Source organism: Triplophysa dalaica, chromosome 19 (assembly GCF_015846415.1).
Source record: "Triplophysa dalaica isolate WHDGS20190420 chromosome 19, ASM1584641v1, whole genome shotgun sequence".
NCBI classification, from domain to species: Eukaryota; Metazoa; Chordata; class Actinopteri; order Cypriniformes; family Nemacheilidae; genus Triplophysa; species Triplophysa dalaica.
Window position 1 is genome coordinate 13,910,001 of NC_079560.1, and position 56,698 is coordinate 13,966,698.

Here is a 56,698-nt window from a genome sequence, read left to right on the forward strand (position 1 = left end):
ACACATGAGTGTCTCAAGGGTCACCCGGACTCAAGGGAAATAAGCTTGGTGGTGCCTTATCGAACCACTGACCGATCACAGGGCAAAGGCCACAAGAAAAGAGGTAAATATTTATTTTCATATAGTACAAAAGAATAATAATCGTGGCATGCAAATCATTCGACACATGCATTTGGTCAGTTTTAATTGATTAAATAATAATACAAAACAATTTCTGAATAAAGAATAAAACAGGAACCCTTATTACGATTAAACAGCTGCCTAATATGCATGATTCAAACTGAAAGTGTCACTCATTTATTAAGTACAAAACACCACGTTATAAATCATTCGCGCAATACTGTGTGATTAAAATCCAGCTTTTCCGCCTATTTCTTCGAACACAGCCTATTAGGCGACTCTGGGTGTTTCTGACTCCGTTCAGAGTTACTAAATTAGTTTCATTAAGGAAACCAAGTGGTTTCACACTTGTAAATGGATTTATTTATCTTAACCAAACTCTCACTCTGGTGCGAAATTCTCGTATTTTTTCAGAGCACAAGTGGCTCCTCGGACCCAGAGAGCCTGACGTTTGCTCTTATTTACTTTTCATGCTGAGCAAAATAAGCGTTTTTGAAGTGCAGCTGGAGTAGGTAGAAAAATACAAACTTTAAAAATAGAGACAAACAAACAATTGCGTTTTCCTACAGGATTTGCGTTGAAGGTTACGCATTAAAAAATAAAAATGTCCAACTTATATGTTCGCTTTTTTGGACAATCGTTCTTTAGTCATAGGTGTTTCGGACCCGATTCATGTGTTTGTATAGAAACGAGCCATTAAAAGCACGTTGTACAGGTTCCATTGATAAACAACTGTCCTTAATGACTGCGCATTCAGAGATATTCATGTCGTTCGGGGAGGTGGACAATGTCCAACAATGACTTAGGTGTACAACAAGCCATTCATTTTCAAATGTGGGAAGGCTGGGGTGTACAATGCATTATGCATTTATGTAAACGTACATCTTTCACAAGAATTGTAAATCAGCTATGTTTTCTTCTCAGGTTTGTGACTACCCTGGGGTTGCCAATGCCTGGAGTCAGCATTTGAAGCTGACCAGCTGTCTTCTGCACACACGCACACATTACTTCAGCAAGATGTTGAGCATCTTTAAGATTTTCATTACCATCTGCTCCACGGAATTGGTGTTTGCAAGAAGTATAACGAAAGGTATGGATGAACTTTCTCACATAAATCAAACTTTCAAAGGGCTTACAGTCTTAACCATGATGTCACTGTTAATGTTGGATTGGAAATTCTGTATGTATATTTTTTTAATTAATATCTTAAAAAGAAAGAATGTCAACTTAAAGCCAACTTGATTTTCCCAGTACAATATACATATTATTTGTGCATTGTATTGATTGTTTTCGAAATGAGGATTTTGTAAGACATAGCATCATGCATAAGTGGGCCGAAGTCGATTGTGAGTCCTGGGGAAGTTGAAGAGGATGTAATCGTTTAGAGTGTAAAAGAATCCCTGTATTTTCATGAGCCATAAACAGTGCTACCTGATCCTGCCAAAGCCCTTAGGCTCGGAAGTGTAAATCTGTCTGGCCCAATGCCAGTAACAAGGGATTGTGGGATGCTGGGGGGTGGGAAAGATGGGTCTCCTATTGCTCCTTCTGATATTATATGAACACTGGGTAGTCTAGATTGTGTACCTGCCAAGTAGGCAACTGATTATCTTTAGGAGCTATTTAGACACAGACCTGGCTTCCAATGTTTCCTTATTTTGTGTGTGTGATAGGCCCCTTACAAGGATTCATCGTCTTGGAAGTATCAGTGATAAGCTTAATGTGGCACTGCATTTACACGACTATGTTTATGTTAATCCCAGTAAATATGCTTAACTGAAGCACATGGTGCACATTGGGGAAAGTAGACCTTGGTGAGGACCGGGCAAGTGTTCATTAAAGAACCTTATTCTGAACAAGTGTGAGCTACAACAGGTGATGAGAAGGTGATAAAGGTTGAAAAACCCTGTGGTGCAGTCAAATAATGCCCTGCTAAGTTCCTGCCAGAAGAAATTAAAATCTTTGAGAACTGTAATACTTTAATAGTCAGAGCCTCCCAGGCAAGCGTGGTGCTGGTGGAAATGGAGAGCTAAAAGAAGAAAGACAGAAATAATTTTTTGTGCTGAAATTGTTTGTTACATGGTTTACTACAAGGCCTTGAAAGTTCTACAAATAAGTTTTGTTCCTACTGAATATGCACATGCCTCAAGATCCCCTATCAGCGTTTCTTTTCACCAAAAGTTTGCAAGTTCAACCATTCATCCTATTTTTAGTGAACGCATGTGTTTGTGTGTTTTGTTTAGCTTGTCCATTATTTTCATGCTGATGGTTCACACCCTCTCCGGGTTCACATAGCGGCCAGGCCCTAGTTTTATTCAGTGAAGTTCATTAGTGTATTGGTGGAAGAATGTTATGCTCCAGTGCTGGAGGTGACATTGCTCGGTTGGAGGGGGGGTGTGGGGAGGTGGGTGCCTCACTCGAATGCTTATCGCAATCACCTCTGGGCCATAAGGAACACTGCAGTGAAGTCAAAGCAAGGTCATTCTCCGCTGAGAATTGTGTTCATTTGCACTCTTTTGTTTGTTGCTCCGTTTGACTCATTTGCTTCAAAACAGTGATGATCGTTCCGAGAAAGGCTGTAGTTAGCAATTAGCGACGTTCCGGGTACATAGTTGTGTTTATTAAATGTGCAGAGCAACCCAAGAGTAATCCTATTGTCAAAAACTGAGGTGATGTACTGAAATGTCTACTTGTTTCTGTTTGGCCAGATATCAGAGTTTCCCGGCCAATTATCCTGCCTGGATTTCCCGAGAATGCCACAGTAATGGTTGGAGGACATGTGAAGTTGGTGTGTAAACTCCACCAGCCGGCCTCAACACGTCTCCAGTGGTTCAAGAAGGACAGCAATCGCCTAGGGCCTGACGGATCACCACGTCTCACGGCGCTCACGGTGAGAAAGTGATTTAAAGATTTGCTGTTATGGATATTTGTGTCTTCAGAAGACAAGGAGTAATGCTTGGTTTCCCCTACAGCCTCTTCTGGAAAACACCTCCAAAGTCAACATTCTTCCTTTAGTGAATGTTTCCTCGGAAAATGCAGGAGAGTACGTATGCAAGGCGGAAAACTCGGCCGGACAAGCTTCTCGCTCTGCCTGGGTGGAAGTCTTATCAGGTAGATATCCAACTATTGAATGTCAAGGTGCTATGACAGCTTCACTTTAGTGTAATGGGGTTACAAATAATAATGTTTTTTTTTTGTTCCAGAAGTTACCGAAGAGCCAACTGAGGAAACATCAGAACATCTGCTTCTAGAGCTTGGAGATGCACTAAAACTCCGCTGTGACACAAGTCGCCCCGGAGCCGTACAGTGGTTCAAGGGTGGTGCACGGGTCCAACACAGCGCTCGGATCCAAATAAGAGCAGCAGTCATGGAGATTGCAGATGTAACCTATGAAGATTCAGGACTGTATGTGTGTGTTTTCCGTGGTACCAAAGAAGCCCTGCGCAATTTCACCATCACAGTGACGGGTACTTTCTGCCACATAAAAGTTAATTAAAAAGCACTGCTTTTGAGTTAATATGTGATTGCTTGATTACCTAGGTCCTCTTTTGCAGATGCTGTTGGGTCGGGAGATGATGATGAGGACAATGGTCTGGATGATCCTGAAACAGAAAACGATCAGATTTACATCTCCAGAGGTTAGTGTTCATAATGCATCAAGGTTGGCAACTTCTGTAGTAGTCTAGAAAACCATAGGCTTAATTTCTTTCCTCTCTTTTAGCACCATACTGGACTCACACTCAACGGATGGAGAAGAAGCTGTATGCTGTCCCGGCTGGTAACACTGTCAAATTTCGGTGCCCTGCCACAGGAAACCCTCTCCCAACCATTCGCTGGCTAAAGAACGGCAGAGAGTTCAGAGGAGAGCACAGGATTGGAGGCATCAAGGTGAGAGATTTGTTTTGTCATTCATTCTTATGCGCTTGTAGTGTAAAGACCAATTACTTTGCAGTGAGTTAAAAATATCTGAAAATAATCGTATCATCTTATCATTTATCATAGCTACGACATCAGCACTGGAGCCTGGTCATGGAGAGCGTGGTTCCTTCAGACCGTGGGAACTATAGCTGCGTGGTGGAGAACAAATACGGGTCCATCGCTCACACCTACCTCCTGGACGTATTGGGTATGTGGGATTCTGCTTGCATGCTCTAGACAGCCGACTGGCTCCACAAGGAGCCATTGCAGGCCTGCCATGCTCAGCATGTGTCAGGGCCAATAAGCATCAAATCAGTAAAATCCTGTTCAAGCCGCTCAGTGGCGTCACATAGCGAGACAGGCACCAAACGCACCTCAGGGACGGCCACCGGGCTCACGGCAGCACCACAGGCACCAGAGTTAACCCGAGGCTCTAGTTGTCTAAACAGATATTTAAGATCCACACTGGAATAGGCGAATAAATATCATCCCAGCGGGAGTGGGCAGGGTGGGGGCTGGCATAGGCCTGCGTGGTACGTGCCTGGGAGCTCTGTAGGCTGAGGCGTCCAGACCGATTTTCTATCTGACCTGTGACAGACCTGCATGTAAGGAGTCCGGCGTAGGGTCAACTGCTGAGTCCTAGCAGATGGGGGGAAGAGAGCCCATTGAGTTCAAAGAGTCCCAACACACAGGGCCTGGCTTAAAATATCTCTTAATAGAACCAATTAGTGAGGATTGGTCAGCTTTGAAAGTGCCGCTTGGGTATCCCCATGCTAATGAACAACATATCACAAATGTAGTTATCACATTTCCACCAAAGTAAACGTTTATTGCCAAAAAAGACAACGACTCACGACAAGACATATGTAGTAATAGTTATAGTTTTTGAATTACATGTATGAATATAACTTTGTCAATGTAGTTCATGTATTAAACAGTCTTTCTTGTCTTTTTTCAGAGCGTTCTCCACACAGGCCAATTCTGCAAGCTGGTCTACCAAAGAACATTACCGAAGTAGTGGGTGGAGATGTCCAGTTTCTTTGTAAAGTCTACAGTGATGCCCAACCTCACATCCAGTGGTTGAAGCACATTGAGATGAATGGCAGCCGGTACGGACCAGATGGCATTCCGTATGTCAAGATAGTGAAGGTATTATTATTGTCTTTCATAAGTCTTACTGCAGGATGCTCTGTTCATGTATTTTGAATGAGGATACTTTTTAGTGCACTTAGGGTTTAGTTGTGTGTTCCCTTAGAATCAAACCAACTGAGCAAATTAGCATTAAAGAAATTTTCTTCTAACTTCTCAGACAGGAAGTTTGAACATGTCTGAAGTTGAAGTCTTATATCTTACCAACATCACAATGGAGGATGCTGGAGAATACACATGCTTGGCTGGAAACTCTATTGGCTACTCCCATCAGTCTGCTTGGCTTACTGTCCTCTCGGGTAAGTTTGCATAGACACACAAATCATAATTAATTGCTTGAACCACCTAAATCAATGTTCTCGTTACTTACAATTTTGTCTAATCCACAGAGAAAGAGGTGACGAAGGAGATTGACCTTATGGAAGCCAAGTACACTGACATAATCATCTATGCTTCTGGGTTCCTGGCACTGGTGATGGCCATTGTCATCGTGGTCCTTTGCCGCATGCAGGTTCATCCTAGTCGGGAGGCTTTCGATACGCTTCCCGTGCAGAAGCTCTCCAAATTTCCTTTACGCAGACAGGTAAGACAACATCCCTTGAACGATCCCATGCCAATTTCCTGAATGCACAACATTCAGAGGTGCATTCGAGATCTTAATTCTGTATGTCTTGGACCGTGTTGCAGTATTCATTGGAGTCCAATTCTTCTGGAAAGTCAAGTGCCTCGCTGATGAGGGTAGCTCGTCTTTCCTCCAGTTGTTCTCCAATGCTGGCTGGAGTTATGGAGTTTGAACTGCCTTATGATCCTGACTGGGAGTTTCATAGAGAGAAGTTCGTAATAGCAGCAACTTTCAGAACATAGTCTGAAAATATGTTTTTTAGCACAATATTTATATCGTGCTAAACTATTATAATTTTCTCCTGACAGTTTGACATTGGGCAAACCACTTGGTGAGGGCTGCTTTGGTCAGGTGGTGAGAGCAGACGCTTATGGGATTAACAAAGAGAATTCAGATCATGCGACCACAGTAGCCGTTAAAATGCTTAAAGGTAAGTTTGAGCATATGTTCAAAATCATATTCTATTCGAAATATAACCTTAACCGTAAACTAAAAAGTATGACATGGTCATTTTGAAAACAGATGATGCAACCGACAAAGACCTCGCTGACCTTATCTCTGAAATGGAGCTAATGAAGGTGATGGACAAACATAAGAACATTATAAACCTTCTTGGCGTCTGCACACAAGATGGTAAGTCTTCCACAGTGCCATCTGACAGCTCAGCTGATATTTAGTTCATTCGCCTCTTAAAATGAATTTCAACGTAAAATATTTCTGATTCAGGTCCACTCTATGTGCTGGTTGAATACGCATCTAAGGGTAGCCTACGAGAATATCTTCGGGCCCGTCGGCCTCCTGGCATGGACTACACCTTTGATGTGACCAAGGTTCCTGAAGAGCAGCTCACCTTCAAAGACTTGGTTTCCTGTGCCTACCAAGTGGCAAGAGGCATGGAATACCTTGCATCCAAAAGAGTAAGTTGCTTGCAGGGATAGGAGCCTACCCCCTCATCTTATCAACACATCCCTTTGTCTGATACGTGATGCCGAGCATTCCTCAGTGGAGTGGCAGTGTGTTGTGTTTACCGCTGTGGTCATCCGGCCTCTATGGTCTTTGTCCTTTTTAGCGCTGCCATAAATCTGTTAGCAAGCAGGCCCTCAGACCCGCCTGTGTACAGGATCGTATTACTAGCGTTTTGTGGCCTGCTAAGAATGTAGTCGTCTGAAACCCCTCCATTAAGGGCCACAAACTAGGGGCCTTTTCGTCCTATTTTTCAATCCTCAAATACCACTTCTATTTAAAATAAAAACCAAAATAAACTTAATGACATGCATTTAGAAAGTAGCCCAGTGTTGTTTTTCCTATGAAATCCGAGTCTATTTCAAGTTAAGGTTGTTTAAAACATCTGCAAAAATTGCTCGCTACATCTTGACCGAAGCACCGAAGACCAAAAACAGTTTGAGGTCACATCTGCTTTGTGGCTACAAAATATGTTTTTTTTAATTTTTATTTGTGTTAACTCGGAAACGTTGTAAATGCTATTTCAACTGAACAACGATTGTTTTTCCCACAGTGCATTCACAGAGACCTAGCAGCAAGAAACGTTCTCGTGACGGAAGACAATGTCATGAAAATTGCAGATTTTGGTTTGGCGAGAGGAGTCCACCAAATTGACTACTACAAAAAGACCACCAATGTGAGTGTCAAAACTTTAAACATTTATAAAAGCAAACATGGCTACATGCTTCACTTGTTGTCGCTGTTTGATGCATCAATGCTAAAGACAGATATTTTATGTGTCCGTACTGATTGGCAGACGGCTTTATAATAATTCATAATTGGAGAAAGGGTGGCGGGGATAAGCAACAGAGTGGGCGGTCGTATTTTTTGAAGCTCAGAAGCGAATTCTTTGGCTCAGCCTGTGTTGCAGCCAACTGTCCCGCTAACCGTCCTGTTGTTTTCAATTTCAGGGCCGTTTGCCAGTGAAATGGATGGCACCAGAAGCCTTGTTTGACAGAGTCTACACACACCAGAGCGACGTGTAAGTCTGGCTAATCATTGCAGCTATGCCAAACATTCAGCCGAGCAGGGATGGAATGCCAGATTACCCAGAATGCTCGGTTTAGTATAGTTTAATCCTAATGCTGGTGGATGTTTGTAAAGATTAAAATAAGTTCCAATCACTAAAAACAGTCTTAGCTAAAGGATCGAATTAGCATAGTTCAAGCAGATTATCCTTAACGGTGCGCTGACATTGCTGATCCCTTGTCTCCGCAGTTGGTCTTTTGGAGTTCTCATGTGGGAGATTTTCACGTTGGGGGGATCGCCGTACCCTGGAATACCAGTAGAGGAACTTTTTAAGCTGCTGAAGGAAGGCCATCGAATGGACAAACCTTCCAATTGCACACATGAGCTGTAAGCATCAATTTGTTTACCAAAACAACTTCTGGAACCTACGAAACAAAAGGTTTTAAAATATTTCATGTTAAAGAATACTTACAATTTGTTTGAATTGCTTTGACAGCTATATGAAGATGAGAGAATGCTGGCACGCGGTACCGACACAACGGCCGACATTCAAACAGCTGGTGGAGGAGCTCGATAGAGTGCTGGTGTCTATTTCAGATGAGGTAACATCCTTTGCATTTCATTACATTTACCCATTTGGCTTTTATCCAGTGCATTCAAGTTATGCGTTTTATCAGTTTGCGTATTTCCTGAGAATTCAAATTTTAATCCATTTGTTTTTGTATCTGTAGTACCTGGACCTATCCACTCCGTTCGAACAATATTCACCATCTTGTGAAGACACTTCCAGCTCTTGCTCCTCAGACAACGATTCAGTATTTACCCATGATGCTTTGTCAACCGACCCATGCCTCCTCGGGTACCATGACGTACGTTCTCGGATGGACCTGAAGCATCCGATCCGATAGTCTTTTCGACACTAACTCGCAGGCATAGGATGACACTACGACAAACACTTGCATAAAAAGCGGTACAAGGATTTTTGCCTGTGTTGCTCTGCCTAAGAACATTACAAGAATGCTTGGCACTATGAAACTTGGCGATTGATAACTTCATCAGATTTCCGCTGCAGAAACAGGACTGTGTCCGGCTGTCGCGTTTAACGTTTCTATTCAGTGGGCGCTGCTTGTACAAAGTTACATTCGAGTGGCATATAGGAGCACCAGATTTTTTTTAAAGAGAACATTTATTTTGATATAAAAAGTGGATAGCATTGATAAATATAAATCTGTCTCTATATAAGATTATTCTACAATTTTTTTTATTTAAAAATCTGTCTTAAATCTCAGGATCTCGCATGTTAAAAATTGCTGTAGTGGCAGCAAAGTGCCTGACTTTTCGCATTTCCTGTGAATATCTTAAAGTATTTTATGTACATATCCTTACAGAAGACAATAACGTTTTATAAATTATTCTAAATGATATAAAGTGAAGGTGTTACATAGGTGAAGAAATTATGTAAATCTCTTTTCAATCCACCCCTGAACAATGTATCAAAACGTTCTCAATAGCTGTTTTTTCGCTGCTCATCGTACGCCAAACCTCCCAGCATTCAACTTTCCGTTGTTCGCTTCATTTCATGCCTTTCCGTTCATTGCAACCCTCCACCCCATTCAAACCGAGACATTGGGGACCAGCAGTGCTTCCATTGTCAGCACTGTACCCGAAAAAAGGACTTAACTGAATGTGAAATGCCTTGATATTGATTGATTTCAAACGCTGAATCCTCCATTGTCCAACACAGTAACCTTTTAACCATCCCGGTGTGTTTGCGAGGTCCCGGCACAGACCAAGGTGGACAATGGTCTCAAGCAGCTGTGATGTGTGTGACTGCTGGCTGGGGTGATTGGGGGGCTTTCTGAGTCTGTGTGCAAATGAGAATGCCCCTTATTATGCTAATGGCTCCAGCTGCTCATCTTTATCCGGCACTATCTTTTAATATACAAATGCTAATGCTGGCCTTTCTAAACAGATTCAGCCATGTCCTTCGGGGAATGCAAAGCCTCATCCCACAAGCTGATAAGAAGCCAATAGCTTTTTCAAGTTAATTTACCCGATACTTTGCATTCTTAGCCAGGGACGCTCCTAGAAAATCCCTCCGGGCGCATTCTGGAGACAAATGGTGCGCATTCAAATAGAGTTTGCGAGCTGATTTCCCTGATTGGAACACGGCTGAAATTGTTAGAGATTAGTAAGAGACTAGAGATTTCTTTCCAGAGCTCAAAATCTCCTTCTTAGGCAGCTACACCAATGTTTGACCTCCAGATGAGAAGCAAACTCTTGTAGGCAGTGCGTGACCTCACACGGCCCCTCCACATCTCTAAAAGCACATTGTGTGTGTACCAACGACAAAAGAATTATAAACCACACGACATTCCATTTGTGTATTCTCCAATTTAACAATCGAACGATGTTATTATAAATTTCCCCTCAAGAGAATTATTTTAGAAATATCTAATTTATTTGTTTATTGTTTGTTTTATATTAAATAAAGTATAATTTAAAATACAGAGTCGTGTTTCTGCCTTGTCTCTATTAATATGTGAATGTCGTCAATCACCCATATGTGACTCAACCAATGGTTGAAACAACCCAGCATTGGTTAATTTTAAAACCATTGGTTGAATTTGTACATTTTATACCCAACGTTATGAGTTAAAACAACATTTGTTTAGCGTAAAGAATGTTTTTACTAAACATTTTCAATCTCACATTTACTTAATTGAGCATTTATTATTTCATGAAGATATAAGATTTTTTCTTTTCACATAATACACACGGCTGAATCAGCTCTTCAATCTAGCAATGTTCACACCAAATGATTGGATTTGTTTGTATTTCATTTGAAACAGACTGTTAAGACTCACACTTTAATGTCATCCCTTTAAACCCTAAATGCCTGTCTAGACACATATCTGCATCTCGGATTTATCTGCCATGTGTAACAAATCATTATCAGGAGACGAGCAGAACTATGATTTGAGTGTAAAATGTGTCTGTGTCTCTGTGGAGACAGTCTCGCCCAGCTGGTGTTGCATAGATAAGAGTTTGTCCATCATGGACTGACTGTCTCTCATCTCTACATGACCTGCATGTTTGGCCAAAGGGCAAAGGTGCATTCTAGGCTTCCAAAGGACACTTTGCATGCCCCAGGCTGAACTATTTACAACTTTATTATACAATGTTATGTCTTAAAAGCAATCAGAGGCAGTCATTTTGTTTCGAAGCTTAATGTATAGTGTGTTAAATAATCTAAGCAAGCAGAAATTTCGAACTTGAAGACAATGTTTATGATATGTTTTGCTATGTTCTGCCACCACTGAAATTGCCTTTGCAAATTGATAGGATTCTTTTTTTGTTACAAATCACGTATCTTATCTAGCAGTGGTGATTTTGAGCTAGTTTTCCATGGATTACCACGGACAGACAAGGAGTGAGTTTATCCTGATGTTGACTTTAATATGATTGTCATTCAGTCTCCATACTCTCCAAAAAAATTGTGATATATAGCACTTAAGGCCCGATTCACATCTAAAACCGCGCCAAATTCGCGAGCTGCTTTCTCTCTTCAAATGACCCGCGGTGCGCGCGAGGCACTCCGAAAAGTCGAACTATTTCCATCTCGGTGCGGAGCTGACGCTAAAAAAATGTGCGCGACCTAAAGTGATTCCTTGCACGTAATGATAGGAGAACCACTTTTAGTAGCACCGTATCTTGGTGATTCAGAGGTTCTCCAGAGGTTCTCCAGAGGTTCTTTGGGTTGACCGAGGTGCTAGCCTGTATAGCACCATTTCCGTATAAAGATCCCGTTTAGCCCCTGTATGGTTCTTCAACAGTTCTAAATAGCACTGAAGCACCAAAATATGTTTTTTTATAAAGTGGTTCCCTTATGATTACGAGCCAAGAACCACTTTTAGTGCTATATAGCACTGGTTCTTTGAGTGTATACCTTATAAAGTAATCTAATAATCAACTTATATACTTTTATTTAAGTACTGTACTATACAAGAGTGTATACTATAGTAACTTATAAAAACGTTGAAAAGTATGAAAGTAAGCAAAATCCTATAAGCATGGTGGTGTTAGAGCTTGGCACTAGCAATGTCAAGGTCATGGGTTCGTACTCATACTCACATACAAATGTAGAGTATAATTGTAGTAGAGTAGGCGGGGCGAGACCGTGGTTCGAGTCCGGTGAGTAATTGTGAATTAGCGCCAGCTGTGCGCACACCGGGCTCGAATCACGTAGGAGATGGGAGCATAAAAGGAACGAGCGACCGGACCGTCGAAGAGAGAGGACCGGGCCCGAACTTGTTTTACGTTTGTATTTATATTGGTATTTATGTTTATGTTTTGTTCGCCGGCGGTCGTCCGTGAGGGGCCGCCGGCTGTTATTATTTATATTAAAACTTGTTTAATGTTTTCCGGTTCCCGACTCCTTCCTTCCATTTTATTGAGATGTGTTACAATAATACAATAAGTCATTCTGGACAAAAGCATCTGCCAAATGCGCAAATAAAGATTTAGCCTGTCCTGGATGGAAAAGAACAAATGTGACTCCGGACAACAAAACCAGTCTTAAGGGTCAGTTTTTTATTTTTACATCATCTGAAAGCTGAATAAATTAGTTTTCCATTGATGTATGGTTTGTTAGGATACGATAATATTCGGTCGAGAAACAATTATTTGAAAATCTGAAAACGGAGGGTGCAAAAATCTAAATATTGAGAAAATCACCTTTAAAGTTGTCTAAATCAATTTCTTAGCATAGCATATTACTCACATAAAGAAACTTTTGACATATTTACGGTAGGAAATCTCCAAAATATCTTCATGGAACTTGATCTTTTTTATTTTTGGCATAAAAGAGAAATCGTACAATGTATTTTTGTTCATATTTTGTTTTCAATGTGTTTGTGCAGCTTTGTTTAAAAGTTTAATTTCTCGGGGAACATGTGAGTTGACAATATGTTCCTCAAATGCACTGTAAATTCCTTTAGATACGAGTCTTTGCCAAACCTTAGAAAAATTTTGGAAAACTAAACAAAATCTACAAAACTATGGACAAAAAGTAAACAATTACTTCTACTACAACAAAGTCATACAATACCCAACAGTCAGTGCCAGATACACTTGGTGGCAGCACGCCAACACATGGCACAGCAGTACCTCGGTCAATTCAAGTTTGTGTCCTGATCAGCTCAACATTTTTGTCATTTTTTATTCACCCTCATGTCATTCAAAACCTTCATGATGAAAGAAGATAATTCGGAAAATGTCTCAAAGCTTTTGTTCTCATGCTGTAGATGGAAGTCAATGGGGGCTAATGTTGTTTGGTTATCAAGTTTCTTCCAAATATCTCCTTTTGATTTCTGTATAAGAAAACAGTCATACAGGTTAAAAATGATATGAGTAAAAAATTAAAAAAGTTTCATAACCACTGCTAAACAAAACACACATTCAACACTGCACATTACACTTGCAAACATCTATTGACATAAGACCCATGTGACAACTAGCCCCGGTTTCCGCTTTTCATTTTCACTATAGTCCCAAAATCATTTTTTTCCAACATGTTGCCGTAACTCATTAGACTTATGAAAACGTTACTTGCAGACTGATATTGCTAAAAACCCAAATAATAAGTAAACTCCTGCCAATACAAACATTTTTACTTTCATGTCATTTGTAAAGCACACTATACATCAATGTCATATTTATCTACAGAAGCCAGTGTGAAGTGTAGTAAGGCCAGCCAGAGTGATTATTTAGCCATTACTTAAGAATATTACATCAGCTGTTTGCCTTCCTGTATCCCAAACAAAGTCACGCACTCACAAAATCAAACTCCAGACACATTCCCTCACACTCACTTTAGAAAAAACATCACAGACATCAAACTCACAACCTTAGATTTTATTACTGACTCATTCTTCTAACAAATATGACCCTGTATTGTTAAGAGATTTATGTTTATGCGCTGTAGTTAAGTCATGCCAAGTGCTCAGCAGTATACAGTTCACAGTTAATGTTCAACCGCTTAGCCTTGAGCCCAGCGCTCCGGACGACAGCACAATGGCTTATCTGTGTGTGTGTGTTTTCTCTTTCCCTCTATCTGCTGATCACGGGAAGTATTTGAACACTTGTCTATACACAGAGCCTCTGTGGATAATGCCTAGAGTGTGTGAGGCCAGGAAGTGCGAAGGGTAAACATCCCCCAGTAAATGGCGCCATTTTATTTTGGCTCTTACGCTCACGCAGGTTTGGAAGTCTTCACTGAAAAAGACTGTCAGAATTGACCTGGAAAATGTCTGAGTTTACGGTGAACATATATGTGGGATTGTGTTGTGAAAGTTGACATTCCACGCTCAAACTTGCATGTCAGGTTGATGTTTTTTCTGCATGCACTTAAGAAACCCAATTCAGGAATCATTAGTAATGTGCTGTTGAGTAATGAATCTGATGTTCTTACGTTTGGACACACAAAACCTCTACTTTACATGGAAAATAATGATAGTAATTGAAAATTATTTTGTTATTACTACAACGGAATTCGAAGCACGTTGGCAATCAAACAACATTGGCCCCCATTGACTTCCATTGTATGGACACAAAACCAAAGAGACACTTCTCAAAATATCTTCTTTAGTGTGCCACCAAAGAAAGAGTCTTATACATGTTTTGAACCACACGAGGGTGAATAAATGATGACAGATTTTTTATTTTTGGGTGAACTGTCCCTTTCAGGTCTTCCCCAGCCAAAGGACCTATTCAAGAAAGAAGATGAATGTCCCACAATCCTCATGTGCCTCAGAAGAAGCTGGCCGCCCGCTACACACCGGATCACATATCCTCAGGCTGGACTCAAGGTCATGAACAACACAAAGCACTGAAACTAGAGATGCGCGAGGAATCAAGAAGACCTCATCTACAGTCACGAAGACAGGACGAGTGTGAGAAATCCAGAGGGAAGAGAGGAGGGGCACCATGAAGGAGCCGTGGGCCTCCCCACCATTCGCAGGCCCTCATAACTCTTTCATATTTTTCTGGGGGGTTATTTATTGCTCTGTAATTTCGGAGGTGCCGGGGGAGTGTAATTGATTTGGCTTGGATTTCAAGCATGGGAGGAGAGGGAGGGGCTCGTGCAATCGGAATGAGGAATCTGGGCCCCTTCGCTGCCTCAGTTCCCTTCGCACTCGGCTATAATCTCTAAACCCAGCCACTTTATCAGCATTCCCGAAACAACGCGCGCGACGGCGCCTCGAACAGCCCAAATTGTGAGCTGTTAATGGGCAGGAGTGGCGCTTAAATGTTTGTATTAAAAAGCTAAAATAACACGATACGATCTTCCACGCGAACACATCGGCTAAATAGGAATCTCCATGCCAGGAAAACAGACTGGAATCCAGCCGCCATTAAAGTGGATCAGAGTTTCCAGTTTACAAATGGGATCTTATAACAGGGAGGTATCACAGGATGAAAAAGATGCATGGATGGAATTATGGGTGAAGATGTTAAAAAAAAAAAAAACTTTTAAAGGGTTAGTTTATCAAAAATTTTTAAATCTTTCATAATTTATTTATCCTCATGTCATTCCGACCTCAACGACTTTCTTTCTTCAGCAGAACACAAAAGAAGATATTTTGAAGGACGCTGATAAGCGAACAACATTGTCCCCCATTGACTTCCACTGTATGAACACAAAACCGCTGAGACATTTCTCAAAATATCTTCCGCAATCATAAACAGGTTTTGACATTTCAGTAAATAAATGATGACTTAATCTTTATTTTTGTGTGAACTATCTTTTTAAGCTCATAGCTTTTAAATTGGGCTGGTGTGGTGTAAAAGAAAAAAATGCTTGATGAGTCATATTGTGCTATTGACAATGCCACTTAAAGGAACAGCTCAATCAAAAATTGCAATTCTGTATTCATTTACTGTCCATCATTTAATCATTTAATAACATACTTTTCATCCCAAACCTGTAGACCAGAGGAAAAAATTATAGAATGTGGATACTGAAAATTTTATAACAGTGTAAGTTTATGGGCACTGATTTTGTTTTCCTTAAAATAAAAGGTGTTTTAAAGGGATAGAACACAAAGAAAGATATTTGGATGAGTGTTAGCAACTGAGAATTCTGGGGCACCATTGACTTTGTAAAGAAAAGATTTTGAAGAATTTAGGAAAACAAGCAGTTTTGGGGCATCTTTGACAACCACTTTAACGGCAGTCATAGTGCCCCAGAAATCTCAGTTGCAGCATCTTTTTGTTCAACAGAAGAAAGAAATTTACACAGATTTAAGACAACTTGAGGTTGAGTAATCCACGACAGAATTGTCATTTTTGGGTGAGATGTTCCTTCAAATAACATGAAAGTCAGTAAATGCTAAATAAAATTCCAGCAGCCGCAATATCACGAACTTAAGAGTTGTGTTACCGGCAAAAAAAGAAACATTAGTATGGATACTTGACAGAATATAAAGGCAGATCCTTGCAGGACATCCTTGACACAGATACCAATAAACACAAGTGTGAAGGCCAAGGCAAATGTCGTGTTGACAGGTGATCCCATTTACGGCCGAAAATAAACAAAGAACTTCCTTCTCAGATAAATTTAGCACGCTGCAAATCTTTGTTTTCCCTCAGCGCCCATTCCTTTCCATTTCAGCTATTAAAAAAAAAGATCAAATTATTGGGCTCAAAAACTCATTCGCTGCTAAATGTTCCTCGCAATCCTCAAAAATACCCTTCGGATCCACCACGGAGCCTTTAAACCACAAGCATGTCCACACTGATGTTATTTTGTGGTCCAGGCTTTGATCCGTGCTCATATTTATGTGTAGAGGGGCGACCGAAGGGTAAAATCTCTTGGGCAGGACTGCAACGCCACAAACTCTTCCAGATTCTACCGCTTGACAGCATTCAATTAAATGTTTTTGCTTCCAGACATAATGATATATCATAAAAACACTGATCCACCTCACAGGACTCTTTTACAAAGCTCGCTCACCAAGCTATGGAGTGATACAGATATATCACCACACCGTCCGCAAACACACTTCTCACACGCCCATCAGGTAATTGGCTGCAAGGCATTATCTGCCTACTTATCAAATAAGTCTGTTCTTCCTCTGCTGCGCTGCATTTACACAAAACAGGAAGGGGGATTAGTGGGGACGCGCTGAGCTCAGATCCGGAGCCCTGCAACTCGCTGCAGGAAATCTAAAAAACATTTAGCACGTAAGCACACACATGCGCATGCACACACACAAACATGCGTGTGTATAATTATAATGCCTAGAAAGTATGTCGGTATTCTACTAGTACATATACGTACATGCTTTGGCAATTGAATAAGGGACATTCCTAAAAGGAACAGTTCAGCTTAAATAAATGATTATGTTTTTTTTTGTCATTTAACAGGAACATTGCACATTAATAAACATTACAGTAAGTGTACCAGAATAAGCAGAAGCAATTTTCCTATGTAGTCCCTGGACAGAATGTTACATGTCATCCTAAAAGATAAATAGTTAATAAATCAACAAAGTATTAAATCATTTTAAGAAACAATCATAGAACCTAATAATGTTTAGTCTTAAATATTGAGACTAAACTTAACCTGCTTACAAACCTTTTTAACCTGAGCTTTAAACACAAGTTTGGAGTCAATCAGTATTCCAAGATATTTATATTAAGAAACTACCTGGAGCCTCGCCCCGGACACAACAACAACTGGCTTATCACCGATATTGTTTGATTTTAAAAAAAAGTACATACAGTTTGGGACAAATTTAATTGCAAACAGTTTTTTTCAGCCTTACTGATACATGGGACATAGAATCTGTCAGTTCGTTGCCAAATTGTGTCGAATTATTACCATGTACGTAAATCACGGTATCATCTGCGTACATTTGTATGTTAGCCCCAGAACAAACAGATGTTGGATAATTTACATACAAGGCAAAAAACAAGGGCCCCAAGATAGATCCCTGAGGGACACCAGTAGATATACATAAATCAGCTGAATATTGATTGTGAACTCTAACACACCGTGTCCGACCTGATAGGTATGAATATATCCAATTAAGTGTATGTGTGGAAAAAATTTAACTAGACAACTTTGATATAAAAAATTTATGGTTGACAGTATCGAAGCTTTCTTCAGATCCAGGAACACTGCGCCAACTACACCCCCTTGTCTGAAAGGGATCTAATATTCTCTTTAAGAAAACAATTTGCAGTCTCAGTTGATACTTTGCTCTAAATCCAAACTGCAATGGATGCAAGGTATAAGGACTATGATTTAAATGCAAGCTAATCTGCTCTGCAACTGCTTTCTCCATAAAGTTGATACTGTTATTTTCCAAATGTAAGTCAATGGTGTCTAAAGTTGTGCTCTATTTTTGTTTTCACAGAATAAAAGATAGAGTTTCCAATAACGCAAATCTGTGTAAATGACAATGTACAAAATAATAAGTAATGTAATTTATATATAATATTATGTATATAATGTATTAGGGCTGTCAAAGGATTAATCGTTATTAATCACATCCAGAATAAAAGTTTTGTTAACATAATATACTGTATGTCTGTGAACTGTCCATATTCATTTTGTATTTAAAAACACAGAAATATAAACATACATATGTACATATTTAGGAAATATTTAGATGTGTTTATTTATATTTATTGCGATTCATCCTTTCACAGCCCTGTAATTTGTAATATATATATAATATTAATATATAATCATAATACTAATAAAACTTTCATTGATGAAGTCCAGGTTGCCCCGAGTTCATGTTCCCATTTAATCCTTAAATCTTTTTTTTGGGGCCTTGCATTTTAAGCATTACGCTTTATTTGTATTAAAAACATACGGATGCTGGATCAGGTGTTTTTTTAGACATGGAAAATAAATGAGTTTGTAAATCAACCTTATCAGGAACCGAAAACACAACCGTATCATTTGACACACAGGAGGTGCTTAAGGTCGAAAACATACATTTGAAACAAGTAAGAACAAATCTGGGGTGTGGAGCCATTGTATCCAAAAACATTAAAATGGGATTTGTCTCTTACATAAGTATAGCCAGAAAAAAACATTAGAATGCAAAGCGTGTCATTTCTGCGGTACAAGGATCACTGAACGGAATTGCAAAAATAATAATTGTCTTGAAACTGACTTGAAACACTCCCTGTTGTGCCAGCAGTCAACCAAATAAACTCACACTATTGGTCGAGCCAATGTTTTTCACCACAACACAGGATTTTCCCTTCCAATTGTTTGTTAAACATTCTCTTTGTTTGACTTCCATATTGGCGCTCACGGTATACTCGCCAGAGTCCCAAAGTATAGCTTTTTATGAACAATAACAAATGTGTACACTTTGTGATTGGCTAATGTGATGTAATCCTTGACTCAGAATCAGAGCTGAATTTTTATGACTTATTTTTCTGCAGCATGTTAAAGGGATAGTTCACCCAAAAATGAAAATTCGGACATCATTTTCTCAAATTTACTCAAACTCTTGTCACCTCACACCTGAATGACTTTCTTTCTTCTGTGAAACACAAAAGAAGACATTTAAAAAAATGTTGGCGACCAAACCTAAGCAGTCTCCATTGACATGCATTGGTTTTTGTGTCCATACTGTACAATAGAAGTGAAGGGGGACCAATGTTGTTCGGTTACCAACATTCTTTAAAATATCTTCTTTTGTGTTTTACAGAGGGGGGAAAATCATACAGGTTTGAAGTGACAAGAGGGTGAGTAAATGATGACAGAAATTTCAAGCCTGAAATTCCAAGTAAACATTGTCATTCAAAAGTCTCCAGTATTGTCATTTATTTCCAAGTGAAACGGAATAAACAATGAAAAAAAAGATCCTCTTTAAAAGGGTTGGATCTAGAAACATAGGCGAGTAATTCAAATATGGACTGACAGCTGAAGGGGAGGAGTTAACCAATGTTCTGCCCAACCCGTCAAACTGACATCATTATAGAGGAATCGCCACTCCAGAGGTGAATTTTCAGATTTGAATTTAAGAAAACAGATAAAAAACATTTTTACAGATTGACTAGCTCTGATAAATTGTTCTTTACAAAACAACACATGTACACTAACAAAGCAAACTGGATACATTTTAATTTCACGGGGACTTTAAAAATTCACTGTAATCCTTTAGCCCTCAAATAGGTGATTTGGTCACACGTGCTCAAACTTCTCAGAGTGTAAGTTTAACCATAGCCTGATGCAGAGGAACAGAGATTTCAGGATGCTGACCTCACTGTGCTGAGGGGTATGCACAACATCTGCTGGAAATCACACATTGGGCAGCAGCAACAGGAGAAAGCAAAAGAGAATTCCAACTCTTTTTCCTCTCGTAGGCATTATCTCATCCCATGAGCACTCCCGCTCCATCCTCTGTTGGCCGGCTCCACACACAGAAGCATTATGCACATCTGTCACCCATTTATCGGCAAATTACGGAAGAAGTGAGCGTCAAAAGCCATTCTAGCAGCCGGTCCCCGGGGCACTTTCTTGTGTCTTTCTGCTTCTCCCTTTCACCAAGTTTCACTCTCATTATTTGCAAGAGAAAAAAGACCGTGTAGGACGGGGCGTCATGCACCTCATTTCTTAAAGGATGCACCAGTGGTAGGCGTGAAAAACAAACGATAGTAGTTTCAGTTTACTCACAAAGAGGATGCAGGTTAAAACCCTAGCATACATATTTAAATGCATGTCTGCTAAATTAAAGAAAGGAAGAAATGATTTCAATATACATTTGTGATTTAGGATTATTATATATGTTTAAAAGTGTATGTGAAAATATTACAGTTACCTACAAAGGGACAGGTTTGAATCCCAGTACGCATAGTAGTGTTTTTCAGTCTTTTCCTGTAGTTTGACAGATTTTTTATAATATTTCAAAAATACACTGTAAAAAAAATTTGTGGTGGCTAATTCATATGAATTTGTCAACTTGAATAGTACGAAAATGTACAATTATTAGAAAAAAGCAATGCTGAGGCCCCTCCCCTATACCCCACCCCTAAACATCACTGGCGCTAAAGCAAATCGTACTAAACGTACAAATAAGATCGTATAAATTGCTGTGAGATTCTGTTGGCAAAACTCATTGAGGCAACTCACTGAGATCAACAAAATATGAACTGATGAAATTCAATATATGATTTATTTCCTTGTGAGCATTTTTTTCTTATTAGAATAAGCCCTCATAATAAGTTTTTTTTTTTACCAAATACTTTTGTCAGATAAATCATTTTTTTGACAGGCTTTTTAATAATGTTTTGAACCCAAGGGGACAGTAAAGGCAAACATTGCTCAAAAGTGTTTGTCACTTATCTATGTAAAGGCTGAAGTGTAGTTCATCATTTCTATGCATACGTGATGGACAGAGTACAGTGCGCGTGATGCAAATTTCGTCATCAGAATAGTATGCGTTCAGCCGGAATTTTGTTACCTTGCGTACAAAGTACCCGCTGGTCGTGCATTCCATTTATTGCAGTAAATAGTTTAACCAACAGGTGGCAACCGTGTCCTGGGACCATCGATTCAAACTAGTAGAAGAAAACTTGACCCCTGTAGGTCAGGAAGTTGAAAGCAGGCTGTACACTAATGCTCGCGTCCGCATGAAGAAAAGAAGTATGCCACAGGCTTACTTCAGTGCTTATACTGTATATATATATATATATACATATATGTGTGTGTATCCTATAAAGAGATAATTCACCCAAAAATTAAAATTCTGTAATCATTTACTCACCCTCAGATTTTTTCTAACCTGTTCTGATCTACACAAAGAAAGATATTTAGAAGAATGTTTGCAATTTTGTTTTCTGGGACATCATCCAGCAGAACAACCATAGTAGAAGAAACTTTTTTATTCTGATGAATTAAAATCAAGATATTTTAAAGAATTAAAGACACAATTGACTACCATTTGATTTTTCCTATATAGTAGTCAATGATGTTCCAGAACTGAAAATATCTGACATTCTTCCAAAATTCTTTCCCTGTGTTTATCAGAACAAAGTCATTTATACAGGTCTGAAATGACCTGAGGCTGAGTAAACGATGACATCATTTTCATTTTTAGGTGAAAAATGAAATCCCTTTAACAAAGATATTTTTAGCTCTTTTTTTGGGAGTTGTTTTCAATCCACCTATGTATCTAAAACAAACTCCAAGGCATACATTTCTTTATTCAGATCGTATTTAAAAAAAATCAAATATGGAGTTCAAAATGATTCACTATACAAGCATTTTTTTCAATAAGCCCAGGGTCGTGAAACACTCTGACCGTGTAAATTATACAACAGATAGAAGTTAGAAATCAGCTCCGACCTTCAAAATGTTTCCACAGTCCCGTGTCCTTATAGGGATGTTCCTGTCAGAAATAAATCAGTACTCAACACTGGTGAAAGGAGTTTGTTTTTATACTGGCACTAAAAGTGTCCCTCTTGATTCACTGGTACACTTGTGTTGGGCTTTTCCCAAGAGTCATAAATCCTCAATTACACAACGTCCCCATAGATTCACAGTTGTTTGGTTGTATTGAGTTTATATTGTGGTTGAAATCCACATCAGACAATTGACAACAATAAATGTCAAATAAATCACAGGTATCAAAGGCATTTCATTTCCACACCAAAAACCCAAGTCTCATCTGGGACCAAAAACATCTCATCTTTTCCAAGAATGTACCATCGATTTGAGCCAACGTCTAAAAGTTAATAAAGTAACAAAGTCCCTTATTTGATTGTGTTAAAGGCCGACAAAAAAACATAAGAAAATCCTTGTTAATAGATAAGAAAAACGGCGTTGTGAAATTCTCGGGAGAGGAATTCATGAGACACCGCAAGCACTTATCCATGATTTGTGACTTTAATAAGAGAAGAGAAACTTTGCAACACCAGGACTTCAATTCTAGCCAAGTCAATAAAAAATAAAAACATTGAGGAAAATCTTTTTACTTGCTCGTTCGTAAATTTCTTGCACGGCACACAAACCAAAATATTTATAATTATGTTTGATCACTTGTTTTTGCTGAGATCAAACTTACTCAAGGGCAGACTGTAAAACCATGAAGCGGACTTCATTCAAGGTTTCGCACAGCTGCGCGTCTGAACATTCATTTAACTGCTCAAAGGAGCAGACCGGTCATAAAAGTTTCGGGGGCAAGAGGCCGTGGAGGATTAAATTGTCCTCGCGCTCCCATATCACCACAAGACCAGAAGTACTTTGCCCCTCAAGTGTTCTGTTGACAGAGAAAACAGTCGAATGGAAGCCAGAGGAACTTTGAGATCCAATTGCAGGTCTCCCTCTGCGTAACTCGGGGTCTCCTGGCCTGACAAAGGCACTCGATTCAGGTAGGTGCATAGCGGTGACCTCACGTCACAGAACTGTGGGGTGGAGGGGAGTCGCGGCGAGGCCGGCAGCGGCTCAAACCGGCACTCGGGGAACAAAGAAGCACTTATATTGCCAGCAGTGACAGCTGAAAACATCTTTCAGCTTAAACTGTGGTTGTGTGTGCAATGAGTGTGGATGTGTGAATTAAACATTGATGATTTTAATTACAAATGATAAAAAACACTTCAAATGTTTTTGCACTTAAGTGAACCTGAATATACTAAAATTGCTTTTGAATCTATTCTATTTGGTCAACCCAAAGATTCACACTCCAAGGGACAAGCATTCACACAAGCTACGGATATGTTCATCCAAACGTCATTTAGTCTCTTCTCTCATCCAAGATCTCTAGTGGGTCTGCATGTCCCCTCTTATTGTAAGTGCAGAGATCTGGCCATCTCAATTGGAGAACAGCAGGCCTCCATGCGTGACCATGGCCACGGGCCCAGTCTCACCCTTCCTCCACCACAGCTGTTGTTTTGGAGGTTTATCTCAGAGCTACAGGTCAAGACACCAGCAAAGCAGCCTCAAAATTCACGTTTCCACTTTCGGGCCAAATGAGGGCGAGCTAGTTCAATTGCATTTACATTGTCACTTCTGGGGTTTCGGTATTCCTTGGGTTTTCTCGTGGGCCAGGTATTGACAAATGAGGTGGGTGCAATGTCAAGTTCGGAGTTAAGATGAGTCCGATGAGCTTTCAAAAACCACAAAATGATTGTCGCCCCCAAACTGTTTTACGTGTCTTTCCTGTAGCTCAGTGGTCAGAGCATGGCACTGGCAACGCCAAGGTCATGGGATTGATCACAGGGATTGCACGTCCTCAAAAACAAATATAGTGTCTGCAATGTAAATTGCTGTGTATAAAAGTGTCTGCCAAATGCATAAATGTAAGTCATTCATGTGCTTAAATAAACAGCCCATCTGATAACCAAGAGTTGATGCAACATGTCCATGGACTTTTGTTTGATTACCATCAAGATTTAAGAACATTGATATGAACAGTTGGATTTATGCTCGTTGTTAAATCAAGTATGGAGATTTTCAAGGTGAATTTAATCCAAATGGTTGGGTTTGTCCTTATTTCCTCCAGCCACGGGTTGAAACAAAGAGACCATTCATATTTATTCAGCACTTCTAGATGTATTGTGGCGATTTCAGTCCAGTGTCTGTTGAATTTCAATCAAACCTCAGGAGTGACATCCAATAGCAATGTTAAAAGACTGATTGCATTACAACCCACTTGAAAACTGTAATAAAAACCAATGTTATTAGATAAAAAATGTACAATACATTTTGCATTTGACAGACGCGTATATCCTATTTAAACTACATTGCATGATCCTATACATTTGTTTGGACGTGTAATCTCTGGGATCGAACCCATGACCTAGTGCCATGCTCTAACCCTGAACTACAGGAAAGCGTATTATTGTCTAATAAATATTATTGCTGTATTGTTTAAAAGTTACCTGTTTCGCCAGTTTTCATTCCAATGAGAATAGAAACAATATTGTTATTCTAAATTTGGGAGAAATATTGTTAGCAGCTCACAGAACGAAAATGAACATAAACACATGAACTCGATTAACGTGCTAAAAAAATATTTTAAACATTTCCTGTCTCATGTCACACCACAAAAGCCAGGACAGATTTGAGGTGTTTCCAAAATGCATCCAATATCTAATAACACAGTATCTGAACATTAAGATATTGTATTGTACATTGTGTACAATCGTCTATTATTTATTGTATATTGTGTAAATGTGTGTTTATTGTGTAAAGTGTGTATATTGTTGTTTGTGTTTATTGTACATTTTCATATTTTGTTGCTTGAACTGCCATGGGCAAGAGTTTCTTAAGAATTTCTCCATCATAACACTCTTATGTGTGACATAAAAGAGATTTGTTTTTTATTTGATTTAAGAAAATAATAAAACCAATGTTTTTATGCCCTTGCCAGATATGTTATATTTAACTGGTTGATGTATTAGTTTTGTTGAGGAAATGTATGAAAAACAAAACACTTTAAAAGGTCCACAGGAATGCATTTTTTATTTTAAAGTCTTTTTTTGTTACAAAGAATATTTAAACAGCTAGTATTATCAGGCCTTTATTTACAATTCATTAAGTTCCATAAAAGAGCCCTATACTTGAATTAAATTGTGATGCTGTCACTTGTAGACTGTGTGGGCAATAAAGGCTTGAAATCAATACTTGTTAGGTGAAATACCTCTGTACTAATAATGTATCACTATTGACTAACATAAAACTGTTTGAAAATGTTGCAAGGAATATGTCAAACTATGCTGGCAGAGATCGGTTTCAGCATAAACATGCAAATGTGTGTTAAAGAAGACCAAAAACTGAAGAAATGCCTTTAAAAGAAACATTCTCTTTCATTTTAAAAGGTTCCCAGAAAATATTGGGAAATAGATCAGATCTACTTTGATCCGCACAAACCAACTGGCAGCGGCTTTTGAATTCCCTGAATACTTTCTTCACACATCGCAGATTTCATTATCGGTCACCGCTGTTTCCCTGACTGTGTTCATTCACACAAGCTGTGCTCGCTCATTCCTTTTGACAATTACATATTCCTGCTGCCTTTGCTATCGGGCACTAAAGATTATGCTGCAAATCACTTCCTGAGGAAATGTCTTGACTGCTAACAGCACTCCTGGAGGGACTGTTATGCTAATCTGTCCTTCCTAATGTTGCAGAATGCATGCGGTTGACGCGGGGAAATGCACCATGAAACGCAATAGCTCCGGGCAGGAAACTGGAATCCAGAGAAGGAAGCGAGCTCGGCATGTTTTCCCCCTAAGCCCACACCTTCAGCTTGCTATAACCCGGACGAGCGGTGCAATATCTTGTTGTTAGTGGGGGTCCCGTCTCTACCCAATTTTACAGCTGGATGGAGAACTTTAATGGAGTCTCTGAAGCCGGGGTTAGACAATGGATTTGTAGCCAAACCGGCAATCCAACACAGGATTTCCTGGCTTACGACATGAAAAAAATGTATTCAGCGTTGCACAATGAGTAAAATCTGCCGATCGGAATCGTGTCTTTTAGTCAAAGCGTATCGTTTTATCAGGATGTGTGTTCATTGGGATTCGAACTCACGACCATGAAAGGATACGTTATCGTTTACTTATTTTTATGCAAAGTGGCCTCCGTTGCGTTCCAGGTATATATTTAGTCAGCAAATGGGCCTCTGTGAATCCAACCCAACATGTTGGCATTTCTATCCCCATGCAAAGCCTCAATGCATGACTGATCTGGAAAAGCCACCGACAGCGTTCTTCCGCGCCGGAGTTGCACGGGGGCCGTAAAACCTTGTTAATGGCCTTTAACTGACATTGTGCCAGTCTGCGTGCCGTTTTTTCCAGGATTTGTGCCTTGGAAGTTTGCTGCCAGGCATTTTCCAGATTAACTTGCCATTTCAAAGCGAGGTCCCTGTGGTCTGCCATTGTGAAAAGCAATACCCTTGTATTCATGTGTGTAAGGAACCATTCATCCCTCCATTCTCATTCATTCAATGAAAAGGGTCTTATTTAATAGACCCATCCTTCCCACTGTCTCAATCTGCTCATGCAAACAGCACTTCCTCCCAGATTAGCGAATAATCATGGACGCTTCTGCTGTGCCAAACCCCTCTAGCGCAGAAATCTGCGCTTTAAAAGACGTTTACATCACCATCTAATCTCAACACCACCAGGCGGTCTGCCATTTCCTTGACTCACTTCAACAATCGGATTCCTCTTTGAAAACCAAAACGACCAAATAGTTCCCCAAGGGAAGCGCAGCTAGTTTGGAGCTTCAGAGGTTCTTTTTTTGCTGTTCGACTTCTCGCTTTTCAGATCCTCTGATCACAGCGGTGACTGCTGATAGGCCGATACCTTCATTCTTCCTGCTCCTCCCTCTTTTGAGCATTCATCCTATGCTTCCTACCACCCATGGGTGAGGACATAAGCTTCTTAGAGGCAGGATCGCAGGCTGAAAGGATGGAGAGGAGGGCGGCTCTGTTTGCCTTGCGCCTGGCGTTTGGGTGGCTAAGCAAACGCCGGGGAGGGCTGCTCGAACCGTGCAGCCTCGACGCCTTCAAAAAGGCCCAACAGAGCGCCCATTGTGCGCGAGCAACAGGAGAAGTCACTTATAACATGTGAAAGATCCTTCCTGCTTAAAATCCCATGCAAGGGTAAAATCCGAAAGCCAAAGCCGAGCCTATTGTTTCACCTCATCTCGCAAAACAAAAGCTAGTTAGTTGAGCTCATAAATAACATGTAGCAATAAGCGCATGCGGTGCCGGACTGAAACCCTACAATGTGTTTCAGAGACAAAAGTAATTTCAGCAATTCTGAGTTACAAAACTTTGCAAAGTTAGAAAGTGAATTGTTCCAGTTTTATCATTAGTCACTTGTGATGTTGTTGTGGTTAAGTCAGTTTATACAGATGTGGGAAAAATGAAGAGATCACTGCTGTTTTGACTTTGAACAGCAGTTCTGTATGTATTGTGGCAATTTCAGTAAAGCGTCTTTTGAATTTAACCTCACGACAATGTCATCCAACGACTGACTGATTGGAAGCATATGGACACGCATAAAAGTTGTGAAAAATATCAGGCTTTGTATATTCATTTTTGAACTGATCCTAAAATACCTGTAAAACATGAGCACTGTGTTATTTAAACATGAATATGAACTTGTTTGACGTATTCAAGATCTGCAAACATTGCATCATTTTTGTTGTTTTGACCAATTCGTCCTGTTTTCAACTTTCATTTGGAAATGTTGTCATGTGTTCATATAATGATACAAAAATGATACTTTTTTGTAAACAAGCACCTATTAATAGTGAATTGGGAAAATCTGAAAAACAATTGGTGCGGCTGTACAGATGTTTCAGAACAATTTCTCACTCTTGTTGATATGTTCAATTCCACAATAGTAGAAAAATACTAAACTCTTTAATGCTATAACACAACACAAATGGAACAATGATAATTTTGTTGTAATAAATCCTAACTTGTGATATTTATTAATAGCTTAAAATTTGCAGAAATGTTCTCGTGACATTAGAGCAGCTTATGGGATGCTTTTAATATTAAGGTGTTCTTGTGCTCTTTTTGATATTTAATAAAAAAAGATTATGTTTGCACAATTATATTTTTGACTCTAAAAATGTTTCTCACTTCATATATTTTAGCTGACCGAAAGCTTTAAATACATTTCACTCCGGAAAAATATGACCACTTCAAAATGACTTCCAGTTTGTCTGCATTACAATTCATTGGTATGTCCATCCATCCATCCATTTTCTACCGCTTATCCGAACTACCTCGGGTCACGGGGAGCCTGCGCCTATCTCAGGAGTCATTGGGCATCAAGGCAGGATACACCCTGGATGGAGTGCCAACCCATCGCAGGGCACACACACTCACTCATTCACTCACGCACTCACACCCTACGGACAATTTTTCCAGAGATGCCAATCAACCTACCATGCATGTCTTTGGACCAGAGGAGGAAACCGGAGTACCCGGAGGAAACCCCCGAGGCACGGGGAGAACATGCAAACTCCACACACACAAGTCGGAAGCGGGAATCGAACCCCCAACCCTGGAGGTGTGAGGCGAACGTGCTAACCACTAAGCCACCGTGCCCCACCCTCATTGGTATGTGTTTAGGTAAATTGCAATTGTCGTTTATTGCAAACAGCGTTTCTCCCAAATTCAAAGACAATGAAAATTTCTTACTTTATTTTGAGATTGCATAATTTTGTGGAATGCGCATAGTCTTGTTTGAACTTGGTTTTGCCAGCTAAAAGTGCAAAATCTGGAAAGTCATGTTCTAGCAGTATAGAACAAGCATCCGTCAGGTCGTGCCAGCGGTCTGAAAGAGATGCATTGTGCTGGGCTGCTGTGGGGTCAAATCTCTCCCCACACTACTCTCAGCCAGCCTGCTTTCATTATCTCACTGTTAAAGCCATAGCCACAGATCTGCTTCACATTGACTGGATCAAAGCTTACGAAACGGCTCATGCAATGCAATAACCTGCGTCTACAGAGAAGTTTTCTCTTGGAAAGTTCAATAGGTTAGAATATCAGTGAGATTTGCCGGCCGACCGTAACCGCTCACCTGTTGTCTGGTCTGGATGGGTGCCTAGGCAGCACTCCATCTCCACTTCCTGGGACACTTAAACTATCAAAATGATATTCATCTGTTGGCATGTTGCAGAAAACATCCTCCTTTGATGGAGATGCGTAATCTTGCAAGAGCTTTAAGGGATAGATCGCATCAAAATAAACATTATTCATCACTTATCGTTATATATACATTTTCAATATATAATAATATATAAAACATCTCAGCAACTTCCATTTAATGGCAACTTTAAGGTAAAACTATTCATACCAAGAACCCCAAAACTTGAATTTTGATTTCATGGGACTTTAATGGACAAATTTGATGTTGGGGTGAATTCTAACTATAATGGTAAAAATGTACATGCACTCAATAGGCTACATTGGATTAGTTGTGCCATTCGGTGCCGATCATGTGACAGGGGTCCTGACAGGTGGCTGTCCCATAGCTGTTCACAGGTTGTAGCACTTACTTCCACTGCAGATTAAGTGTGTCCATCTGTCAGAAGAATTGGCAGTGGTCTGCAGGAATTCTCAGATCCCGGAAAGATTTGGCCTGGTGGGTAAAAGAGGGCTGAAGGAGAAGGAGGGACCAGAGGGGTAGGGTAAACTTTCATCGGGGTGTAATCTGAAGCCATCAGCCACCTGCACTTGTCTCAGAGCCCAGGAAATGGAGTACATGGGCCTTTCTTTCTGCTCTCCAGATGAACTAATCCTACTTGTGAACTGAATGGAGACATATACAGCTTCTATTATGGGACTAATGCAGAGACGGCATTGTTTTGGTGTAGTATGAAATTAACTCAAACAGCTAACAGCAATAGAGAGGTCTGGACCGGATTAGAAATATCCTGCAGGTGTAAGCAGTATGGTGACCGTGAAGTGCAAAACAAAACAACATATTGCATAACTATGATAAATCTAACACAAAATAAAAAATACAAAATCACAATTCTGACAAGGCAATATCAAAACTAAAAACAAAAAAGCAAACCATATAACACAATAACAATTCGGGAAACAAAATAACAAGTCAGAAAACAAAAAGACACATCAGAAAACACAACGATAAATCAGTCAATCCAGAAAAGATAGGTCTTTTGTTGAAATTGGATATCTACTGCTGATTGGACGAAACTCCTGTCAATCAAGGTATCCAGGACGCTCACTATTAGGGAGAATACAGAGCATATTCGTTAAAAGGTCACATTTTGTTAATAAAGTTCAAACGGGCTCATCTTGCCATAGGAGTAAATGTGTGTCAGAGTGCTACGGTTTCACACTGGATGCACGAGCAGAGCCTTCGTGTCGCAATGAGCACTGAGCAGCATTCATAGTAATGTGACCACGACTGGCATGCCTGTGTACCATGCGTACCATGATTTTTTATTTATCTTTTAGATTTCATATTAGTTTTGTGATTTCTTTATTTTGTTTTGCACTTCACGGCCACCGTAACATTGACCCCCAAAAGTACTTGGACTCATGCATGATGAACATTTTAAAGAGAAACTGAATAAAACAAAAGATTGTTTGGTTTCAAATGATCGAATAAAAAACAGTACATCTAAAATGAAGCCTGAGGTTTTTGGAGATTTGTGCTACACAACGTTCTTGCCACAGAAGAACTAGTTTTGTTCCTATTGAGGTTCTTATAAGAACGATTAAATTCTTTGGCCATTTTCCACTACTTTTTGTAAAACAGAAAGGTTGTTCTGTACCGTAAAGGTTCCTGAAGGACAATGATTATTCTATGGCATTGTGTTGAAATATGGTAGAATTGGAGAATTTAATTGGGAACACACACAGTATTTGTTATCAACTACTAAAGATTTAAGAAACTTAGGGTTGGGGTTATGTCGTGAGGTTATTTTCAAAATGTACAATTAAATGGTGAATTGAATTTTACTCAAACATGCAATTTGTTTAGACAGCTTTTTTATAGCTACTTTCTACACCCAAAAAGAAAGACGATAGGGAATCTGAGAGAGGACCCAGACACCAGAGGAATGCTGATACACGAGTGCTATCGATCACAAGCAACATGATATATCGCTACCACACCATTCCCATTAACCCTCACCAGGACCTTGGGTCATAGGTTTAATTCCCGGGGAACACACATGTTGATAAAACAAAAGTATATTTTGAATGCTTTTCAGTACCAAACAAATTTTTTGGGGGCAAAAGTAAGTAAGCACTCTTAGGTTTGACTACTAAAGCAGCCATGAAGCCAAAGTAACTCAGCCATCAGGCAAACAAATGTTTGACCGCCTCTTATCAACAGTTCAACATTCTCTCATGTTTATTGGATCATGCCAGCCAAACATCCGATTTGACATTGTGAAACAGCCTTTACGTAACTGCCCATGAACGTCTGGTGGTGTTAATTCCTGGAAACACATCTCTAGGAAAATGATGTTTCTTTCTAAATAACATGTTAAAATTGTATAATGTGTGATATTTGTTTCTAGAGAATAAAAACTTGGACATCAGGAGAAAGGGTCAGCCCTTGTTGTGGTTGAAACCAAGTTTCTTTTGCTTGTCTAGAGCGAGAAATCTGGGCCAACAGATGTGTTTGGTGCCATGCCTCTTTGGAAAAGGGTCAGGTAAGGATATTACTTCATTTGCTTAAAAAATGCAATGCCTGTTTAATCTCAGATGTTATAAATGATATAGAATAATGGAATGACCAAGAATCAATTATGCCCTGTAAAATAGATGAAATTTCTTTAAAGAGGAAATGTTGCCAAAAGGAGGAATCACATAAAAACTGCCCAAAACATGATTAAATCCATAAAGTATATTTTGAGAAAAGGAAATCGTTTTACCATAATACAAACATTTTTATTATGTATTTAAGTATTTTATGTGAGTATATATTATTTTCATCATTGATTTAAAAAAATCATTGTATTATTTGTAACTCAAAAATCTTAGTTATGGTGCTTTAGTTATAGATGCATTAGGGCAATGAGAACATGGCCTATGTGCTCAATTACAGCACAATGCTTAAACTTTTGATGGTCTTAATATGTTGAAACATTGTTTTCATTCTTTTGGATTATTTTCTAAAGAGATGTTTTTAAATAGATTCACCCTAAAAAATGACCTCCCATATGAGAACAGGAGCCCATCAAGCGAATTGGCTGAGAACAGTGAGCTCATTTCCATATAGATGCAGTCCGGTCCTGCCACCTGTGATTCCCATTTGGTCTGTTCTTATACAGGGCTGTTTTGTTCCCTGCCTCACACAGACTTTGACCTCCGGATGTCTCCATCCCAGACAATAACCCTCTGAATCTGTCACAGGGACAAGCAGAGAGGGCAGCCTCCTGCCGCCCTCATGCTCCCCAACAAAACTTTCTCTCTTCACTCATGTGTAGTCAAGAAGATAGTGGATTTATCACTCCCCTAATCCACATTTCCTAACTGTCCACAATCCCAAACACTGTTGTTGAAATTATTTACAATTTTAGATTAGATGTGAAGACATTATAAAGATGCATTAAAATATGCATATTTGCTATATTTAGCAACCCAAGCACTGTAATGCTAAAATATAATGTAATAACTCTTATGTTTCAGTATTTGTAATTGATCATAAGGCCCTCTTTAAAAAAACTATAAAAATAGGCCACATTATACTATATTCATATAAAGGAATTTGCCGTCCTATTTTTACAGCTGTTAAACGTATTTTAAACTCTGCACCGCATTGCGTTGTTCTAGCTTTAAGGGGTCATATTACTTGAATAATTGGTTTTCTGTGTCTTTGGTGTGTTATAAGTTGCCCATGCATGCATTAGATATGTAAAATTGCAAAAATTTAAATGTTGCAACAAAAGATGCATTCTATCTAAAGACGAATGCTCACCCAGTGTAACCACACCCTCAGTGGTATGAGTTGACTAAGACCACCCAAATGTATACGCCATCAGTACAATTGCTTTAGAACCTGATGTTCCAAATATGGTAAGAGGCGTTACATTTCCGTCACACGCTTGCAGAAATCGACCAATCACGACGCACTGGTTAACTGGCCAATCAAAGCACACCTCGCTTTTCATAGCGCTGAGCTTTATAAAAAATCTGTGCGTTTCAGAGAGGCAGGGCAAAGATGTGGAATGTGGCATGTGGAAAATACAGCGTTTTTTTAACATAAATCCTGTATACAAATTGCTTAAATCAACAACAAACAATAATATTCGTTTTAGCCGTATCATATCGCCCCTTTAATGGAAATGTGTTTAAAAATAACAAATAATGCAAACAAATTGCCCAACCCAGGCCGGGATGCTGATTGGTCAATAAAGAGTTCCTGCAAAAATATACTAAATGTGTATAGCAATTAAAATCATCTAAAGGTCAACCACAGTCTGTATACCAGGAAGTATATTCTAGCAAATGGAAGAACATTTTTGCTTAATATTATTAAACCAAACATGAGGCGGTATTGTGAATACAGCCACCATTCAAAGAACAGTTCACCCAAAAAAATTCAATTCTGTAATCATTTAATCACCCTTAAACTGTTCCCGATCTGTTTCTGTTGAACGCAAATAAAATAATAAGAAGAATATGGAAAAGCAAACAGTACTGGGTCCCCACTGACCACCATAATGTTTTTTTACTACTATGATGCTCAATAGTGCAACAGAAGTGTTTGGTTACAAGCATTCCTCCAAATATCTCTCTTTGACAGAACAAAGACATTTATACAGGTTGAAACAACTTCAGGCGACTACATGAAGACAGAATTTTTTGGGTGAACTGTTCCTTTAAACAAAACCCATTCTCAAAACTGCATTGCGCTTCATACCTCACTGCATAATGTATATGCAGTGATTGAAATGAATCAAAATGTATCAATAAACCCTTTAAAGATGTTACATAGATAGATCTAACAAATATTATAGTATTGATAAAATGTATTGATATGGATTCTAACGTTTTCATAATGCATTAAAAATACATGAAATCACAAAGCATAAAAAAAAGGACACAGCTGCATAATTTAGCCCTTTGATTGACAGTTTGCTTGACGGCTGCTACGTCCAAGTTACAAAACCTGAACCAATAAACAAACACTTCCACATCCCCAACAGAGGTTCAACAAACACGAGTCAGTTCAAATAAACGTCTATGTGGCCATTCAATACACAAGGGCATGTTTAGAAATGAGAAAGTGAACTGAAATGGGTCTGCCAAAGATAAGTCCTCATTTATCATGACCCAAAGCTCTCTAGGTAACTACTGGATAAATGTACTATAGTGAATCTAGTTCAAGTAAAGTCAACCAATTCTCTCACCAATTTGCAGCAATGAGGTCCAGATCACTCAAAACGTTTATGTTTGGGAAAATTTGTATTAATATGCCACACTGTAAATACAAGATATTCATTGGTGAGCTATTATCTCCGTAGTGAATGTGGATACACAAGGAAAAGCTTTAAATGACAGAGGATTGCTCTACACACACAGGAGCCTATGTTCGGCATATGCTGGTGGTATATGGAACAGGGTTGTTTATACACCGTGGCGCCTCATTGGAGGGACAGAATCCCTCTCTCTCTCTCTGTGTGTGAATGGAAAGGCACCAGACACCTCCCCCTTTGAGTAAATAGATCTTATCAATGAAAAGAGTGAACCCTCCTCTTGCTGCTTTTTATGAATGGAAACAGTACGTGGAAAGAAAATCATTTTTACAGTACATGAGGGATATACTGCTGGAAATAGTAATAATTCTGTTAGAGCCGACTGTCAAGAAAGTAAATGTTGCTTACTTGGTCTGTTCAATACAGTTGGTGTTTTATCAAATGCAGGTGGGCTCAGAAAATTGTAACGTAAAGACTTGTTTTTAATGTGTGAATCCACTAATAACTTGTTTTATTCTAGCAGGGTTGTTAACACTCCAGCTGTTAAACAAAACTAGCGATATGTTAAGATGAATTAAAGTGAGAGTTCACCCGAAAATTTAATTCTGTCTTCGTTTATTCCCCCTCATGTCATTCAAGACCTGTATATGACTATTTCCTGTGGATGATAATTTGAGAAATTAGATTTTGTGTCATACAATGAAAGTCAATGGGGGCAAACATTCTTCAAAATATCTTCTTTTGTGTACTGCATGTGGAAGTCAGAAAATACAAGCTTGGATTGATATGATGTTGATTATATATATATATATATATATATACATTCAAACACACACGCATTATAGTCATGTATTGGCTATCCAAGCCCAGTCACTTTTATTATAGGGTAACAAGTACAATGTGTCTGTTGTAAGGTAGGAGGTGTGTAAAGTACTCCATCTAGAGGACAAGGTCTGAGCAGACTTTTAGCCTTAAAGGGATACATCGCCCAAAATGTTACAATTTACTCACCTTCGAGTTGATCGAAATCCATATACATTTCTTTGTTCTGAAAGTAGGAAAAATTACTTGATATATGTTTATCTGTTGAACACAAAAGAAGACATATTGAAGAATGCAGTACAGCAAACAGTTCTGGAGCACTTTTGACTACCGTTGTATTTTGTCCTACTATGGGAGTCAATGGGGGGCAAAATCTGTCTGGTTATGAGCATTCTTCCAAATATCTTTCTCTGTGTTCATCAGAACAAAGAAATGTATACAGTTTGAAACAACTTCAGGGTGACTAAATGATGACAGAATTTTCATTTTTGGGTGAACTATCCCTTTAATAGAAACAGTTGTATGTTCCACATTTGTTTAAAATATGAGTAAAAAAATTTACTTTGAAGAGCGATGTTCATAAGGTGAAAAGACCATTTATTTCCTAGTGTTGGATAAATGATTGAAAAGTGTAATTAGATTACAGTACAAATTACTCTCTCCAAAAAGTATTTACATTTAGTCTTTTAGCAGATGCTTTTATCCAAAGCGAGATTTCATACAGCACCAATAATACAATTGGTGCCAATACAAAGTAACTGCTTTCAACAAAAGCTAGACCACTACCTGTTGAGAGAAAGAGAAAGTTAATTTTTTTATTTTATTTGTCGGTCAAGTATTTACAGAAGAGTTTTAAGTATTTCTTTATTCTACATCAACCTTGATAAGAATTGATTGAAGGACAGACATGAAGTTTATTTAACTCATTCAAATAAATAATAAATAACTACATAAATTATTCTTATTAACTGACCAAACTATACAAATGTGAGAAGGATACATTAAAGCATACATTTTAAAGTTAGACTTATAATTTTGATGCCATTCCACTTTTGGATATATTAAACAGTATTTAGTAGAAGTAACTGTCATTAAATTACAGAAAAAAATAAGAGTAATCCCTAACTTTACTTTTCACGGGAAAAGTACTTAAATTACAGCAACTAATTACTTAGAAACTAGTTAAACCCAACACTGTTTATTTCACAACTAAATGTACCTATAAGGGGATTATTGGTGTCGTATGCTTCCATAAGAAACCTCTAAGATTAATCGGTTCTTCTATGGCATTACTGCAACAAACTCTAAAAGCACCTTTTTTTTTTAAACACGTGGACCCAAATCAATTTCTAAAACAGGTCATTGGGAAATCGTCCATCACGGCCACACACTTGGACACAAACATTCAGCAACTTCTAAGTCTTAAAGGAGGTGTGAGCAAATATTGCTTTGTTAAAATAATCATGTGTGTGTCTTGTGTCCATTACACATTAAAATCCTCAGGCATCCTAAGAAACGTATTGTGGACGTATTGAAACAAAACGAAACCATTTTCTTTTTCTTCCAAAATATTTTACTGGATGAAACGTAAGGTGCATCTCTTTACGTTCACACTGTATGTTGAAAAGATGAATCAATACAACCGAAAAAGAGAAATATGCTACCAACACGTGATGTTTAAAGTCCTTATCCAGCATGTAATTGCTTTTATGCTGCTTTAAAGCCTTAAACATTGAAAGAACATGTTAACAAAACATCTCAGATTGCCAAGCAACACTGTCTGTGCATTACAATGACATGCTATTGTGTAGCTTTTCTGGTGAGTTTGTATTATTGAGCTCAACATAATATAATATTGACAAAATACAGTAAAAAACTAGGTCCTTTGACTTTAAGAATATAGAAAAACACAAATGTCATCTCTCACATTCATAAAGTATTACAGTAACCATTCACAATAACTCATAGTTCCTAATAAACTGCTGTTTTAACTGAAACTTAATATGTAGGCGCTTAATATGAATGACGTTGACATCACAAAGTTTGTCTTAAATACTGTCAGTCTTTTACTACTTAGAACATTCTGCAATGTACATTGCAAAAATAATACAAGCCAAGAGACATAACAGACATAAGCTTTTCAAACTCTTCACATTTTTGTTATTTACTTTGGGCTGGGTTTACACAGCTCATAACTCAATGTTACTGGCATAGCAGTTACACATTAGAATATACGGCAAGAATAAACATCATGAGAACTGAACCTTGCGTTTGCTCATAAACGGAAATGAAATAAATATCACTTTTATAACCTGGCAAAAACTTTCTATCATTTGACGATTTTCATCACTAGGAGAATTTCAAAGAATTGTGCAACAAAATGATGTATGCACCAAAGCATCATTTAGCTTAGCTTAAATCTCTAAGCGTATGAAGTTACACTATAGCTCCTACTTATTAATTTAATCATTTATAGCAATGTGATATGCAAGGAAACTACTTTCCGCTCAAAACACAAAGCAATGGCTTAAACTGCTTTAAACCAGATATAGAAAATAAGATTAAAAATGAAGAATCTTCAAAGAAGGAACCGTAAACTAAAAACCAAAACTAGAGATAAATATCTCCCAAAGCTGCCTGCAAGGCTTGCATCTATAAGTGGCGTTTCTGAAAACGATTTTTTGCAAGTTTAACAAATAAGGAACACTAAAACACACTCATCATATGGGACAAAGCAGCATGTGTTACGTTAAACCGTGTTAATTTTAGTTCTGGACAGAGAGAAAATCATTCTGCTGTGAAAGTCTGTTGTGGTCCCTCAACGGAGTACGATACAGTGACCAGAAAGTGATGCGTTGAAAAGCTGGCATTAGGAGATGCACATAGTATAGACACGTGACTGTGTCAAAACAGAGGAAACTTGGGACAAATAAGCAGAGGGCGGTGAAATCTGAAGGCATGTCTTCACACACAGCCCTGGCTGAAGTTGTCCCACTCGCCCGAGGCTTCTGATGCATCATGACTGGCTGTATACTGGTAATCGGGCTGGAAGCTCTCAGGGGGGCTGACAAAAGCATTTCCCCCTTTCTTAAGTCTGACACTGTCAAAACAAGGCAAAGCATTGTTATTATTAGTGCTGTCAATCGATTAAAAAATTCATCTGTTTAATCACACATTTTTTTGTGATTAATCCAATTAATGGCACATAACATTTAAAAATACTTTCGCATTCTTATAATTTCACATCTATTCTCCAAATTAATCTAGAAACAACAGATTTTATGAATGAAAGGCAATATTCTGATATTAGTACTGAAGCTGATGTCTCCCTTAAATTGAATGTATTTATTTATTTTAACATTAATTACAGCCATTTAATATTGAAGTACAATATAACTGAGAGCTCTCATGTCTTAACATGTAGGAAATATGTGACCCTGGACAACAAACCATTCTTATACGTCAATTTTTTAGGAGATTTTTTTACATAATCTGAAAGCTGAATAAATAAACTGTATATTGATGTATGAGTTGTTAGAATAGAACAATATCTAGCTGAGACACAACCGTTTAAAACTTTTTTTTTGGAAATTGCCTTTGAAGTTGCTAATCATAGGTGCAGTAGCAGGCCATCCACTCAGAGAAATAAAGTTTGTATATATTTAAGGTTAGAAATTTACAAAATATTTTCATGGAACATGATCTTTACTTAATATCCTAATGATTTTTGGCATAAAATATTAATTTTGACCCATACAATATTTTTTTGTCTTTTTCCCAAAAATGTTCCCTTTGGTACTTTAGAGCAGGTTTTGTCACATATACAGAAATTGAATTTAGTTCTCAAACACTTTACAGTCTTTAACACTAAATTCTAAATTAAATACAGAATTAAAGCTACAAAACACATTGAATAGCTCATTTCTTTTTTCTTTGATTAACATTAGTGACAGGAGTTAAAAAGTAAAAAAAATCTATACATCAGACGGGACCCACAGATGTCCCATAGCTAGAAGCAGTCTATCTATACCGAACACATCAAAGCAACTGTTTCAAATCACGCTTGAATGGTTTGAAGGCCTTTACATGACTCAGAGAATGATTATATAATGTAACGCAAGAGAAAAGATGACAAAATATAGGGATTCTGACTTAACTGCGTAGAATTTTTCAAAGCGATATTCTGAAAAAAATGTATCGCATGCATTAACGCATTAATGTTTACATCCCAAGTTATTATGCTACCAATACTTCACCAGTCCCAAATCTGCTCACTTTCGATTAAGCTTTTAGACCGCATGCTATTTATGAGTTGGCAGCGAGACATCGTGCAAATGAGATACCCACTTGTTCTTGTGTTTAGAGCCGCTGATGTGAGCCTGGTACTGCTCCACAGAGTTCAGTTCAATATTGCACACTGTGCATGGGTAGCCCTTCGGTGTGGAGGCTGATAGAGAAAAGTCAATTCAGAGATGAAAAATGCAATCATGTATTTACATAGTGAAATTCTATCATCATTTGTTCACTATTATCTTTCAAAACCTGTGTGAACTTTCCTTCTTCTATATAACACAAAAGTCCACAGAAGGAAGAGTCAGAAACAGGTGTTGAATCACATCAGGGTGAATAACTAATGACATTCTTTTTTTTGGGTGAACTGTCCCTCAAGGGTCTCCGGTTGGTGTGACTCCATGCCCTCACCTGGTGTGGAGGATGCCCCATAGGTCTCCATGAGCTTCTGTTTGGTCAGACGTTTTTTATGTTTCTTGCCTACATAGTGCTGCTGAGCCATGAGCGGATTGTTAAAGGAAGCTTGACAGATTGTACAGAAGCGGTTGGGGTCCTCCTCCGCCGGCCCCTGCTCCGCTGCCCCCTGTTCGGGTGACTCCTCGTCTTTCTTCACTTGTGTTTTGGGCTGAGGTAACGCTGGGAGATGAGCCAAGACACAGCATGTCAGCTTTTCAATTAAAGCGTCAGACACTGACACGAACAAGGCCCAAAAAAGGGTTCTTTTTACTGTGCACTGCCTCTTGTGTCTTACTGCTTTATCGCTACCCTTTTTGCTATTTGCTAAATATATATTCAAATGTACACAAAGCCACAAAAGCAAAACCATTTCTTTTTTGTCATTACAGGGTTTCATTTTTATTAAAGCACCAAACAACACAACACAAGTAAGCATACCTGGAGCTTGTGGACCATAGATTTTTAAGCGAAGATTCTTGGAGTGAACTTTGCCCTGGTAATGTGACTGTGCCACCACTGGGGAGGAGAACGTCATGTTGCACACATGGCAGGCTTTGTATTTGTCCGCTTCATCGACCTCACTCTGCAAAACATTGCATTGGACATTAATATGTGCACATCTACACGTGTTACACTCCATCACATGGAGGCAATGACTCACAGTATCCTCTGAAGACTTGAACCGTTTTGCGAAGGGCTCCTCATCGCCGTGTATGCTCATGTATCGGCGTACTTTGCTTGCATGTTTTTTGCTCTAAAAAAATGAATGGAATAAAAGTAAGAAGTTAGTATTTAATGTAACTTATTAAGGTCTTTCTGTTGTTTTCTCAAATAGACTTGTGATGGCATCATTTTTCATATAAACGCTCCAAAAAAACATGTTATTATCTACATAACATAGCTGTTCATAATGTTGCCTTCACGTGATCCAAGAAATGCGATAGTTCCCACATCAAACCGGGAAATAACTTATGAAAGGTGCTTTAAGCTAATGCAGCTGCTGCCTTCAAGTGCTCTCGAAAATTTGATAATTCTCACTTCGAATGTCATGATTCCGAGCTGGTTGTGTTCAGCTGCTTTGTTGTCGGAAAAAATGGAGGACAGCAGATTACATGCTTGCGTTTTGGAAAATGTTATATGGTAAGTTTTCAACCGTATATCCTACTGTATAGTTTCACTAGTCAGTTTGCGGAGTCCTCGAGGATTAATGGTGAAATAAATGCTAATGTCACAGTGTAGAAAACATACAGTATGCTTCAAATGGTTATTCATATCAATTCATGTAAACATGTACTAATTTATAGAGTAAATATTACAATGTCATTGAAATTGCATTTCATTAAGTGTGTAATGTTGCAGTGTCTGCCAAGTTGTAAAGCCAAAAGTGAACGAAAAACAAAGTTATTGAAAAAGGAGTCGACACTGAATCACGCAAACGAGTCGTCTGTCCTTTCATTTGCAACACTGCACGCGGTAGACCAATCACAGCAGACTAGACCATCTGACCAATCAGATCAGAGTATGCTGACAGAAAGGAGGGGATTAGAAAGATGAATCATCAAAGGAATCATTTGAGTCAATTAAGAAGTATAACTGCCTATTATTACAAAATGAAAGTGTTTTTACACTGTGTATGTACGTTAACTAGTTGTTTGACACTCCATAAATCAAAGTAGGACCTTAAAAATAACAAAAATGTCGGAGCCTATTAACGATAGCTGTGTGGTAAATGCTCCGGCACGTGACGCCGTTAGTCCCGGCTCTCTCATCCACTTCGCTTCCTGTCCTCAATCTCCTACTGCACTAATAAAGGCAAAAATAAATCTTTATAAAAAATACTCTTTAACGAAAAGAAAATTAAGCTGTCGTTGAAACTAATAACTCTTATCTGCCACAGAAAAAATCCTCCCATCCGCCATGTTGATTGTATAACACCCGCCAATCTCGGGAAATCGGGTTTCAAAGTTATATCCCAACTTCCCAGTGGGAAATCGTCAGAGGGCGTTCGCGTGCCATTTTTACCTCGGAAACTCATATTTCCGACAATTCCGAGAGCACGTAAAGGCAGCACACAAATCCATATGCACCTCACAGTATGCATACTGCGAAATTATACTATACAATTTTGAACATAACCAGCAACTCTCACAAAAGAGAACACTGAGTGCTACATCTAACGTCAAGTGCGCCGCCATATTGGGCAGGGCAACACACAAGTAACAGACTTTAAAAAACACGGATAACATTTGAAACAGAAATGTATTTTTATTTAATACATTGTGAATTGAATTTAGCTGTTTAATGTAAACGTAACTTTGCTTTTAAAAACTACAGCCGTCACTAAACACATGTAGCTAATATGTTTATGGAGCAGGTAACTTATGTACGTCACAAAAGTACTGTACAGGAAGGGACAGAAAGTGATGCAATGATATAAACACTCACCACGCGTGTACAAATCTTACCTGGTAGTGTGCAAGTTTCTGGGATTCGGAGATTAAGACAGCGCTACATACTTTACACTGAGAGTCAGAAAACAAGTCACTGTTCTCTTGTATCATTTGGTTCACTGAAAGACAAGTAAACAACAAAAACGTAGATTTACTGACCAAAGAACGCGAGACATTTTCTACTAAATATCTCTCTCACATAGTCCACAATGCAACAATTAAACGTGCGTAACACTTAACAAAGACCTCAAATTGAAATGAGGTAGAAATCAGACTTTGCATCCGAGTGCAGGTGTCAGTCATACCCCATGTCTTACATCGACCTTGAATACATTGTCTGATCTTTCTCGACACCAGAGCTGCAGTCCTGAGACCAGCAGAGACGCTTCAGCTAGGCTACCATGCTTTCACGCGCGTTAAAAACCTCAGGAAGCACGTATTCCCAATCCAAGCACACTATTTTAACTGATATGTGTTGCGCTGGACCTCCAGTCATTGATTCTGTGCAGAAGAGCTCAGTGTCTTACCCTCGGCCGCTCCTGTAGGTGAATATGAAATATCTCCATTCGGCTCTTGCTGCGCCATGTTTGCGAGAGACGGATCGCGCATGCGCAGAGACGACATGCGCCGCACGAGCTTTTTCATTTTTGATGCTAACCTACAAAGTATGTGTGAAGTTAACCGACGTGCTTCACGAATGCATTTTTTTTGCACGTTTACGCATCCACGAAAAATTTAGCACACCGCGATAGGGTAACGTTCAGTATATGTAACTTTGGGATGTTGTCGTGCCGTTTATTTAATGAAACGAAGCCGTCTAAACTATATTAGCTGGTGTTTGGCCTGCTTTTGCTCATCGTCACGCTTTGGGTTTTTTCTGGAAGCAATGTTTGCAAGTAATTAAGAAAGCTTATTTATAATTAATTTGTATTTTTAATTAAAAAATAGTTAACGTGAATCAACGTTTAATTGAATTACTCAGACTTGACACACATGCGCTTCTCAAGAAACTTTCTAACACGCGCGCGTGGTCTGCGTTCGCTGACGTCACGTCGTTCCGCGTGTCACGTGACACCACAACCCGCCGAATGGCTCGCAGAAATCCCTGTTTTTCGTTCCTCTCGGTTCGGCCTAGTCAAACGCTCACCGTACGCGGATTTAAACGCGTTTAGTTAAACGTTTCTGCGCAACTAGGAGAGGTGGATTACCGGGGGATGTGTTCACGTGTGTTAAAGTGAGGTAATTAATGCGGTTGAGGTCGCAGGATGCCCCGCCGGAAGCGCGCGTCGGGCGACGGCGGAAGAAAACCCAAAGTCTCTCGAGTGGAGCACACTGAGGAAACACTGGTCATATCGGACTCTGACAATGAAGAGGTAGAGTAAGGGTCATGTGTGTGCATTTGACAACCTCCTAGCGTGTAAATAAATGAGACTGTGGGAGGTTTGTGAGTTGAATGAAAGGGGTGCAACCTGTCCCCTCTTTTGAAAATGTCCGGGACAGCCATAACCGTACAAAGTTCATAGCAAGTTAATGCAGTAAGTCGTGTAGTAAGTTCATTTAAACGGGGTAAAAAGCACAATAAACACTAAATGGGATGTTTAGGGACAGGCACTGTCAAGTTACAATATTTACAAAAGCACAATTAAACGTATAAAACTCGCTGTCTATTCCAAGGGTTTTATAGACACTTTGTAACTTTGGCATACCGATCACATAGTAAAAAAATGATTGATCTGAATTTATTTTAAATCTTGAAGGAGGAAGAATCTTCCGCCAGTCGGTCTTCTAGGTCGGTCCGATGGAGACGGAGGGAATGCAAGTCTCAAGTACAAGGTATCACACCTCTGAATTTCCTAACAATGGTTCAACCTTAATCTACATGTTATACATTTACAAATTTCCTTAATCTGTTGATGATTTCAGAGATGACTGAAGAAGAGATGCTGGATCTGGCTATGAAACTGAGCGCTCAAGAAGCAAGCAGTGCTGCCCAGAAACGACGACAGCTGGAAGACAACGACATCCAAAAAGCTATAGCGGAAAGTCTTCATGTTTCTGATAAGGTTTGTATTTATTCTCATTTTGTTATATTTGTCTACCAATTTGTCAACCAATCATATTTACTTCTGTAAATGAGTCAGTACATTAAGTGTGGACTGCGAGGTCAATCATCTGCATGTGTTATTCCAGGAAGGCAGTGTTGAAGCTTCCGGCTCATCTGCTCAACCTCAGCAGAGCATGTCAAATATAATATCACGTTTAAGACGAAAGCTGTCCTACCCCAAACAAACAGAGGTACACAGTGGAAGAGGGAGTCCCGTTGCTCAGGCTGATGGGACGGAGAGGGGCCGCACTAGTCCGCTGCCCGAAATGCCTGATCTGTCACAGATAACCCCTTCTCCTTCATCGTGTTGTTCAGCTCAGGTGTGTGGACCTCCTGTACCCTCTCAAGATACGACGCCAGATATACAGCCAAATATCAGAGACTCCAAAGAGGATGAGTTCTCGCAGCCTGTCTCATTGGCCCTGCCCTCACCCGAGTTTCTGAAGGACGGGAGCTTCATTCGCCAGCCATTGGTGTGTGTGGAGAAACTGAGTCAGGATCTCATCGACACCTGCACAGGCTTGAGAGAGCAACCTTGCACACAGGAGAGCATCGTCTGTGTTGAAGCATCTCAGGAGGATTCGTCGCTTCCCAAGAGCCACGTATTCACTCAGAATGATTTGAGAGAAAGAACTGATTTGCTAGAGGACAAACATGACGCTTTAGAAGAGAATGAATCCGATACTCAGATACCTGAAGAGGATTTACCACCGTGTCAAGGTGATAAATGTTTGTCTCCAAAAAACACAGATCCGGAGGAATCCTCCTCACTTTCCAGTAGATCCCAGCCGTCGGAAACGAGATGCGAAGCTGAAAGTGCCAATGAGGATGTCACTGTGAAAAGTGTAAGTAGGACATTTTCTTTTTGAGTGGATGTCGTTTTGAAATCTTCACTTAGATTCTAAGTCATTATAGTATATTTATTTCAAAGACTGTGTTTTTGTATCGATTTGTTGTTTGGAATCCGGTTTATAAATAAGATTTGGATGTTTTGAAGACAGCTTAAAACAATATTTGCAACTAAAAAAGAGTTTTGAATGGTCAATAATATTTATTGTTTAGGAGCATAGGGTGGGATTTGATTCGATGCAAGGTTGATTCATTTGTTGCATTGATTTTTTTAAGTAGCATGTGGTTTGAAAGTTGTTTGTTTTGATGGCAGCGTTTTGAAAACAAACCTTTTGAGTTGTTTTTGGGGGCTGCTGCATACTATGGAGTAACAACAACTCACCCAACAATTCAATACAATACAGAATGCCGTGGTTATCATATAAAAGTATCACAACATTTTTTTAACAATGTAAAATAGCTAAATTTCCGCACCTTTGAATCAAAACAATTTGGGAATTTTTGGGGGGAATAACATTTTGGTAAAACATTCAATTGAATCTTCTGGTATGTTGATTAAAAAAAATGGATTTTTTAATAAAAATATGTCTGAATTTGTATTGAATTGCTTCAAAATATAGTTTACTAAGAAAAAAACAACAAAGCAAATGGCATTCAAACAAAGTGTGTTGAAGCAGATCACTTGTTGGCAGATCAACCAATAGGATTAATCCGATGATGTATAATAAAACCAAAATCATAGTTTTTGTATCATGATATATCTTGCCACAATATTTCATTACACCACAATTGCATATTGTACATAGATAAATACCACCCATCGCTTTTTATTAAGAATATAAAATGTCAACGTCATGTTGCTTTTAAACTAGGAGGTTTCTCAATCCTGTCCTAGAACGTTTAATTTCCTGTAGAATTTCCAATCTAACATACATCTTTAAATCAGAGCCCAAGACCTTGAATGTGTCATTCTGGTATAACCTTAAGATAAACTTAGCCTTATTGACCTCTCTTGACTAACTCTCTTACTCTCTTCTTTGATCATTTTAATAGAAAACTCCTGAGCTAAAGCAGGTGGAAGATCAGATCGCTCAGGATGAGAATCCAGCCGCTGATGCTGGTATGTTATTTATTGCCCACACTAAAGATACTGTTGTGATGTGACCGTTTACAGTGGACATGAAAAGCGGATCTCTAGCAATAGAGAAAAGCAGCTTCTTCATGCTTCATGTGTGGTTCCTCTGTTGCTGCAGGACTGAGCAGTGTTCTGTAGTATTTGGCACCACACAGAGCGAGTTTGGTTCCTGCCGACAGGGCCTGTCGAGTAAATGGGTTCTCTGTGCGATGGTTCCGTACAAATGTCAATGTTGTCACTTACTAGATAAGTTAGACATGCATGTTTTTTGAAGGTGAAGCTATTTAGATATCCTTCACATTGTTGGGAAAATGTGTTTGCCTTGGTGTTTGATTGTTATAATAGTCATTTCAACCTATACATTTGCAAAGGACTTTAAAAATTTAACAATTTTCTTCATTTTTTTAACTTCAGAAAGTGCTCAAAACACTCGTTCATGGGACGGATTTTCTAGTTTCATGGTTGTGCTTTTAACTGATGATGAAGAAGAAGAAGATGGAAGTGAAGAGGTAGGCTTTGCTCCTTTTCATACATGCCAGGTTTCCGCACCCGAACAAGTCAATCTAAGTATGTAGGATTTATTACAGGATTCATACAGGACGATTACATGCAGGTGAGTTTAGATTTGTGCCCGTATGATAGTGCTCTCAATTGCTGCCTAAATTGTAGTCTGCCCAAGTAAGCAATGTGAGTACATCATCCATGTCATCATTTACAGGTTCTCCCTCCAAGCCCAGAATTACACGGCAAGACATCATTAAAAAGAATTCCTCAAACCCAACCCTGCGGCTCTTCATCTACCCTTGAACCTTCCAAACAAGACACACAGATATCCCAGCATTCCTTGCAGGAAGACTCAGAAACATCCAATGACCTCAAATCCAAATCTTCAAACTCAAAACCGCTGCTTACTGGAGTGGAGACAGAAGATCATTGCACTGTGTCATACTACTGGGGAGTGCCTTTCTGCCCCACGGGCCAAAACCCGGACGACTACACGCGCGTGATCATGTGTCAGTTGGAGGTGTATGAGAAGAGTCTGAAGGAGGCCCGGCGAGACCTGCTGCGTAAGGCCGTGTGGAGTCAGCCAGTGAGTGACAGCTGTCAATCAGACTGATTTTATAGTGAGACATGAGTCGACGAACAATTTTTCTGCATTTTTATTTTACTTTTATTTTAAAATATGTGATGTTCCATTGTAATGGATAACATGCTTTTTTAACAAGATTGTTCACGTTTTTCTTTCAGGTTCTTCCCGCCTCTGAGAGGCCGTTTGGCCCGAGGAGACTGAAGCGCTACAGACCTCCTCAGCTGTCAGAGGATGAGGACCAGAACGAAGAGGAGAGCGGGAAGGAGAACAAGAGATCCGAGGTGCAGAAGGAGAGAGATGAAGACAAGGCAGGCTCACAGGGGGCTGCCGTGGGTGGACAGAGTGAAACGTATGTAGTTCTGTCTTCTCCCGAGGCTAAAGATGAAGACGTGGTAAGTGTCCAGTTCTTTGTGCAACTGTAATCATCAAATTCAGATTCATTAGTTAGGTTTAGTGAATAATTCCTATTGGAAGTCCAGATAAAAATGTCTCATTCAAACGGCTTATTCTTCTTTTTATACGTTGTCATAAAATAAGGATTTTTGTTTTTACTCGTTTTTAGGGAGCTGGTAATGCCATCATCCACCACAAGGTGGCACTTTTTATCTCCAGGTTCTAGACAGGAAAGACAATATTTTTTAAGAATTTTGTTGTTGATAAGCTGTTTGCATTTCCCAACAGCAAAAAAGCCCTTTTCCAAACCAGGATAAGACTACAGCAGCAACTACACATTTGAGGTAATAAAAATAAATTGTGTCTAAACTCATCCTGGCTGAATTCATTATTATATAGATCTTTACCAAAAAACATTGACATTCAACTGATGTAGACCTCACGCCAATCCCGTCTTTGACAGAAAGGATCAACGTGATGCATCAGATAACACTCAAATAGAGCTTGCGGATGAAGAGGAGGAGACCCAGAATCATGACCAGTTTGATGATGATGAGACCGTTTGTCCAGGTACACGAGGTTATCATCTGTGTTTTCACTTGACTGGCATAAAACATGGAGATATCCTGAAGTAATGTTAATTGTGGCATTAAAATGCATTATATTAAATTTACATGTATTGATTGTAGAAGATGATCTTTTCTAAAGTGACTTACAAATAAGAGCATTTAACATTAAAAGTTCAGTAGTTGAATGCAGACTATTGCTGTGAATTAAAATCAGTTTAACTTTGTTGATGCAGAGACGCAGTTGACTGACAACAACACACCAGAGCTCATGATGACCAGTCCAGAACAGGTAAGAGTCCTCTCTATCTTCTGTACACATGATCTCTACTTTAAAGGTCCGGTGTATAAAATTTGGTCATATTTATTATGTAAGGTCTTTACACACGTCTGAAGACATAGTTATGTATATTAAATTGCATTCTGTCAATAGACGCATTGGACCTTTAATTCACCATTATTAGAATGAATCCAGTAGCAATTGAATTTAAGCTAAATAAAAATATTTGTTTTTACGTCAATTCAAACATGGACCTACTTCAATCATTTACAGGATCAGACTCGTGCTGACAGCGAGGTGATGGAGGTGGATGAGGGGGAATGTGCTCCTGCTGCAGAGGAGGAGGTGATGGAGCAGGAGAGTGTGTCAGCGGACACAGCACCTTCTCAAACTCTTAAGATGGAGTGTCCCATGTGCTCCAAACTCTTTTGCCTCAGCAGAATCGAGATGCACGCTGCTTTCTGTGATGGGGAGACAGAAGACCAAAACGAGGAGGAACAATCACAAGGTCTCTGCTGCATATTGGCTCTTGATCTACTTGACTTTAAGATGTTAATTACTGATCAGCCTACTTGTACACTTGGGTCAGAGCTTGTCCACACTGATGTGTTTTTGAAAACGCATCTTTTTCTCTCTCCCTTTTTTCTCTTTGGCCTTTCGTCCATGCTGAGACGGCGTTTTTGTCAACAGAAACTGAGCTTTTTGAAAGTGGATACATTTGAAAACGTCATTTTCTTGTTGTAGTGTGGATGAGGAAAACGGAGGGGTTTAAAAACTTTTTTTTCGTCATGTGGCCCAGTTGTTTCGGCTGCTCTCAGGTTTGGTAGCATTAATGTCAGTTTGTGGATACTTTAGATTGCATTTTAGGGGATGGATTACTCCCAGTTATTGTTTGCCAAGGGAGTGCCAGTTAAGTTTCACTTTTGCCGCTATATAGTCTTGTCTACCCGCAGCAACATCTCTAAGTTACCTCATTGTCCATCTATTGAAAAAAAAATATGTCACTGCTCCACACTGCCACGACATGATAAGGCAGAAAGTACATAAACGCCTCACAGAAATGACACATGCTGACGTGTCTTAAGTTTTACTCTTGCGCAGTAAATGGATGGAAGCGTTTTCAGAGGCTTCAGTGTGGATGGGCAGTGTTTGGGAAACGCTAGTGTGTGACTATTTGCATCTACTCTGTATGAATAGTTTTGATGCTGGAAAATCTTTTTTCCTGTAATTTACTTTTCTCACATTGCCTTGTTCTATAATATTAGTTTAATTTGAGTTCTTCCTTCTAGTTGTCAGAAGGACAAGATCCAGAAGAGATTCAAATGAGGAGACTCAGTACAGACCTGAGAAGTAGGTACAGCACATGTTCTAAACCTTATCATGATTCCCGACTGGTGATGTAAAAAATGTCAATTGTTTTTCAACTTATATAAAGATATATATATATATTTATATATATAAGTGACCTGCATTGTTATGGTAACATGTATGCAGCTTTAATGGCATAATTAAAAATGTGAAATTCTTTCCTTTTCAAAGCAGATCACCAGAGATGGAGAAGTGTTTTGTTTGTCAAGGGAGGTTTACATCCCAGCAGTACCAGGCACATGTCGAGTTGTGTTTGAAAAAGACAGAATCCAATACTCATCAGGTATTCCCATGCATATACCCATATTCACATTTAATGTTTACATGTCATTGTGTGTCTGAAACCTTCAGTCTGAGTATTGGTAAATGTATATCTGTCTTGCAGGGTGATGGTCTTCTTTCTGCTCTCCAGCGAACTGAACAGAGACCTGCTGGTATGTGATTCTCCTCACACATGGTGTGATTAATGTCTCAATAAACCTTGTCTAGTGAGTTTAAATTGATTTCATATAAATGGACTTTTCAGGCAGTGATGAAGCTGGACCCTCAGATGTTTCTTCAAGGAGCAGTCGGTAAAGTTCTAATATTGATCTCTAAAAGATCTTATATTGATCTTGAGCAAGTGTCCTGCATATAGAAATGTATTACGACTGTCAACCTTTACGTTATATTTGCTTATTACTTAGCTTCAGATAAATGTGATGTTTTTTTCATCACAGAACAGCACAGGCATTTAATGCCAACACATTGTAACCCATCTTTGTTGGGTCTGGTTTTGTATTTTATATACGTATGTGCATTTAAATTAGGGATGCACCGATACTACTTTTTCCTTTCCGATCCGATTTCGATATCTGAATTCTGCATATCGGCCGATTCCGATTCTGATCCGATACTAGCACTGTTTTTCATGATCAAAGTAGACTTGCATATTTTAACTTTTATTGCCAGAGGTGGATAGTTAAGCATGTTTACTTTCAAGTACATTTTAATATATCTGTACTTTATCAGAGTACTTTGGACAAAAAATGCTTTCCTACAGTATGAAGCACATCATACTTATTCCACTACAGTCCATAAATAAATGTTTGTTTTTTTACTTTATATCCATGAGTCAATTAAAATCTACCATTTTCCTTTACTTAAGTATTTTTACTTAAAAGTATGATTTTTTTTTAAATGTAATTAAGTGCAGTATTAAACTTAAAACTATATACAAAACAAAAATGTGGTCTCATAAAGCACAGATACTTACAAAATGTTTAACAAATAAATCTCTGTTTATTACACAAAACTATCACAGTATAAAATTCTCCAAACTCGCTCATGCACATCCTGGACACAAAATGATGCGCTTAATACATTCGCTTCTACGTTATTTAAAGTCATGCGCATTGAACGCAGAATGATGCGCTTAATGCACCCGCTTCACTCACGCGCATCCCGGATTGAGATGATCCTGTTGTCGCGGGGATCTTTGCTTCCCAAGTTCAAAACAGTTATAACACAAAGAGAAGAGATATGTTATGTGTTTAAATCTTAGAACATTGAATCCATCCTAAAGTTTAAAGTTATGTATGAATGACGCATAACATAGACCGCTTCCAGTGCTTGAATCTAATAACGTTACACTCAGAGAGTACAGTCTCCGGCAAAATGTGTTTTAAACAAAACCAAAGTCTATTATCTAGTGATTATGAAGTATATTGAAAACTTTGGAACGAGTAACGTCCTGACTGTTCCCGGACACGCGCATGCTGGATTGAGATTGACAGATGACCGCACCAGCGGAGGTCAGAGTTTTTTAATTATGCTATATTGGTTTATTCCTCGCATAAAGCTATCAAGATACATGACATCGAAAACAGTGCATGACAACGTTTATGGTAATTTCCTGATAGTTAGTCCTTTATGAAGCTTTAGAGTAACATCCACGGGTATCGCAACGGATCGGACTGAAGAGAATCCGTCAGTCCGATACCCGATCCAGCAAAAAAGACCCGGATCGGCCCCAATTCCGATCCAGAGTATCGGATCGGTGCATCCCTAATTTAAATACAAATTCACATTTATCTGAGCTACATACATTTACATTTATTCATTTGGCAGATGCTTACCCAAAGCGACTTACAAGTAGGAGAGCATATAAACATTTTGTCAACACACTAAACAGTACCGTTTGTTTACAAGTGTATAAAACTTTATCAGGATTGTCACATTATCTCCTTATGCCCCCCAGTGGCCCTGCAGACTTGTTTGGAGAAGGTGGGCCTGATTCAGAAGACACAGACCACCTTACTGATTTTCAACAACAATACTCATCCAAGAACAGCCAAAGACTCGCAAGAAAAAGAAAATTCAAACGATAGTATCGCTTTATGTTTTTCCAACACTGTTATTTTGTAGTGCTTCTATATTTGTATGAATTTTTAAATGAACATGTACAATGCCTAAATTTATGTATTTAATGTCTTGGTATTGTTATTAAATGGTTGCTGCCGTCTTTGTTGAGCTGATGATGAACTCTTGACTCTTTGAGTGGTCTTTTCATGTGAGTGAAATACTTGAAATCTTTTTTATTCAAAATTATGAAATACGGATAAGTATATTTTGGCTAATTTATCCTCTATATTCTAAAACTAACTATATTAAAATAACCCTAGCATCGATTAGTGTTTAATTAGTCGTACATTGTGATCCGAGTGTACTCGTCATCGTCGCTGCGCAGACCGATCAGCCTATGACGTCAAAGTATCGCGAGAGCACTTCGAAGATCGGGATTCTCTTTTTCACCCGTCTTCTAAGTATCGCTTTTTGCTTATTAGCATTTTCCCTTTTATATGATACTTCTGCATATTTAAATTAAACTTTAACGTTACAGAAGCAAATATTCAGACAAATTGAATATTTTCAACATGATATGTTATCGTAACTGTCCCTTACAAACAGCTTGATCACTTGTAGGCCTGCTGTAGTCACATTTTCCTCTTGTCTAAACATCTGATCTAATCTAGAACAATGGCCCGTGATACTTTGGCCACCCATAAAATAGCATCGTGCGATTATAATTATTGTTTTATTCTAGTTAACTGCAAATAAATACGTTTTACACTTCGCATGGTGCTGTTTGACATTTTTTGAGTGACATCGCCACCATGTGGAAGTTTTATGTTACAGCTCCCATTTCCTTTCTACACAGATTCTGTATTAAAGTTTGAACTTCACTGTTCTTATTGTTACATATCTGAATAATACCAATTACATTGATGGACCAGTGGTGAAAAATTAAGAATTACAAAATTTAACAACAAACTAGATGATCTAAGACTTCTCTGTACCACTGGCACAAACCCAACATCCCTGTGTCCTTGTAGGAAGGCCTCTGGGTGTATTATGTGAATGTTTCAAGGGCTCTTACATACAACTTTTATTTTTTTCGTAAACAAAAAGGAACTAGTTTTGATTAATTTTCAGTTGGCTTGAGAAAAACTTGATGGTAATCTTTAAGTAGAATTACTTAACAGAAGAGACCACTAAACAATAGATGTTGCAAAAGGGATGTTGACATTTGAGGAACGTCTTAAGAAACCTAATTTGGTTTACTATTGTTCAGTGACAAAAGGGGAAAATTAAAGCATTATTCCACCGCTGTGTTTCTTGGTCCGGCAAGCGTTCAAATTTCAGTCACTTCCTGTTGAATGTTTTCTTTCTCTGGCACTACTGCCAATAGACATTTGTTTATTATTTGTTATTGTATAATTTTCTCTACGCAAAATATTTTGAGGGTAAATGTTGTAATAACTCTAACAATGAAAGATCCCACCCACGCTTGTTATTGAGCCTGGTTATCTGAGCTGCTGGATTTATAAGAAATACCACATAAATAGTGTGCGTGTGTTTTATGTGTGGTTTAATAAAACACAACCTCTGTGTTTAGCATAAACATCTCAGGGATTTTTATGCAGAATACTTGAAATATTAAAGATGTGTCCTGACAGAACTATCAGCTTGTACACTTGTATTGCTGCTAAAACTAAACTGAATTCAATTGAAATGATTGAAAAATCCGATAATCTCCCTATTTCATGGAATTTGTCTGTAGTGTTACTCTTTAAAAACCTTTTATTTTCCCTTTCTGGTTTAAGGTTAAATAGTTTCCCTAAGGAATTTCTGAGTGCATTGTTCGTGCAATTCAGTTCTGAAAACGAATAAACAGACGTGTATCTTTGTGTGATTAATACTCACTAAAACATTTTTCTGTAATAAATAAAAGTCTGTGCAGCTTGTCGGTTTAGAGAAGGCTTCTCAACATTGTGCATTTCTTTAGATGTTTTAGTGTTTGGAAAGCTTCGGCATGAGAAATCGTTTTTTGTTCCTTAAGGAATGCATTGTTTCAAACTTTTCTAAACCCTTTATTCTGGCCTTTCACCCATTTTGATAAACTGTGTTGAAGTAAAGAAAAAGACTTTCACTTTGCTATGTGCAAACTGATAAGCATGTTATAAAATAAGGTCCATCTGTGTGAGTTTTGTTGCTATATAAGCAAAACAAAAAGATATAAGCACAACAAAAATAGTCTCATATGGTTTCCTGAATAGCTCCTAGATATTAAAGGCATTTTTCTCTGTGTGGCTGTCCACACAGGTGGTTTCCATCTCATGTTCTTCGGGACGTTCATGTTAATCTGAAAATCTGGGGCAAATTATATTAAACTCTTATTTACATAAAGAAAACAAAATTAATTTGTTTCTAAACCCAGTGGAATTGCTTGTATCTCTGAAGTGTATATCTAAGAAGCTGATAATAAATTTAATTGGTTTAAGAGATTTTCATAGAATAGTATTAGCTTCACTATGGAAACAAACAATTTCCTGGTTTGAAATAGGGAGGAGCTAATTTACCTCACATGTGAAGAGGAAGTCTGCTAAAACAAAACCACAAATGTGACTCAGAGAACATTAAACAGGATGGTTTATCCATAAGTAATAAAAGTTGCTTTGTTCTTCCATTGTTTACGTCTCTAGTAATACTTTAGAAAGCTGCTTTAAGATTTCCCCACTTCATAATGTATTTGCTACATTTTAAAGCCATTGTGTTATTTAAAGGGATACTTCGCCCACAAATGAAAATTCTGTCATCAATTACTCACTTTCGAGTTATTCCAAATTACACTTTATCTTTTTTTTCATTTGAACACAAAAGAAGACATTTTGAAGAATGGAGTACAGCATACATATCTGGGGCACTTTTGACTGCCATTGTATTTTTTCCTACTATGGCAGTCAATAGGGGGCAAAATCTGTTGTGGTTATAAGCATTCTTCCAAAAATCTTTCTCTGTGTTAATCAGAACAAAGACATTTATACACATTTGGAACAACTCGAAGGTGAGTAAATAATGACATAATTTTCATTTTTGGTTGAAGTCCCTTAAAGCATGTAAAGAAGACATAAAACTCTATATAGGCCTATATTGAATGCATAAGTCTTGATTTTATGCGCATAACTATGTCTAGGTACTTGTTTAGGTGATTGCTACACAACCTATGAGCATTTACAAAACACACTGGAAAATGAAACTATGCATTTGTTACAATAAGGATCTGCTTCTACCTGATCCACCCCTTAAAAGTAGTCAGGTAGGTTTGGTTACATTATGTAACATTTGGAGAATGATCCGTTTTAGGTTACCTGACAAAACACATTTACGGTGTACGTATAAGCAAAGGCGACATCAAATCCTCAATTCAAGTTAATCGATACAATTGTGACCTAATTTGAAGTTTAAACCAGAACAATCTTTTACATGTTTTACAACTTTCTTTATCTGCATATTCTGTCATACTTGTAAGAAATGGTTAGAATGTATCAGAATAACCTTTTACAGCCAAAAAAAGTCTTTAATCAAATTTAGTTAACTGGATTAAAGTAGCTGTTAACATTCACAATGGCTCTGTAGATCGTGTGAAGACTCAGTAGGGGCCATGATGATCTGTGGGTGCGGGGTGATAAGTGAGATCGAGGCCATTATCAAAAGAACAGGAAATCAGCGTACAGGGGGCTTCACAAGCAAATGAATGATAAGTAATGAATCAACGTAACAACATGACATTCACTTATAATACTCTTTACATAACGTGGATGTTTATATCAC

The 56,698-nt window shown here is 38.7% G+C and overlaps 3 protein-coding genes and 1 non-coding gene across 8 annotated transcripts in view; 3 read left to right on the plus strand and 1 right to left on the minus strand.

The window, feature by feature from the left end:
- Positions 1-10,287, plus strand: part of fgfr4 (fibroblast growth factor receptor 4) — a 10,813-nt gene extending 526 nt beyond the window's left edge. Inside the window, exons 1-20 of one of the 2 annotated variants that reach the window (XM_056730942.1) lie at positions 1-103; positions 1,045-1,210; positions 2,826-3,007; positions 3,090-3,228; positions 3,321-3,584; positions 3,672-3,755; positions 3,839-4,005; positions 4,120-4,243; positions 4,994-5,184; positions 5,345-5,483; positions 5,574-5,767; positions 5,872-6,017; positions 6,115-6,236; positions 6,329-6,439; positions 6,533-6,723; positions 7,323-7,445; positions 7,720-7,790; positions 8,027-8,164; positions 8,274-8,379; positions 8,509-10,287. The exon at positions 1-103 is cut by the window's left edge and continues 526 nt beyond it. In XM_056730942.1, the coding sequence (XP_056586920.1) occupies positions 1,138-1,210; positions 2,826-3,007; positions 3,090-3,228; positions 3,321-3,584; positions 3,672-3,755; positions 3,839-4,005; positions 4,120-4,243; positions 4,994-5,184; positions 5,345-5,483; positions 5,574-5,767; positions 5,872-6,017; positions 6,115-6,236; positions 6,329-6,439; positions 6,533-6,723; positions 7,323-7,445; positions 7,720-7,790; positions 8,027-8,164; positions 8,274-8,379; positions 8,509-8,685 (2,742 nt within the window). In that variant the 5' untranslated portion in view covers positions 1-103; positions 1,045-1,137 and the 3' untranslated portion in view covers positions 8,686-10,287. The remainder of the gene's footprint in view (positions 104-1,044; positions 1,211-2,825; positions 3,008-3,089; positions 3,229-3,320; positions 3,585-3,671; positions 3,756-3,838; positions 4,006-4,119; positions 4,244-4,993; positions 5,185-5,344; positions 5,484-5,573; positions 5,768-5,871; positions 6,018-6,114; positions 6,237-6,328; positions 6,440-6,532; positions 6,724-7,322; positions 7,446-7,719; positions 7,791-8,026; positions 8,165-8,273; positions 8,380-8,508) is intronic. The other variant, XM_056730943.1, reaches the window with a different exon arrangement.
- Positions 10,288-37,367: 27,080 nt separating this feature from the next.
- On the minus strand, positions 37,368-43,558 carry znf346 (zinc finger protein 346). Its single transcript, XM_056731038.1, has 7 exons — positions 43,288-43,558; positions 42,776-42,879; positions 40,972-41,064; positions 40,749-40,893; positions 40,266-40,490; positions 39,912-40,011; positions 37,368-38,664 (listed from the first exon to the last, which is right to left on the minus strand). Exons 1-7 carry the CDS (start codon positions 43,403-43,405, stop codon positions 38,529-38,531), a joined length of 921 nt encoding a protein of 306 aa, XP_056587016.1. The 5' UTR covers positions 43,406-43,558; the 3' UTR covers positions 37,368-38,528.
- A 272-nt stretch (positions 43,559-43,830) lies between these two features.
- On the plus strand, positions 43,831-53,068 carry uimc1 (ubiquitin interaction motif containing 1). Of its 4 annotated transcripts, none has more exons than XM_056731036.1 (17): positions 43,831-44,133; positions 44,518-44,593; positions 44,684-44,823; positions 44,951-45,709; positions 46,767-46,833; positions 47,263-47,357; positions 47,567-47,938; positions 48,097-48,330; positions 48,620-48,675; positions 48,795-48,901; positions 49,134-49,189; positions 49,451-49,685; positions 50,467-50,527; positions 50,720-50,828; positions 50,931-50,979; positions 51,072-51,117; positions 52,785-53,068. In XM_056731036.1, the coding sequence occupies exons 1-17, from the start codon at positions 44,026-44,028 to the stop codon at positions 52,912-52,914; spliced, it is 2,700 nt and encodes an 899-aa protein (XP_056587014.1). In that variant the 5' UTR covers positions 43,831-44,025; the 3' UTR covers positions 52,915-53,068. The 4 variants fall into 4 exon arrangements, 3 of the variants coding, with proteins under 3 accessions (XP_056587014.1, XP_056587015.1, XP_056587013.1); XM_056731035.1 differs by having other exon boundaries at positions 43,832-44,133; positions 50,717-50,828; XR_008904683.1 differs by lacking the exons at positions 51,072-51,117; positions 52,785-53,068 and having other exon boundaries at positions 50,467-50,531; positions 50,717-50,828; positions 50,931-50,945.
- Positions 46,946-47,072, plus strand: LOC130408567 (small Cajal body-specific RNA 14). Its single transcript, XR_008904781.1, has one exon. It is a non-coding gene; the product is annotated as a small Cajal body-specific RNA 14 (non-coding RNA).
- Positions 53,069-56,698: the final 3,630 nt, after the last annotated feature.

Bases quoted from the DNA above. Each gene is read 5' to 3' on its own strand.
- znf346 (XM_056731038.1), bottom strand. From the start codon at position 43,405: ATGAAAAAGCTCGTGCGGCGCATGTCGTCTCTGCGCATGCGCGATCCG. The intron at 42,880-43,287 runs GTAAGACACTGA...CTTGTCTTTCAG, and splicing joins ACCTACAGGAGCGGCCGAGG to TGAACCAAATGATACAAGAG. The intron at 40,894-40,971 runs GTGAGTCATTGC...AATGTTTTGCAG, and splicing joins TCAAGTCTTCAGAGGATACT to AGTGAGGTCGATGAAGCGGA.
- uimc1 (XM_056731035.1), top strand. From the start codon at position 44,026: ATGCCCCGCCGGAAGCGCGCGTCGGGCGACGGCGGAAGAAAACCCAAA. The intron at 44,134-44,517 runs GTAGAGTAAGGG...TAAATCTTGAAG, and splicing joins CGGACTCTGACAATGAAGAG to GAGGAAGAATCTTCCGCCAG. The intron at 50,528-50,716 runs GTAGGTACAGCA...TCCTTTTCAAAG, and splicing joins ACTCAGTACAGACCTGAGAA to CAGATCACCAGAGATGGAGA.